General features: G+C 34.3%; 4 protein-coding genes, 1 long non-coding RNA gene and 1 other non-coding gene across 9 annotated transcripts; 3 read left to right on the forward strand and 3 right to left on the reverse strand.

The window, feature by feature from the left end:
* Positions 1-21,672: 21,672 nt before the first annotated feature.
* LOC140184812 (serine/threonine-protein phosphatase 7 long form homolog) lies at positions 21,673-23,494 on the forward strand. Its single transcript, XM_072237991.1, has 5 exons — positions 21,673-21,735; positions 22,300-22,725; positions 22,831-23,024; positions 23,118-23,199; positions 23,279-23,494. The coding sequence occupies exons 1-5, from the start codon at positions 21,673-21,675 to the stop codon at positions 23,492-23,494; spliced, it is 981 nt and encodes a 326-aa protein (XP_072094092.1).
* A 1,260-nt stretch (positions 23,495-24,754) lies between these two features.
* On the reverse strand, positions 24,755-27,258 carry LOC112803259 (uncharacterized). Its single transcript, XM_025846768.1, has 2 exons — positions 26,646-27,258; positions 24,755-26,565 (listed from the first exon to the last, which is right to left on the reverse strand). Exons 1-2 carry the CDS (start codon positions 27,256-27,258, stop codon positions 24,755-24,757), a joined length of 2,424 nt encoding a protein of 807 aa, XP_025702553.1.
* Positions 27,259-37,335: 10,077 nt separating this feature from the next.
* On the forward strand, positions 37,336-40,642 carry LOC112800737 (soluble inorganic pyrophosphatase). Of its 4 annotated transcripts, none has more exons than XM_025843117.3 (9): positions 37,336-37,652; positions 38,092-38,227; positions 38,354-38,382; positions 38,598-38,663; positions 38,908-39,015; positions 39,120-39,185; positions 39,732-39,852; positions 40,038-40,119; positions 40,263-40,642. In XM_025843117.3, the coding sequence occupies exons 2-9, from the start codon at positions 38,101-38,103 to the stop codon at positions 40,303-40,305; spliced, it is 642 nt and encodes a 213-aa protein (XP_025698902.1). In that variant the 5' UTR covers positions 37,336-37,652; positions 38,092-38,100; the 3' UTR covers positions 40,306-40,642. The 4 variants fall into 4 exon arrangements, with proteins under 4 accessions (XP_025698902.1, XP_025698903.1, XP_072092786.1 ...); XM_025843118.3 differs by having other exon boundaries at positions 37,398-37,642; XM_072236685.1 differs by having other exon boundaries at positions 37,500-37,642; positions 38,095-38,227.
* A 9,040-nt stretch (positions 40,643-49,682) lies between these two features.
* On the reverse strand, positions 49,683-50,330 carry LOC112800738 (uncharacterized). Its single transcript, XR_011881782.1, has 2 exons — positions 50,021-50,330; positions 49,683-49,872 (listed from the first exon to the last, which is right to left on the reverse strand). It is a non-coding gene; the product is annotated as an uncharacterized lncRNA (long non-coding RNA).
* A 2,076-nt stretch (positions 50,331-52,406) lies between these two features.
* On the forward strand, positions 52,407-55,172 carry LOC112800739 (gamma carbonic anhydrase 1, mitochondrial). Its single transcript, XM_025843119.2, has 5 exons — positions 52,407-52,751; positions 52,881-53,024; positions 54,053-54,178; positions 54,285-54,436; positions 54,611-55,172. The coding sequence occupies exons 1-5, from the start codon at positions 52,637-52,639 to the stop codon at positions 54,857-54,859; spliced, it is 786 nt and encodes a 261-aa protein (XP_025698904.1). The 5' UTR covers positions 52,407-52,636; the 3' UTR covers positions 54,860-55,172.
* Positions 55,173-55,660: 488 nt separating this feature from the next.
* TRNAE-UUC (transfer RNA glutamic acid (anticodon UUC)) lies at positions 55,661-55,732 on the reverse strand. Its single transcript has one exon. It is a non-coding gene; the product is annotated as a tRNA-Glu (tRNA).
* Positions 55,733-64,537: the final 8,805 nt, after the last annotated feature.

Genomic DNA, 64,537 nt, shown 5'->3' on the forward strand with positions numbered 1-64,537 from the left:
GGTACAACGAAGTGTTGGAAAGAAAATTGAAATTGATGAGTTTGGAAGATTCTAATTTAATTTGATGATGAACAAATATTATTAAAACAATTAATTACAAAATTATTAATTTGATCTTAATTCATACTTGCTTAATTAATAATTTTGTGCGTGTAGATTTGTTATTGGGCCGAATAGAAAAGAAAATCCGAAGCCCAATATGAAATCAAAATTCAGCCTCATATGAAATGAATGTTGGCTGAATTGTTGTGTTGGGCCAGATTTAACGTTTGTGGTTACAAGCCCAATTATAATCTTTGCTAAGTGATCCAATGCTTGGTCCGAATCTTGTTGAGAAAGAAAGCAAATTGTTTTGCTTCATTGCTTCCAACGGATCCCACCTCTCATCAAGTGATGGATTTCAAAATTCAATTAATTTGAATTTAACTTACATTGGGAACCATGAGAGAGAAAGTGTGATTGACATGATTGATTGCTTTAATGCTACACGCTACTCAGCATAGAGGGAAGTAAAAGTAACTTACTTTAATTAATTTGTTCTATTTCATTTAATTGCTTTTCTTTCAAACTCTATCTTTTCTCTCAACTCTCTTTTTTTTCGGTCATTACATAGCAAACCATGGAAGCTACAGCTAGCCACCGAAGAGAAGAAGAAGTACGCTACAAGATCATCACAATGATTTCAAGAAAAAAACATAAAGTATGCTGTGGCTAAGATTCTCATTCACTTGTGGTAAGATTTTGTGAAGAGATCTTGGCTTCTCCATACCAAAAATGGTAGAGAAGATCTCAGCCAGCAAGGAGAAGATCTTTGGAGGGATGGCTTGTCTCTGATCTTGCTCAACCACCACAGGAGGTAGCTACAGTGGCTACGTGATGAAAGAGGCAGAGATAGGAGCAGATGAAGCTATCATCATCATGAAGTATCAAGGGCCAGGAGTTCATCTTGGAGAGCAAGAAAAGATGAAGGGCTCGGATTGATGAAGATTGGTGACCAAGGAAGGACTAGAGGTAATTGCATGTTGGTTTTTGCATGGGTTATGTCTTCTCTCTCTTTGGCCGAACCGGTTCTATTTTGAAGAAGAAGAAGAAGATTAGCTTGGTTTGTTTGGTTTCAACCTTGAAGGTTTCCCCTTCTCTATATAAGGGTGAACAGTCAGGGTTTGATTCAAGGAGTGAGAGTGCAAGGCACAGGATTCTCAGAGCTACCTAAGCTAACAGAATTTTCATCTCCTTCAATGTATTCTGTTTTGTATTTTTCTATTTAATTTTGTCATGTCTTGAGTCTCATGGAAAAAGGCAAACAGTGAGGTTTGTAAGAAAAATTCATAGAGCAGAAAAAGGCAGAGGGTGCAAAATTAAAAGAAAAAGCCATAGATGTCCTTAGAATTCCTTTGTACATCTGTGTTGTGTATCATAATTCTGTGAGAATCCCCTTGTAAGTTGGGTTAGCACTTTACAGTTGAAAGCTTGGCAGTGACCAAGTCAAGTTCAGGATTAGGTTTAGAATTATGGACTTGTCCCAGATAAGAAGGGTAGTTCCTAGGGAGAATTGGTGTATGTAATCAAAGATGATTATAGTGAAATTCCATCATTGTTGTGATGGAGATTGGATGTAGGCTGCACTGCACTTAGCAGCTGAACCAGGATATATCTAGGTGTAATTCTCTTTTTCTTCTACTCCATTTTCTATTTCTACTGCACAGGAGATAAAACCGCAAAATATCTCGTGCCAAGTGATGAGACAAAAAGAAAAGTCTCGTGGCTAGGGACGAGACAAAAATCAAATAAATATCTAGAAGTTATTTCAAAGACCAGCAAGTGTTCTGAAGTGAAAAAGGGGTTAAGATTCAACCCCCCTTCTCTTAGCCACTGAAACCATCAGAAATGATGCTGCATTTTTTAGATGTTTGCATATTCAGTTATTATACATAGGTTAATATCTTTTTTACAATCTTCATTGTCTTTTCTTGGAGCCACATGTCAATTGTTGGAGCTTAACACTTGTTATAAATTTAGCTGCTCCACTCGTCAAGAATCTAATCATTTACTACTCTCCTATTATATATAGAGAGATTCTCAATTTATTAAAATATATATTGTTGAGCTAAATAAACAATACAAATATGATTTTTATTTGGGTTGATAACCGAAGTATAATTTTGATGTGTTACTTAGTATTTCAAGTCTAAATTATTAGTGTGTAGCCCAAAAATAATAAATCCAATAATCTGAATCTCAGCGCATTGGACCAAACTTTGAGTCCAACCCATTGTTTTCATGATGTAGTGCTTCAGGTAAAGTTCAGAAAGAAGAAAAGAGCTCACTTTTTTAACAAACATCAAAGAAAAAAGGTTGCATTACCTTTTATTAGTCACAAAATCAGAAGAAAGAAAAGCTAATTTTGAAAGTCAATGTCTAATCAAAACACGATTAAAAGTTAAAGGTAATTTATTTTCATTTACATGCAAGTCAGTTATTTGTTGTTTTCTCCTTCCCTCTACACAACTATTTTGAGTAAATTGAAGAAAGTGGTGGTCACTTTTCTCTGCTGTGATTCAATGGCCAAAATCTATGTCTTTTGATTGCTAGTCCAGAATTTGGAAAACTACTACTAAGTAAGGACATGTTTTTTTGGAAACTTGGCCTCACATAGTTTGTAAGTTTTATTTTGTAAACTTTGTCTAACGTAGCTTGTGTGTTACCTTATGGAAACTTTGCCTCACATGGTTTGTGAGCTACATATTCCAAATCTTGGATTTGTGAAATGACAATATATAATCCTTGTGTAAATGTGCATTGTTACTATGTTTACAGTTTCTTTCAACCATGATTCTGTCAATCAATTACACACAAATCATGAAATGTAGAAAATATTCATAACTGACTAAACAATGTCTATTAATCTAGAACCATAGTTTATTACAATTTCATAGTCTTTTCTTTCACTACATCCCGAAATTGTACCCATTACAAAACACTAAATTTACAAGTTCAAAGGCATATTAACATTATACAGCTGTAACTAGACTACATCCCTTCCCTATTACAATGCCCAGCAAAATCAACCCAAACACTTTTCATCTGCTAAGAGCACCACTGTTCTTCTCATCGTTTTTGACCTCATCCATCTTCTTCTCTATTTCTGCAATTCTTTCTTCCATCTTTTTCGTTGGGTTTGCTACTCCATCTTGTAGCACTTCATCAATACAAAAAGAAGTAACATATTCATCTAGCCAGGCAAAGTATTTACAATGTCCTGTGTTGTTCTATATCAAACATGCCTACTGTTAAACTCCAACAAGTTACCAAAAAAACGCAGCAACCCAAATAAAAACGATTTCAAAAAATTTACCTTAAAATAAGAACAACCAAAGAAAAGCCTCCTCAATTTTTTTGAAGTGCCAGATTCGAACAAAATGGCGTATGATCTGCAATTGCACACTGGAGGAATAAATTTCTTCTTCATCCTTCTCGGTCACTACAAGAAAATGAAACATTTGTAACAAAAAATTTGTATCAAATTTAAAATTGTTACAAATTATAGGTTTTTTGTAGCAATAATTAATTATTGTTACAAAATAAGAATATTTTGTAACAATAAAAAAATTTGTTACAAAACATTTCAATATTTTGTAACAACTTGATTTCTTTTGTTACAAATTATGCTGGCTTTCGTATCGAATTGTTGTTTTCTTACAAAATGTTATAATGTTTTGTAACAAAAGAATATATTGTTGCAAAAATTCAAAATATTTTGTAACAAAATATCTATTTGTTTCAAAAGTTCTAAATATTTTGTAACAAAAAATTAATTTGTCACAAAATACAATATTTTTGTAACAAGTTATTTATTTGTCACAAAATTCAAAGATTTTTTGTAACTAATAAAAATTTTTATTTCAACATACTAAATGTAAGACTTTGAATTTTTAAAAATTAACATAATAAGTTATTTATGATTTATTATATTTATTTAAGATTTTATATTCAAAAATTTATTTTACTAAAAATATTTAAGTCAAATTAATGATAGTTTGAGTTTAAAATTATTTTAAAAATTAAATAATAAATTATTTATTATTTATTATATTTATTCAAAATAAATTTTTAGAGATTTATATATTAAATAGAATATTTTTTTATTTATAATTTAAAATAATAATAAAATAATATTTTAAGAATTACTCTAATTCTTAAAATTAAAATATTTATTTAAAAATAATTTAAAAATTTATAATTAAGTAATCTCTTTATATAACTATTATTAAATTAAAATTAATTTTCAGTTATTATACTATCTTTATTTTTATTAAAAATATTTAAGTTGCTCAATTCTCTGACCCTATCTTTTTCTTGTAAGACTCAGAATTTTCGAAAAATGTTATTATAAGTTAATTTTAATTTATTAATTTATTAAAGACTTTATTTTTAGAAATTATTGTATTAAAAATAATTAAATTAAATTTTGATAATTAAATTAAAAATTTTACTTAATCTTATAATATTAAATAATTTTCTATATATTTAAATGATAAAACTTAATAGTCGTAAGAGAATAAGAATTTTATATGATTCGAGTTAAATAATTAATATTTTATAATTTAATACTCATATTATGGAAAATAAAGAGAATTAATCATATTATGTCTAATTTTTTTTTGAATTAGAATACTTATTAAAAAATAATTTATATATTGATGAACAAATAATACTTTTTTTAAAAATAATTTTATTAGATTAAACTTAGTTTTTAATACCATTTTATATTCTAATTATATTGTCAATTGTCCTCAAAATAAAACCTAATTTGCTAAATACTTCCTAAGACTCTAACGCTAATTTTCCCCTTACCTTCAGCCGCCACACCCCTTTCAACTTTTTCTTCATTCCAAAATCACATAGACCCAGCACATAGCAGCAGAAAAAAGATAAAAAAGAAAGAAATCAGTAGAAAGAAAGAAAGAAAGAAAATGTTGAGGGAGAGAGGGAGAAACGGAGTTAGAGAAGAGAAGAGAGGAGAGGGGGACGGCCAGCGCTAGTGGGCCGAGCTGCTCGCCGCCATCGTTGCTAGCACCGACGCGGAGGAGGGAGCCAGAGGAGAAGAAGCACAACACCGCAAATGAAGCTCGCCGCCGCTGCACCACGCCTCGCGAACCACTGCTGCGTCGCCTCTGTCGTCATCTTCGCGGGTTCCGGTCGCCATCGTCGTCTCTTCCATGAAGCCCGTCGCCGCCGTCCTTCTCGCTATGAAGCCAGCGCCGCCATCGTCATCATCACGGGTTGCTGCTGCGTGTGACACCGCCGCCGCTGCCGCCGCCGCCGCCTCTGAGTCTGTTACTGTCAAGCAGAGCCACGAGCAGAGACAGGAACCCCAGGTGAGAGATAGAGAACTTGGGAGGGCCGCGGCCAGTCCAGCCACTGCAACCAGTCACCGGCGTCGTCTTTGTCTGAACCACCACCAGATCCGCCACTGCCGAAGCTTCTGGCTGCGCCTCTGCCGTCGGTGGAGCTTGCCGTTACTGAGATCATTGTTGCTGCTGCTCCAAGAGTAAAGTTGTTGCTACTAGGAATTAAAAACAAATGAAGGGTTTGTTGCGATTAATTACCGACTTTCGGCTAATTGAGGTAGGGGATTTTATTTTGAAATTAACTGTTTTAATTTATGAATGCCATGGAAGTCTAGGGTTTAATTTTTTAGAACTTCTGATTAGGGATATTATTTTTGATTATCAGAACTTGTGAATATTAGGGCTGTTGATTATTGTTCTATGTTGTTCTTTGTTGCTGGCATGGGACTTTATGCAAAGTCTAAAAAGGTATGTAATTTTCGTCATCTAGCTTGCTTCATGATCCTTGCGTTTGTTTTTGGAATTCACTTTAAGAGGTTTATGAATTATAAAATTGTTTGAAGCTCATGAATAACATGAACTTTCATATTCATTCAAATAAAGTGAATACTAATCTGATGGATGGAATGATATATTGATTTATTATATATATGGAATTAAAATTGATGAGATGCTGTTAAATACTAATCTTTAAAGCCATATGCATCCAAGTTATGTAGTTGAAGTGATAGCAAGAAAAAGATAAATGTAAAACAAAATGTGTATATTCCTGTAAAAAGATTTTCAAAGAAAAAAACTATGAAGTGATAGTTTCTCTTATTATAAGGTAAATGGGCATCACTAATTCATCAGACTTAGTACTTATTAGTAATGGAGGATCAGTTCATAATCTGAGTCATTGGATTGACAAAAATCTTTTTAGTAATGCAGTAGACAATAATTCATTCAATCTTACTGTTGTTTGTGATTATTCATGGTAAATGTGCTGCTGTCCTATTATTCTTTGTGTTTTTGTGGCTTAATTGTAATTAGATTGAGACTGTCTTGATCAAATTGTTGAGGATTGTTGCCTCCAGATTTGGTTGCTCCAATTGAATATCTATAGTTTTTGTTTTCATGATTTGTTGGTTTGTTTGTGATTATTTAAAATTTGGAATGCTTTGACTAGGTTGATATTGTTGCTGATTTTGAACCTGGACTTTGGCTTTGTTGTTGCATTTTCATTTGAATTTCTGGATATTGTTGCTCTACGGCTTCAATTTTCATTTCACACGGCCTTCCACTAAACCAAGCTTTCAACTTAGATTTTGGATCTTTACCGAAAACCTCCCTAGGAATATGAGATTTCACACTTAGTTGCTTCCTTCTCTTGAATTTACTGCTAAGAGATTAACTTGCTATCATTTCAGAACATTGTCAAGCATGGGTTTGGAAGGTGAGCTTTTATTCATGAGATTTTATCACAAAGGGAAAATTATCATATTTTTAAGAGCTATTATTCAACTGATGTACACTTTTATTAGATGGTTCTTATTCATGAGCTTTTATTTAATTCTCTAATTATCTATGACATAGGATCTATTAATTATTCAATAATTAGTTTCCTGGTTTGAGTATTTAAGTATTAGATTTTGATATCATTATGAATAAAATTATATGTTTTGTTTCTTAATATCACTTGTGGCAGTGGCTTTTCAGCTTTCCGAGGTAAAAGAAAATGTTACATGATCATCACTCATTTGAACATCATTTAGTGTTGTGTAAATATCATATTAACAACAATTTTATACTAACTATCTTTTTATTATCACATTCAATTATCTTATAATAGAAGGTATTTCATTGTTACCCTCTTTAATTTGTATATGGATCTATTTATCACATTTTACTTGTGTCATGGTTGAAAAATGACAAATGTCCTATTATTTAGTTTGATAAATTTGGTTGGGTATGGCTGAGACATAAGTTGTGAATTGGTCGTGTTTGTTGGAACCGTAGACGGTGGAAATATCCAAGTTTTAGGAGAGGTTCTGCCGAAATTTTTTTAAACATTTTGGATAAAACTTAGTGAAAAAATTATAATTAGTGTTATATCTTGTTTCTAACTTTTTTGTTTCGTTTTTTCTTATTTACAGGAGTGCTAAATTGGTGACCATATGCTACCTTGAGGGCTCAAGAATGTTTTGATGCAGAGAGACACGAATCTATGTTAGAACTTTTATGTTTTGGTTGAACTTTTATGTTAGAACTTTTATGTTTTGGTTGAACTAATCAATGTACTCACTAGGTAATGTTATTTTGTTTCAAGACAATTTTAGCTAAAAGAATCTTCTTTGACTTATGTATGTTTTTGCATATTATATACATGTAAACTTGCTTATTAAAATCGTTAATATACTAGTTAATTTAAAAAATAATTTAGTAAATTATGCATGTAATTTGTAATTAAAAAAAAGTTGTAACAAAATAATTAATTTGCTTTCGTAATTAAAGAAAAAAATGTTACAAAATCATGTTACATTTTGTAACAAAATTTTTTGATAGGAAAAAAATTGACTGTCACGAAAAATACCTTCAAGATCAAAATTTGTTACCATTTTCGTAACGGCTTCTGATTTTTTGTATCAGAAAAAATTGTTACAAAATATGGTATTGAATTGTAACAGTTCCATTTTTCGTTACAAAAACTTTTTGTAACGGGACTTACTGTAATGGACCCTTTTTTGTTACAAAAAACTTTTGTTTCAAAATTTCGACGTTTTGTAACAATATTTTTTGTTACAAATACGCCTTTTTCTTGTAGTGGATGCTCCTTCCAGAATGCTTCCATCGGCACTCATTCCACTGCCCCAACTCTCCTCACACCCACCGCATCTTTTCTCGCGACTGAATGAAGCACCAGAATTCGCAGTACTCATGCCCACTATTGCCAGCCCTCTCAAATAGCCAGAAGATGCAAACCCTAAACCCTTTCAATCATTCAAGAAGGCGGGAATATGAACCCAACGCAATGATGCCGTTTCAATTGCAGGGAGAGGGTTTTTAGTCTCTGCAACAACTTCTAGTTACACGTGGCACCTGTGTTTGACAACTCAGCATCCACCTAACACGTCATCTAAGCAACCTGTTAGTAACCGGTTACAGGGGTCGATACGTTCACTAATGTTGATGGTTGAGGACCTGGTTGAAGTTTTTGGATGATAAAAGTGCGATATGTCCCAATTCAAAATGTTCAGGGGCTGAAAAGGGTATTTACCTTTAAATTTAAAAGAAAATTATAGATTCAATCCCTCTTCTTTAGACCAACAAAAACTTTCATATATGTATCTAACTTAAATCAAATCTGATTAAGTAATAAGCTGGTTGAATTTGATGAGGCTTTTACAAGTTAATATTAAACTTGAGTTTATTGTGAGTGAGTATTATATATTATATAACAACAAATGCCCTCCATAAATTTGAAAGGTAATTCATTCAGTATAAGATTGCATGCAAAACATACAAATAGCCAAATACGTGCATGAAGACATATATGCAAACAAAGGATCTCAATCTAAATATTTAAAAAGGTGAATACTTAGTTATGAACAATTGTTTTTATGTAAAATTATTAATTAAAAATTATTAGATAATTTATTATATTTAATTAAATTATTATAAAAATTATATAGGTTGATAAGTTAAGATTATTGATCATATTACAAAAAAGATAATCAAAATTTGTAGCTAGAATTTATCACCATTATGCCATCATACATTGGCATATATGCTTATTAAGTAGTAAAATAATTTGTTAATTTGTTGTGTTAACCAGAACTTTGTAAAGATATTAATTAGAATTGTTAGGAATTATGATTTAGTGATTAATAAATTAATTAACATATTTAAGAGTATATAAATAGACATCATATATAATAATATTATTCAAATGAAGTTTATAAGTTAATATGGGTTTATAGTGAAAGCCGTCTTCACTTCTGATCTTTAAGAGAGTTAGTAGAAAATAGAGATATGTATTATTTGTGGAGTGTTATATATTTCTCTTCCTAGTGTATCATTATATTATTATTAGAAAAAATTTTATATTGTATTTATATGGGTGAGCCATCTTGAATCAATTAATTGAATATATTATACTTTTTAGTTAAGTTAAAAAAATATTTAATTTGCATATATACTACAAATTAATAATTTATGAATAAAATATATATTAAAATATAAAAAAAATATATATTAAAAATGTGTGAAGTAATACATATAAAATTTATCAATTAATTTGATAGCTGATTTGAGTACATACTTATTTCTTTATATAATGATAAAATTATTTTTGAATCTACGTTCCACGATAAATTTAAGTATTGGTCTTTTTTTTAATTTTTAAACTCTTATTTTTACGATTGTATTAGAATAGATTAACTGTTTATAAACATCCTACACACTACTAGAAAATTTATTTTCAGTGGTTACTTTATTTTATTTTTAGTGACAATAAAAATAATCGCTAATATATAGACGAACAATTAAACTATCATCTTATGCCTTGTCATTAAAAAGTTTAGCGATAATTATATAATTAACAATATAAACCTTTTGATAGTTCCAAAAAATAAATAATTATTATTGTAACATGTAGTAATAACACCAGTTTAAGTATAGCTAGTTTACTTTATATTATATGTTTTGCATATGAAGATTGAATAATAACACCAACATGCGTATTGGAAACAAGTTGATTGGACACCGTATGCCGACCCACAACTGGAGGGTCTAGTTCTATGTGCGTTTGCTGAGTCTGACCACACGGCGGCGGTTGTCTGTCCGGTGCTTTGCTTTGCCATTGTTGAGTGGCATCAGGTGGACCAGGTGGTGCGGCAGTTCGGTGGCCTGCAGCACATCCCGACCAGGCCATTGGACATCGACAGCATGCACAGATGGATAGTAGATTTGGACGGGTCGAGTGGTTCCCACACTTGCTTGGGAAATGGCATGAGTTATGGGATCAGCGAGCTGACCATCGTCTACACGTCCATCATTATATAGACATGCGTCTTTCATTGCCGTATATGACTTGGTACCTACAGTGGGCACACACGGAGTTGTTTGGTCAAGGTGACCAGCACCTAGTGCTGGCGGGGTATTGCCAGAGGACTTGCATATATAGCATCCACCAGGTTGTGGAGTCATATGCTGATGCAGATACGATAGAAAGAACGACCATGCCTCCTTTGTTTCACCCTCGACAACGGCAAACGCAATAGGCAAAATGTTTGAGTTGCCATCATGAGCTATGGCCATGAGTAAAGTCCCACCATATTTACCATATAAGTGTGTGCCATCAATGAAAATTGGTGGCTTGCAATGCTTGAAAACCTCAGTACATGATGGAAACGTCCAAAACACCCGATGAAATATGACGGAGTCGGCGGAACCAAGCCAAGGCTGAGTGACAATGCAAGTTGCACCCAAGTACCTACAAACAAATTCTCAATAAACATTACGTATACCGTTCTTGTCTTAATAACGTATAACCACAGGGAAGTAATTCTTACCAGGCAAGTATATTTGCATACGAACAACCAATGAGAAAGCTCGTTGTATGACTCCTTCCAATCCCCATATATGCTAGTAATGACTCTTTGTTTTGCAAGTCAAATTTTTCTGTAGGACGCCTTGTAACCGAAATGATTCTCTACACCTCCTTGCAGAACCCTGATGCTTATTGTTGGATCCGCTTTTACCATTGTGAAAATGTGTTGTGAAATCACCTTCGAATCGAATTGACGATGGTTTTACCCCCATTGAAGTTTGCATGCATTTGTGAGGACCAGTGTATCTCCTCACCTCCCACTTTTCTACCTTACGGCGATATGATATGTGTATGCTCCAGTTACAACCGGATCCGAACTGGATACACTGTACATTATAACTCCACTGGTCACTACATACTATTTTGTACTCCACAACCCTCTTGATGTTATACGTCTTAACAGCCAACATTACTTCTTCCTTGTTCCGAAAATATTGTCCAACCTCGAACTCATTCCTTGGATCCTCTTCAGAGCCTCCCTGTGTAAAGGACCAATCAGACGTCATTGCATCGAGGTTCAACCTAGAGAAGTGTTCCAGGTAGTCATACGGTTGCGAAATAGCGGATTATGCTAGAGTAATTTGTATGTCACCATAATAGTTCATCTCTTCTTCCTCGTCACCATCATCAGGAATTTTGGCTGATTCTTTTTTAGCATCGTCGGGGTTAACTTCATACTGATTCATCATCGGATCCCTAACAGCAGAACCCTCATGACTTTCAACGCCATCATCCAACTCAGCATTGTCGACTTCAACATTATACCCTTCTTGACTACCTTCAGGAGCCATATTCAGATCCACCATCGTCCGTCTGATATTTCATCTAACAGGCCCACTCAACGGATTATCGTCGACAGTATCCGCAGACGATTCTCGGCCACTCAAATCGACGAGGAACACAGATAACTCCAACAGATGAACATTTGTCCAGCGATTGTGTCAAGACCGTATAAGACGTACGTCCTCATCGTCACACAGATGATACTTGATTCAAAAGGCCATAAAGTTTTTCTCACAAGCATGTTCAAGCAAATATATCATCAACAAATACAACATAGCTGTGAAATACCTTTTATAAATTAAACTACCACCTATTTCGGTTGGATATCTGTAGTAGATTTTCTTCACCTTCTTTGTCTCTTGCATCCCACGGAAAATAATATCAGATTCTTCAACAACTCTAAACTATTGATTTCCGCTATTAGATGGATAAATATCGGTTGGTTCGATCTAAAAACGATAGAACCTTCTTCATCATACACCATTTCTCCATCGTAATGAATGGATAATAATGGATTTCTTGCCATTGTAAAAATAAAAAAAAAGAAATCTACAACAACCAAAATGATTGTGGAAAACAAAGTCCGGTGCTCAGCTTCATTCTCTAACTCGCATTTATGGTGGGAAGTTTGCCTAGAGTTCGCCAGGATGTGTGGCTCGCCGGGGAGTGCGACGAACTCTATAATTTATAAAAAACGTATATTCCGGTAAATAAAGTTTAAAACTGAATTTGGTGAAAATAATCATTTTTCATAAATTATGAAAAAAATTCCTTATTTTTATAATTGTATTAGAATAGATTAATTGTTTATAAACATCCTACACACTACTAGAAAAATTATTTTTAGTGATCATTTATTTTATTTTTAGTGATAATAAAAATAATTGCTAATATATATACAGATAATTAGAATGTCGTCTTATCCCTTGTCATTAAAAAGTTTAACGATAATAATATAATTAACCGTATAAACTTTTTGATAGTTGCAACAAATAAATAATTATTATTATAACATGTAGTAATAACAGAAAAATAATTATCATAAAATATAAATTAAATATATAAGTCAAACACATTAATTGATATTCATTCTTCCAGATGCACTATAAGCACAAATTGTAACTCGAATGCGTATAGTCGTATACCACGATATTTACAAGCCTTATCTGACACACTAATTGATATTCTCGTATTCACATGTCTATACATACATGATACATGTAATTTACATTATAATTAGTCTTCTAATCAATGTCGAGTAAGCAGACATAATGATGAGGTTGTTATGTGCAAGAACAGTTATATGAAATTTTCAAAGAAAAAGTATAGGGAACCAACAATATTTTTAAATAAGATGTAAATAATATGAATTAATAGGATTAAAAAATAAATTTAATTAGTAGCATTAAATTAAGATATAGTGTATTTTTATTTAATTAGTGGTTGTTCATCTTATTTAAGATAGTCATTATTTACCTAGCATTTCCTATTATCAAATTGATGAATGACTGTGATTAGATCCAATTTGTCTCTCAAAATAAGGACACCTCGTCAGGATTGTCTTATTTATGAAAGAAAATACTGCCTTCCGGTTCCACACTAAGAAATAAGAATACCCACTAAGTATTGATTTGATCCATCTTAATATTAATTTGTAAAACATATGTAAATTTTTTTTATCAACTTTTCGAAAAATGAACGAGTGTCTTGTTAATTATCCAATTCTCTTGTTTCAAAGTCTAATTAGTGTAGAAGAAATAACATGCATGTTTCATTCTTAAGATAGGAAAATAATCTTACAATAATTAAATGAAAATAAATTAACCCCCTCCTTCTCTCTCTCTCTCTTTATTTCCAAGTTCAAATTTATTCCATTATTAATTAGAGAGAGAGATAGCAAAGTTTCCATTCTAGCAACTTTAATTCACGAGCATTGTTCATTCATTTCAGTACTCGGATTTAGGTTTCTTGAATGGAACTACCACGGCCCTTTATGATTATCATTACTAGTAGTTCCGGCGGCATTGCCCTGATTAGGCAATAGTAACTCATCAATTAAGAAATCATCATCGTCATCATCATCAGTTCCAACAGTGAGGTCACCAAAATTGTCAAGATCACCAAAATCCACTGAATCAGCGAAATCTCTAAACCCAAATAATTCTTCATTAGCTTCAGCCGGTGGAACCACCAACACGTTCTCATTACCAACAGGAAACAGAACCGACCCGTTACTCTTATCTTCAAAGAACAATCCTCCAAAAAAATCATCATCCGGTTCATCATTAGGAACAACAACATCTTCTAAATTCTTCTGTTGTTGCTCTGCATTAAATAACAATTCATCTTGCACACTGCTATCAACTTCACCAGAAATAATCAGTGGCTGCACCGCCACTGCTGATGGAGGCGCCGGTGGTGGCTGCGACGAAATTGACACTTCAGAGCGGCGGGTTCTTATTATGTTGTTTCTAACCGCCTTCAACTTGTCGTCAACATAGGTGACAAAACGGTCCAACTCATCATCGCTAAAATCAGTTATAGGCCTATGTTCGTTATAGATTTTATGCAGGAAGATGGCCATCTCTTTCTGATCGTTAAGTTTCTTGAGCTTCTCAAGTTGCTTCTCCATCCAAATCACCTTCTGTTGCCTGTACTCCTGATGAGTTACCATTCTGCTCGACCGCTCTGGCTCCGGAATCTCCTCAAACCTCTCCACGATCTCTTTAGCCTCCTCCACTGACGGCCATACTGTAGGACTCTTGTCCCCTGAACATGTTAGTTTATGTCAGAGATATAATTAGTCATCTGTCAATATTATTATTTGTTGTGGGTACTTAATGAACAATAATTTATATTTATATTTACAAGAATTTTGTATATAAAAAATAAATAATTTGTACTTATATTTATTAAAATGTATCCATATAAATTAGTAAAATTATTCATTAAAACTAATTTAGTATTTATACTGATTAAATAATGACAAACATATTAAAAATTGCTAACCCTCAAAATTTTCTTTTTTTTTTTATGAACTTAACTTTTTAAAGGGTGAAGTTGATATAATTTGTTACGATTTAAATCTATATTCAAATGCAAATTGAAATTGTACCTGGACCAAAGATGGCAATACAAGCCTGAATGTCACAAAGGATGGCGAGCTGCTCCAATTTCTTCAACAATCCAGCACGTCTCTTTCTGAATGTAGCTTTCCTTGAATTCATATCATCTATAAGTTGTAGTTTCACCCTCCTCTTCATTTTTGGGAGTTCATCATCATTGTTGTTGTTGGCTGCCATCTCATACTGTCTTGCTAGTTCTGCAAATGACACCCTCCTTTCCTGGGGAGCGGAAAACAGGTTAAGACCGTTGTTATCCATCAAACAATGCTGCAAAAACTAACACAAATGGTGTGTGTATGTATGTATGTTTTTTTATGGTGGTGTTCTCCCCACACTGATCTATTTATAGAGATATGAAATTCTCATTTTCTCTTTTTTTTTCATTGGCATTAACAACAGTGTTGACACAGCATTTTCTCTGATAATATTTTAGAATCTAAAAAATAAATGTTTTATTCAAAAAATTTTGGGTATCATATTTAAATTTGAGATATGTTATACATATTTTGTAGATTGGTACATTTTTTTTTTTTTTGACTTCTAGAAGATGTTTTAATATTAGAGAGAGAAAATTTTAATGCTAAAGAAAAAAACTATCTTATATTTTTTTTAGGATTTAGTTAATTTATATTTAAAGTGTATAATAATATATTTTTTTAAATATAAAAATTTTATTTTTCAATAATTTTTATTTTTTTATGTTTTTAAAATGCCCCTTTAAAACTCATGACAGTAAGATTTTTTAATGATTATACAAGAGGTGTGGTATATGTATTTTTTCTCTTCCAATTTAAAAGTTATTAGATGGTGCATAATCAAATATTTAAAGTTACATGAAATTGGTTAAAGTACTAACCGTCTTTGAGTGAATGCAAATTGATTTTTTTTTTAATTTTTTTTATAGTGTAGTTGTTAGTTGTTGGTTGACTTCTAATTGTATAAGAGTCTCGTTATTAAAAAGATAATGACTTATCTGTACGATGTGTATAATGAGTTATATGAGTTACAAAATGATCATCATTTATAATATTTAGAATAACCATCTGCGTACTAGGGATAATAAATATCTCATGTCATAAAACCACTCATCCCAAAAACTTAAACTGATTTTGGAATTCTTGACCTTTTAGATCTAGAACTCTAATTTCATGTCATAATACCACTCATCCCAATAACATTAATAATTAATTTTTAATATTCCTTAAACCTCCATTGTACGCATTGTACAGATATTCTATTGGCTCCCCATACTTTTCTATTGTATAATTAACATTTTCGGAAGTGATTATACATTTGCTGTCCAACAAAAAAAACGACCTCATTTAATGAGTTTAGCATCATACAAAACGTAAAATTTATGAAATTAATTATAGAAAAGCATTGAATGCAAAAATAAAGTGTTTTTCATTAGAAATAATTACATATTAAATAATGAAGAGTATTAGAAAATTATCAAATTTTGTGATTTGTAGTCATTAATTAGTTATTATTGGTGATTTTGATGGTGTGAGATTTCATCCAAAAATATTAAATTATTCACTTTGCTTTTGTTGATTAAGTGCCAGCCAAATTTTAATAAAACTGCTGGCTCCGTAAACTTTCCCTTAAAGAATTTTAAAAAAATTAATGTACATACAAAAAATCAGTCTATAAATTAATTACTATATTTATGTATAAATATATGTATAATTTAATTTATTTTTAATGTACATTTTATACTAATGACCAATTTTTTATGTATATATAACATGATTATAATTTTAAATATAATTTGATATAATTAACTTTGTTTGACCATTTAATATGATTAAATTTTGCTTTTTTTCCTTATAAATAGAAAGTATTTTTATGGTTGATAGATATATAATCATTCAATTCATATTTTTTTTATCGATTTAAATTTAAAAAAAAAAAGTAATTTTATGATAAATTATTAATATTTTTATAACCTAAAAATTTAAAATTTGATTCTTATTATTTGCAAAAAAAAATTTGGACAAGTGGTTTCATAATCGTAATTAACTTAATAAATCTTTAATTGTAAGTCTTGTTAGGAGGATAATTAGTTAATTTTTGTTAACAATTAATAAATTTTATTAGAAACAGAAAAAAGCTTCGTTTCTCTCTCAACCATTAATAATTATATTAATTTAGTACTATTCTTAACAAAAAAGAAAGAGAAAAAATTTCAGAAGGATTAAATATTCATTTTGAAATTTGTATTTAATCTAGTAAAATTTAAAAGATGCATATTTTAATTCCTACTTTTAGTTTGTTCTATTAGGCTGCATTTGTTTTTAGGGACATGACACTAAGACGGAGATATAGTGACACAAAATCGTGTTTGATAAAAGAGACATGGACAGAGACATTGTATCTAGAAATAGTATATTTTGTATCCATCATGACAGAAAGAATATAAAGACACTAACAAGGGATACAACTTATTTTTTTCATTATTCTTGTTAATTTTTTATAATTATATTTTTTTATTATTATATTTTTCTTTTCAAAATTTTTAAATTAAAAAAATGAGAATAAATTGAATTTTTATAATTTGTTCTAGTTTATCACCAAATAGAATACAAGAATACAAAATTTTGTGTTTCTGTCCTTTGTTACTTGTTCTCAGTGTTTTGTCTTATCTTTTTCTTAGAAACAAACGCAGGCTTACTTACTAATGTGATAAATTAAATGCTAATAATGTATGACGTGTAACACTTAATTAAATAAACTAATAACAAAGATTAAAATAAATATTTTTAAAATTTACTGGATACCAAAACTTTTAGAGAAAAAAATTTATAACAACTAAAATTTAAAAAAAATGTGTCAAAATATATCACTAAACACTAGTTAATTTTAGGAGTTTGGATTGAATTTTCAAAAGGAGTATTTATTTTTTCCCTCTTGTTTAAGAGGACTTTTTTTTATTAGAAAACATAATTTTGTATTTGAATAGAAAATACAATATTGTATTTGATAGATATTAATTAATTAATATATTTATTATTTTTACTTTTTAAAAGAGTAAGATATTTCTCACATAAAATAAAAGAGATTTTTTTCTTTCATTACAAGATTAATATTTATTTATTTGAGAGAATATTTTGTTTAAAATTTTTAAAAACCTCCACAATATATTTTATTTATGACAATTTAAAAAATCTTCACTAATTAAATTTTGGAACAAAACTTAATTTTTCCAATTTTTCAAAATGTGAGACGCGGTTAGATGAGAGAAAACTTTAAGTTTTCTACTGTCATTTTCGTTGTCATTCTCGCTGTCATTTCTGCTGCTGGCACTGTCAATACTGTCGTGTCCGTTGTGGTAGAGAGTTTTTGGATCGAGCCACCTCTTATATTAACGCATTTTTAGATCTGTTCTTCTATACTGTTGTTGCTGTCACAGTAGAATTTTCGCCGCCGTTGTTGCTGTCGCCGTTTCCGTCACCACTGCCATTGTTGTTGCTGCCGTCGTTTCTACCGCCGTTGTCGTGGTAGAACGCTTCTGAATCGAGCCACCTCCTCTGTTAACACGTTTTCAGATTTGTTTGCTTCCAAACTTCTTCGACACAACTTTCTCTCTCTTCATATTTCTCTTTTGAGCTGCCGCTGATACTTTTTCTTTGCTATTAATTTGTTGATATCTCTTCTCTATTAATAAATGTTATTTTATTTTAAAAAATTTTATTTGTCTCTTTACATTTTTTTGTATTTTTATTATTTTGAATTTGATTATTTGTTATGATCATGATTCTCTATTTCTCTTTCTAATTATGAATTATAATTACTTAATTAATTAATTATTCTCTTGTCTTATTAATTGACATTTTGATTGTTCTTAAATATATAAATTAATTTTCTATTTTTTAGAGTATATTGGTCTTTACGAATTACAATATATACTATATACTATACTGCTACTCTTTGATTTCAATTCTTAATATGTTAATTTCTATATTTTCATTTATAATATATAATATATAGAACACTATTTGTATAATCAGAGTATACTCTTCTTATATAAGCTCTGATTTATTGTGTGTTTTTTCGTTTATTCTATGCAGTACTAATTTTGAATGGGAAAGTATGAGGAGTCAATGAAATATTTATACAATGTGTACAATGGAGGTTTATGGAGTATTAGAGATATAATTATTAGTGTTACATTTTTCTATCAGTTGAAGCTTTTGGGATGGATGGTATTATGACATGGTATTAAAGCGCTAGATTTGAAAGGTCAAGAGTTCGATTCTTGGTGAACCCAAAAAATTAAATTAATTTTTCGAGAAGATGTTTATTATCCCTTGTACTCGAATGGTTATTCTAAATAGTCCATTTTGAATTATTACTTCAAGAACATTATATTTGAACAGATTGTGGTTCTGTGTCTGTCATGGTATACGGTGATCATGACAAATCAGCCCTGATCACTTATCCGGATTTAGCGCTAAATTATCCAATTCTCTTGTTTCAAAGTCTGATTGGTATTGAAGAAATAACATGCATCTTTTATTCTTAAAGACAGGAAAATAATCTTACAATAATTAAAAGAAAATATATTAATTAGAGATAGAGATATAGCAAAGTTTCCATTCCAGCAGCTTTAATTCATGAGAATTGTTCATTCATTTCAGTACTCGGATTTAAGTTTCTTGAATGGAACTATCACAGCCCTTTATGATTATCATTACTAGTATTTCCGGCGGCATTGCCCTGATTAGGCAATAATAACTCATAGAAATCATCATCAGTTCCAACAGCGAGGTCACCAAAATTGTCAAGATCACCAAAATCCACTAAATCATCGAAATCTCCAAACCCAACTAATTCTTCATTATTAGCTTCAGCCGGTGGAACCACCAACACGTTCTCATCACCAGCAGGAAACAGAACCGACCTGCAACTCTCATCTTCAAAGAACAATCCTCCAAAAAAATCATCATCTGGTTCATCATTAGGAACAACATCTTCTAAATTCTTCTGTAATTACTCTGCATTAAATAACAGTTCATCTTGCACACTGTTGTCAACTTCACAAGAAATAATCAGTGGCTGCACTGCCACTGCTGATGGCGGTGCCGGGGTGGCTGCGACGAAATTGACACTTCAGAGCGGCGGGTTTTTATTATGCTGTTTCTAATTAACAGCCTTCAACTTGTCGTCAACATAGGTGAGAAAACGGTCCAACTCATCATCCCTAAAATCAGTTACATGCCAATGTTCTAGGGGTGTGAATGAGTCGAGTAACACCCAATCCTAAACCCAATCCTAAATCCGACGAAATCTATATACTTTCCGGCCACGATTATTCTGGATAAAAACCGGGTAAAAACTGTTATATTACCTTGATAATTTCTTATAAGCTAACATGTGAAAATATTCAAAATTGTAAGACTCTAACCATTATTTGACATGGTAAAATTCACTTAGAAAAATATAGTAAGAACCAACTCTTCTCTAAAATTAAAGCATAATCATAATCAATACTAATATTGTCTAATAACACCAAATATTTAAATCAATACAAATAAAACAATATTATGCATTAGTCTAAAGTCTTATGCATTTTAAACATAAAACATTAATTTATAGTCTTATAATAACTAATAACACAAAATATTAAAGTTTACAATACTTACATTTCACATCAGAATAATCATCATCTATCACTATAATACAAAATATTAATTGTGTATGATGACCGAGTCACCGAATTGAGTTCGGGTGATCCGAGCCATAGTTCAGACTCGACCCGAAATAATGACAGGTCTATTTTTTAAACCCTTACTCAACTTTAGATCCGATAAAATCACACTAAATTAGCTCCTAGAATATTCGAGATTGTACCAATCTTCAAACTGGACCGAACTATGCACAGACCTACTATGTTCGTTATAGATTTAATGCATGAAGATGGCCATCTCTTTCTAATCGTGAAGTTTCTTGAGCTTCTCAAGTTGCTTCTCCATCCAAATCACCTTCTGTTGCCTGTACTCTTAATGAGTTACCATTTTGCTCAACCGCTCCGGCTCTGGAATCTCCTCGAACTTCTCCACAATCACTTTAGCCTCCTCCACCGACGGTCACACCATAGGACTCTTGTCCCCTGAACATGTTAGTTTATCTAACACATAATCATTTATGTGTCAATATTGTTATTTGTTTTAGGCCTTTGGTGAACAATAATTTACATTTATATTTATAAAAATTTTATCGGAAATTATTTTTTGTATGGAGGAAGAGATGGTGAATTGGCAGAATATTGGCCAAGGAGGGAAATTACCGGAGGGTGGAGCTCACCCTCAACACGCCGGGGGCGTGGTGGCGCAGCAGGAGTGGCAGGTGGCAGCACGCCAGGGGCGTGGTGGCTGAGGTGGATAGCCCAGGTGGCAGCACGCCGGGGGCGTGGTGGCTGAGCTGGCAGCACGCCAGGGGCGTGGTGACTCATCACGCCGGGGGCGTGGTACGTCAGCGCTGTCAGCGTCGCGGAGTCCCAATGCAACCACGCGGGGGGCGTGTTGCGTCCTGTCTGCATGCAGGAGACAGCCCCCCACCCCGGGAACCAGCGGTAGCAGTCCATGTATATATATATATGCATGCAGGAGGGGCTTCTTCCTTCATAAAATCAAAGCTGAAAGTGAAAGAGGGGAAATCAAACCTGAAAGTGAGAGAGGGGAAGTGTTACACGGGAGAAGGAGAGAAAGAAGTGAGTTTAGTTGTATTAGTAAGGAGGGTATAGTAACTAGTAGTGAATAGTAGTGAGTTAAGTTTATGTGTGGAAATAATAAGAGTATTAGTTTAGAGGATTAGAAAAAAAATGGTACGTAATTATCTAGCCCCTGAAGAACATATTATCAACTATCTCGATCATCCCATTTATGTAAGTAAATAAATTTTTTTTTATGTATTTAAATTAAATTATTTTATTTTTTATGTATTTTTTTATGATACATATATATTTTGGTGCTAAAAATATTATTCTGTATATTTTTAAATATTTTAAGAATATAAAATTTTTTTCTATAAAATAATAATAATAATAATAATAATAATAATAATAATAATATATTTAGTAACTAAATTATATTATACTGTATTATTATTAAAGAATTTAGTAAGTAAATATTATAATAAATTAAATATGTAAAATGTATAAAAAATAATAATATATTATAACAGTATGAATTATTATCGTAAAGTATAATATATATTTATTATTATATTGTTTATAATATTATTATATGATATGATTATAATATTATATTATTTATAATATTATTATGTTATTTATAATATTATTATTTTTTTATGATATATATTATTTATTATATTATGTAGAATACATATATATATTATTATATAATTGTTACCGTATAATATATATTATTATAATATTATAAGCATTATTATTTAATTAATGTAACATGTAATTTTGTTAATGCAGCCTAACAGGAATTTGTTGGTGCGTAAACTGGATCCACCACAGACGTGGAATCCGATTGTGGAGAACCACTTGCGCGCCACGGGATTCTACCACGTCTCCAGAATTGGAGTCATAAGAGGATTTCACCCCATGTTAGCTGCTCTGGTTGAAAGGTGGAGGCCTGAAACCCATAGCTTTGTATTGCCAATCGGTGAGGTTACAGTGACATTAGAGGACGTTGCTCATATATTCGGGCTACCCATTGATGGAGAGCCTGTCAGTGGATGGACAGATAGTAGCAGCGAGTTTGTTCAAAATCAGGGCATAGCAATATTCGGTCGTGAGCCATCAGTCAGTCATAATGCGAAGTCCTATATAAAGTTGGCTTGGGTTCGACGTATTAGAGATGCAGAGCCGTTGAATACTGAGGAGTCCATCAGGAGATACGTCAGATGTCATATATTCTGTTTGTTAGGGTCGACCCTATTCACGGACAAGTCGACCGCATAAGCACATGCGAAGTATTTACCATTGCTTCGCGATTTCGAGCAGATCCATACTTACAGTTGGGGGTCAGCTTGTCTCGCTCATCTTTACAGAGCACTATGCCGTGCTTCACGATATGATACTAAGGAGATGGATGGCCCTCTGAATCTATTGTTTGTTTGGGCATGGGAGCGAATGCCGTTTCTTGCTCCCGTACCGAGACAAACCCTTCCACCCGCCCAGATACCAGTTGCCATGAGGTAATAAGTCTTATTTTAGTCTTGTGTTATATTCATGATGCATGTTTGACATATGCTGTTTTATTTAAATTTTTTCGATTAATAATGTGTCAGGTGGAGTCATTCGAAACGGACTACAGCGTGGTTATCCAAGACCGTAGAGACATTCAGGCATGACATAGACTACATGGAAGAGGTAATTAGTTATATTTTAGCTGTTCCGTTTTTCAATCCATTATTGTTAGGGTTCTAATATGCCAATAATACTGTGGTAGTTTGAGTGGCGGCCGTATCACGGATTGATCGTTCCGGACGAGTTATATCCCCATCTTGAGGTGTGTGACATCGTTGCTCCGTTGTTGTCATTCGAGTGTGTCGAGTGGCACCCTGCGGACAGAGTGATGCGTCAGTATGGATATGCACAACCTCCCCCGGGGGCAGTTAGAGATATTCCAGTTGATCAGCATTGCGTCGTTCTACGTGGAGTGTAGCTACATGACTGGACAGTTTTGCATGGGGCATGGATAGAGGAGTGGGCCAACAGGCGACACAGTCGACTGCGGGATCGGCACCCCCCTCCGACCTGGGATTTTTTCCCGACGGTAGAGTATCGGGATTGGTACGTACGCTCCTATGGACATCTGTTGAGATTGACGGCCTACGTTCCTCATCATCCACAGCCACCTGCCCCACAGCCACCTCCCCCACAGCATGCAGTGTTTGAGCCGATTCCTTATTATATACCACAGCCACCTGCCCCACAGCATGCAGTGTTTGAGCCGATTCCTTATTATATACCACAGCCACCGGCCTACAGTCATGCTCACTCTCAGGCCAGTCACCACTCTCAGCACTCTGAGCACACCCCCCACGCTCAGAGCAGCCACCATTCTCAGCACAGTGACCACGGTCCGTCCGGCCATCATGATGATCCCGTACTTACCATTCCTTCTGGTACAGATTGGTTTGACTTCTCCAGTGGCGGAGAGGCTGGTTTGGGTGGCTGGTCAGATTTCAGTGGTATCCCTTCACTGTCGGTGTCAGCTGATCCACGTAGGGCATTGGTAGATACGGCTCATGGTTTGCAGGGTCGTACTTCCGACCGCACGTCAGCGAGTGCATCATGTGATAGTGGTTTTATGCATCGTCAGTGGGCATACACAGTTGTTGACACGTTCAACCCTGGATCATCCGCTCCGACAGATGCAGGTGGTTCGGCCGCTCCTACAGATGCAGGTGGTTCGGCCGCTCCGACAGAGGCAGGTGGTTCGGGAGCTCCGGGGGTGGATGACTCAGTTCGAGGTCACCCATATGACCTACGGACGGAGCGAAATCCACCTGATAGGTATACTCCATCGCGGTTCAGTCTGGGCATTATGGGTAAGGGACTGAGGTACTTTGGTGGAAAGAAGTGAGCTTCGGTTTAGGTTATCTAGATTTTATTTTCAGAGTTAATTTAATGTAATTCGTGTTTAATGTTTGCTTTGCTAACTTATGTAACCTGAAGTTCCCTTTTCTGTATACTGTAATTCGTGTTTAATGTTTGCTTTGGTAACTTATGTAACCTGTAGTTCCATGTTTTGTATATTAACTTAAGAAAATCAGTTAATGACAATATTAAGCAGACAGTTAGATATCAATGGATAGACTTCATTTGAAAAAATACAAATAAAAAAGTACAAACACGAATGATAATACAAGCACTAACTGACGAAATGCAAACTAAAAAGTACAAACATGAGTAAACTAAACTACGAACCAGCACCACTAGGTCCAGCACGCTGCGGACACTTACTCCGACTATGACCCTGAGCCCCACAGAGACGGCATATCCGAGGACCACGCATGTCACGTGAGTCCATCTCATTCAGGTATCGGGTCAGTTTGGGCCTGCCTTTAGACGTCCGCCTCTGTGCGGGATTAGCGACCAATGTGGGTCCCTCATAAGCAGGCCATGACTCAGGATCTCCTAAGGGTGTGAACTCAAACCTATAAACCTTACGAACTTCCGTCATCTTGTACACATCATGCACATACAACTGCCAATCAAGACGCTGGTTAGCACAGCAAGCAATAACATGGCGACATGGTATTCGTTCAACCTGAAAGTGCCCACAGTCACACGTCCGTCGCGCTAGATCAACAACTAACACCTTTTCAGTAGTCGTTTCGCGCACCTCAAACACCTCATTTCTTCTATCAAAGCGGTGCACAACTATGTTCCCAGCCTGTTGCATACTTGCCTCTATCCGCTGTTGCGCAAATGCGGAGAACGTAAATCCAGCACGCTTGCGTTCGTGAGACTCCGCACTCTTCCGCGTAAAGAGTTCATTTAACCTATAATATGTTGCTCGTACCAGCGCCAACACAGATAGATTACGGGCACCCTTCAACACTGAGTTAATACACTCCACAAGGTTTGTTGTCATATGGCCCCATCGATGTCCTTCGTCGAATGCCAATACCCAATGTCTGAGTCCGATGGCATCGCACCACCTGGCATATGCCTCGCCTCGCTCTTCCAACCTCTTATAGTTGGTATTGTACTCCTCCACCGTTCTTGAATACCCTATATTGACAACAAGCTTCTGCAAGTGAGGGACTTTGAATGCCCTTAAGAAGTTACTGCCGATGTGTCTTATACAAAACATCCACCATGCTCTTGGAGGTTGCCAGTCACCACCGGAACGATTAACTGCTGCCCGTATTGACTCATGCCGGTCTGAGATCATACCCACACCGTCTTTTCTAACAACATACTCTCGCAGATTCCTGAGGAAGAAGTGCCACACATCAGCTGTCTCACCTTCCACCAAGGCAAAGGCGATAGGCACAATGTTCTGGTTCCCATCTTGTGCAACAGCGACTAGAAGTGTACCTTTGTATTTTCCGTATAGGTGTGTGCCGTCAACCTGAACCAGGGGTTTGCAATGCCTGAATGCCCTAATGCATGGATTGAAACTCCAAAATACACGATGAAGTATTTTTACACCTTGTGCCTCCTCGTTCCCGTTGTAGAGTGGTCGTGTTTCTATTTGGACAACTGAACCAGGAATCTTCTGCACCATGACCGAGAGCCACCACGGCAATGCTTGGTAGGATTCCTCCCAATCACCGAAAACGAGCGCAACTGACTTCTGCTTTGCCAACCAAGCCTTTCGATAACTGATGGTATAGTTGAACCTTGACTGGACTTCCGCAATTATAGATTTCACCTTGATGGACGGGTCCGACTCGACCAAGGGCCTTATAGCCTCAGCAACTGTATCTGAGTCCAACTTGGAATGATCTTGTGAAATCGTTCCGATGGTGCACGTGTGCCTACCGTTGTATCTGCGTATCTCCCAACAACCTTTTCTCCGTATCAAGCTGGCTCGGATAAGCCAGTCACATCCACGCCCGTACATCTTGCATTTTGCATAGAACGTCTGTGGCTCAGACTCAAACACATCATAGTCAACTCCTCTAGATATAGTGAAACTTCTAATTGCTGCAACGACCGACTTTCTAGAGCTGTATTCCATTCCAATTCGGAACTCTCCGTCCTCAGGATCAACAATACCTACAGAAAGCCGAAATCATCGTTTATTGCACACTCCAAGGTATAAAGTAACAAAAACTTCGTATTTAGTCAACACGTACCTCTGTTTGCATATTCCGGAAACTCGGGGGCATGCATGGCGTCGAGATCCAACTCACACATAAAAGGTGGAACGCCCATCGGTTGACTGCTCGAGGGACGAACCACTACATTCTCCACTGCTGCCTCAACTCCCACATCACCATCCTCATCTTCATCGCCGGCTTCATAAGTGGCTTCGAAGTCCTCTTCGCTGTCACTATTCATACCTTCGTACACTGCAGCTATATCATCATTTACATCTATATCATTTTGGACCGCTACTGCCTCTTCAGCTTCAAACTCAACGTACAACTCAATCTGTGGGTGTCTCATATAAGTCTGCCGGTGAATTTCAAACATATTCTGCATACTCGCCTCATCCGTGATCGGAATGGTATCAAACTGTATTAGGCCACCAAAAACCACAACCGGATTTCGGTACAGAATTCTGCTCACTCTCATTAACGTACCATTCTCCATGCTCTGACATAGCCCGTTCTGCAGCTCCATTAACGTCATCGTGCATGGAACCACAAACGAAAACGAATTTTGTGACACAAACCTCACTCCCTCATGAGTATTACGTATTATCTCACCATTACGATACACCACCAAATTTGCGGTGTCCTCCATTGCACCAACTACAACATCAAAGAATCCTCACAACACACTCAAATCTCACTCACTCAGTATGGAAAACACTATCGAGCTCTACCTTATATAGAGCTGTGAACTTACCACGCCCCCCACGTGGTTCACACTTGGACTAATCAGCTTCCGCCACGTCAGCACGCCACCGGCGTGCTGACGCAGCACGCCCCCCACGTGGTGCAGCAAACGGGCCAACCAGCTTCCGCCACGTCAGCACGCCCCCTGCGTGCTGACTCAGCACGCCCCCTGCGTGCTGCTTACGTGGCTCAATTAGAGCGTGCCACGTAGCCTCCACGCCCCCTGCGTGTTGAAGGCACCACGCCCCCTGCGTGTTACCTCTACATCTGACACGTCCACATATTTGTAATACACACTGTAAGTCCATTTTCTCATAATACACCAAAATATTTTCCATATTCTAATTAATGAACCAAATTTTGTACATAAAAATAAATAATTTATATTTATATTTATTAAAATTTATACATATAAATTAGTAAAATTTATTTGTTAAAGATAATTTAATATTTATATTGGTTAAATAATGACAAAAATATTAAAGAAAGTTTTTTGGTGTGGATTCAATATATTATTCATATGTGTGGATTTTAGGTGGAAGAGTTCACAATAAAATACGTGTGTGTGAGTTTAAGGTGTAAATGAAAAAGTAATCCGTTTTTTTTTTTGTATAACTTTTTTTTTAGATTTCTATAGGTGAGGTCTTTTTATTGGGTTGGTTTAAGAGGCTTGAATGGATGCATTTTTTTTTCATATATATTAAGATATATTTGCCTAAAAAACCTATGAGCAATGTTAGGGGCCAGCAACTTTTGTGATTGATAGCCATCAAATAGTCATCAATGATGATTTAATGGTGTGAGATTGGTGTGAGATTTCATCCAACGACTCACCTTTTTCTGCTGGTTACATGCTGGCCAAAATTCAACAAAACTGCTGGCCCCCTAGACTTTCCCAAAACCTATACCCAACTCAGAAAAGAAATGTTTTTAAAAAACAAAAAGAAGTTTAAAAAGATTTTATTCTGTGACAAAAAATAGAAATTAATGTTGATAAAAAGAAGTGAAAAAGGTCTCTCACACATATGGATAATATATTGAATCCACACCATAACTTTTTAAATATTAAAGATCGCTGACCCTAAAAAATTTCTTTCTTTCTTATGGGCTTAACTTTTTGAAGAATGGGGTTGAAATGATTTGTTACAATTTAAATCTAGGTTCAAATTGAAATTGAAATTGTACCTACAAAAGATGGCAATACAAGCCTGAATGTCACAAAGGATGGCGATCTGCTCCAACTTTTTCAACAACCCGGCACATCTCTTCTTAAATGTAGCTTTCGTTGAACTTATATCATCTATCAGTTGTAGTTTTACCCTCTTCTTTATTTTCAAAATTTCATCATCATTGTTGTTGTTGGCTTGGATCACTGCCATCTCATACTGCCTTGCTAGTTCTGCAAATGACACCCTCCTTTCTCAAAGAGTGGAAAACAGGTTAAGAAAGTTGTTATCCATCATGCAATGCTGCAAAAACTAACACAAACAGTGTGTGTATGTATTTATGTTTTTCATGGTAGTGTTCTTCCCATATTGATCTATTTATAGATGTAATAAATTATAATTTTCTCTTTCTTTCTTATTGGTATTAACAGTGTAAACCCCAATAATTAATAAATAATTAACTAATAAATTAATTATTAATTAAAAAAATTAGAAAATTAAATTTTATAGTTTAATGAAGTAGAAATAATTAAAATATGAGTTTTGACACTGATTTTAAAGATATTGGCCCAAAATCGGACTAACGGACCAAACCGGTTGAACTAGATTCGAACCGGACCCAAGACACATATATAAGGACCAATCTTTAGTCATCTTCATTTCGTTCATCATTCTTTAACCGAATGAGAGAGATTACCGTAAATCCCTAACCCTCACCATGTTAACTTCTGTCGCCCGTAACTTTCAATCCAGAATTTTGATTGACGAGCCGTCAGCGACTACGTATTTGTCTCAGAATTCTCTTCAATTCTATCGGAACAAAGTGGTAAGAAATTGGTGTTTCTCTTCTAGTTCTACCTCTTCCCAATTTCGTGATTTTAGGGGGTTTGAGTATTGAGAAATTAAATGATTTTGATGGTTTAGGTAAACTCTAGCAGCGGATAATCACTGAGTTTTGTCCAATAGATCTGTGGGTAAGGTAAAAAACTGTTAAACTCTTGTAAATCATTGAATTAGTGAACTCTATGATTATTATAGTGATATTGTGTAAAATACATTATGTTCTAGTTGATTTAAAGTTCAATTGGGCGGTTTGGAACGAAATCCCAGTAGTTAGGTTTGAAGAATTGACGTTTGGAGACTTGGAGCTTGTGAAAGGAGAGGTTTTTAAGTTGTTCCGAACTTAGAGAGAAATCGACTAAGATATGGTTTTAGTTTTTCGTAGTTAATGTTTAATGTCACGTGAAAACTTAGACTAGAAGACCTTAAGATAGGAATAACTGAATAAATTCTTGATGGATTGGGTATATGGTATGTGATGTGTGATTCAATTTTGTAAATGGTTTAATATTGGAGTTGGTTGGTTTTGAAAAAAGATTTAATATTAGAATTGATTTGATTTTGAAATAATTTGATATTAGGAATGATTTGAATAATTGAGAGGTGTTTGATTTGGGGGTTGGAACTCTTAAGGGGTGGCAAAAGTCCAAGTTTTAGAGGAGATGCTATTGAAATTTTTATGAAAATATGAGACTTCATTTGAAGTTGTTATTTAGAAAGATTTATATTTTTAAGGATTTTATAATTTGATTTTGAGTTATTAAGAAAAGAATTACATTTTGAGTTTGAATTAATTAGAAAGAATTAATTATGTTTGAGTTGGGATTTTTGGTAGACAGAATGAGAGGTATGAAGATTATGATTAAATTTGAATAAATATAATAAATGAGACATAGTTGAGGATGATTGATGACAAGTATGTCTGTGTTTTCTCTCTTATTGTAAGGGTTACAGGGCACCTAATACCTCTAATGGTGGCAGGGCACATAATCCCTCTAATGGTGACAGGGCACGTATTCCCTCTAATGGTATTGATGCGCAACAGAGAGACAGTGTCTGGGTTAGCTACCGGACATGTCGGGTTTGACTTTATAACCGACAAATGAGACTCATCAGCCATAGGACAAACATACATCATAGGCATATGCATGTTTTGTTTGAGTATGCATTAATTGGGCTTGCTTATGTGATTATTATGCTTATCTACTATATTTGCTACTTGATGTATCTATATTCTACTTGTGTTTGCTTTATCTGTATTATTTTTCTGTGCATCAGAGTTTTGGACGATTGGAGGAAGGCGGAAGTTAGGGCTTAAGTTAGAAAGGAATTAGAAATAAGAACCTTAGATAACCTACCCTGTTTATGGTTTTCCATTTATAAACTTTAAGTTTTAAACCTGAGTGTCGGAGTTCTAGGATCGCCTCTGACTTTTCCGGGACCTTATATATTATCTATGTGGGCACCTTTACCATACTGAGAACCTCCGGTTCTCATTCCATATATATTTTGTTGTTTTTCAGATGCAGGTCGAGAGGCACATCATTGAACGTCTGGAGACCCTCCTTACAAGCGAATAACTATCTTTTGGACTGTCATATTTTGTTTTAGGCTATGTATATATGTTTATAAAATCTCCACATGTATATTTTGTATTTTGTCCCTCCTAGAGGTTGACTTGGAGATACATGTGTTTATTTTGTAGTTTGAGTTTTATTTTGGGTTGTATATATATAAATATATAATTATATACTCTGGCCGGCCTTAACTTCGCAAGTCGAGTCTGGAGCTTGATATCTGTGTTTTGGAACTCTGATATGTACATTACGTTTTCCAGCTCTCATTGATCTTGTCCATTCTGCTTACGCTTATACGCACGAGTGTGATACGATTTTTTGTTTTCGCTTTTGATTAGCTTATTCTTCTAGGCTCCTTATTATAAAATTATTTTCAACTATATTTATTTAAGTCTTTTCTTTTAGAAGTCATAATACCTCGTCATCTCTGCTTTACGACTTAAGCGTAAGGCTCTGTGTGGTAGGGTATTACAAACAGCATAGTTGACAGAGCATTCTCCCTGATAATATTGTAAAATCTGAAAAATAAATGTTTTGTTCAGAAAATATACATATTTTGTGGGTTGGTATATTTTTCTTTTTGATTTTTAGAAGATGTTTTAATATTAGAGAAAAATTTAATAGTAAAAAAACCGTCCTGTATTTTTTTTAAGAATTGGGTTAATTTGTATTTAAAGTGTATAATAATATATTTTCTTATGTTTTTAAAATGTGCCTTTAAAACTCATGATAGTAAGATTTTTTTTTATGATTATACAAGAGGAGTGATATATGTATTTTTTTCTCTTTAAATTTAAAAGTGATTAGATGTTGCATAATTCAAATATTTAAAGTTACATGAAATTGGTTAAGGTACTAAATAGAAAGGCTAACTATGCATTCAGAAATTAACTGCCTTTGGATGAATGCAAATTGAACTTTTTCCAAAATCTTTTGTATCTTCTAGTTGTTAGTTGTTGGTTGACTTTTGATTATATAATTAGCAGTTTTGGGAGTGATTATTATATTCGCTGTCCAACAAAAAAAGACCTCATTTAATGAGTCTAGCATAGTATAAAACGTGAAATTTATAAAATTAATTATAGAAAAAATTATAGAAAAGCATTGAATGCAAAAATAAAGTGTTTTTCATTAGAAATAATTACATATAAAACAATTTTAAAAAAATTAATGCACATACAAAATATCAGTCTATAAATTAATTATTATATTTATGTATAAATATATATATAAGGGTAAAAAACCATAATAAGCCAACTGGCTCAAAAAATTACGTAAATACGCCAAAGCAAAAATCGTTTCAGCAATAAGCCAGATCGCATTTTTATATAATTCGAACCAGCTTGGTTCGAACTCTATTTGTTAGTAAATCGAACCAGCTGAGTTCGAATTACGGTTAATAAATCGAACCAGTCTGGTTCGAATTAAGAATGAAGGTAATTCGAACCAGGTTAGTTCGAATTATAGAGAGAGAAGGTTCCCATGTAATTCGAACCGGGTTGGTTCGAATTACACCAATCATAGTTCGAACCAGGCCGGTTCGAATTAGTGTGATACTGAGCTGTATATATATGGTTCCAAACGTGAATTAGTCTCATTAGAGGGAGTAGGATGGCTAGTGAGGAGAGTTTTGTGGTTTTGGTGCACCACAGAGGATCTGTTAATAGAAAAACTCGTTCCGGAGTAAAGTTCACAGATAAGAATCCGCTATGTATTGTCATAACATCTACGACGAGTTATGATGACCTTGTTAGCGCTGTACTAATGAAGCTCGGTCTGGAGGGTGTGAAGCGGGTAAAGAAGTTTTTCTATCGCATTCCAGTCACGGTGCTACAGAATACGGTGAAGTATGATTGCTTCACGATTAATAATGATGTGGACTTGCAAGTAATGTTTCTTTGTCGGCGGCAGTTTCCGGAGGTGAGGACACCGGAGTTGTTGGCACGGCTGGTTGATGTTGTATCCAGCTCCGGCGGTTCGAACAGGAATACGAACACTATAGCGAATCCAGCAGGTTCTAGTTCCCGGCCTGCCGTTGCTTCCTCGTCCGTCCCTGTGTACGAACCAGTGGTCCAACATGTCGCCTCCCCATCTTTCGCTGTTGACCTCAATGGCACCGAAGGCGACGAGGTAGTGGAAAGGGAAAATTTGCCTAACGCTTTAGTGGGAGTTGCACCTGTTGGCGTAGGAGACGGTTTTTTGGACGATGAAGAGGAGGATGACGTCAAGCCGGATATGATTGACGATGATAGCGCTGATGATATTGGAGCGACTGGGCCTGCATTGGAGGTAGGTGGTTCTAGCTCTGGCACACAGCAGTATCCACCACATTTTTCCTCGTTGGACTTGGACGCCATGAGACATGAGGGGGTTTTTGGGCATGCTGTTGGATTCGGAGCTAGAGATGCGGAAGGGAGTACTGGTCTGACAGAGTTCCAGGTTGGTCAGCAATTCCAGGATAAAGATGAGGCCCTTTTAAGTGTGAAGACTTACAGCATCCGGCGAGGGGTACAGTACAAGGTGGTGGAGTCCAATCACCGCCGGTATGTGGTCTCACACTAATTCGAACCGGCCTGGTTCGAACTATGATTGGTGTAATTCGAACCAACCCGGTTCGAATTACATGGGAACCTTCTCTCTCTATAATTCGAACCAACCTGGTTCGAATTACCTTCATTCTTAATTCGGACCAGGCTGGTTCGATTTATTAACCGTAATTCGAACTCAGCTGGTTCGATTTACTAACAAATAGAGTTCGAACCAAGCTGGTTCGAATTATATAAAAATGCGATCTGGCTTATTGCTGAAACGATTTTTGCTTTGGCGTATTTACGTAATTTTTTGAGCCAGTTGGCTTATTATGGTTTTTTACCCTATATATATATATATAATTAATCTAAAGAAACGCTTAACGAGACCAAGAAAGATATAATTTGAACTTTACTTCGTGGGTCCGTTCTATCTGTCTATATATTACTCATAATGGTATATACTTTAAATCTCTTAATAATAAATGAAAAGTTATTTATAAATAAGATTGAATTAGATTTTCTAAAAGATTGACATTAAGAAAACTATTTTTTTATATACGGTATCTTTTAACCTAATAGATTAAGGACTAATTCATCGGGGATCTAAACTTAACGTTGACTAATGGGTTGCTACTGTAGTGCCTGAAGCAGCTTTGGCACCATATTGTATGACTCTTTCCAATCCCTGTAGATCTGTGCAATTGCTTTCTTCTTCGCCATCCATACCTTTCTGTAGGAGGGTTTGAAGTGATAGCTCGCCCATACCACACCTTGCAACACCGAAATGCTGATGGAAGAGTTGGACTGTATCAATAGCAATATGATCCTGCAGATGAGACTGCTGTCTAACTGACGATGGTCTTGAGACATGGTGAGTTCTAAACAACTGTACACTCCACCAACCCTCCGAACCTCACTAACACAACAAAATAGTATTGGTTCAGTCATATCTCAAACCTACTTAATATATTGCACAAAAGTACTCAAAAGCACAATTAAAGTTGAACTTACCAGTATCCGAAGTTCTGTCGAAGGGCCACACAGAGGCTCCATTGACACCCATTTGCAGCTTGCCGGCACTGCACATGGTACTTTAATCGGTCCGATTCGATCACCCGGTACTCAACACTCCTGCAAATACTATAGTTCTTCACACCCTGTAGCACTGCATCTCGGCATTTGAACCTATGGCCGACCCGAAACTCTACCCCACTGTCCAAGTTGTAATCTTTTTCTCCTGTGTTAGAAAATGGAGTCCTCTCATGCATGGCGTCAAGATCCAGACTATGATAGTGACTTGGCACTGCCGATAGCGTCGGAATTGGGTGAGGTGGAGGTAAGACATGGTGTGCCACAGTCTGGGCGAGCGTCTCGGGTACAAACTCCTCTTCATCGCCCCTTTCGGAAGAATCACTGTTGGCACTATTCGCCATGTATTCTTCGTTTAACTCCTCGTCGCCCTCCTCCGCCTCGTCAACTGGAATGGCGAGATGGATCGGTGGTGGTGCAAGAGGTCGATCGTCCTGGACATTGGTCGAATGTACAGAACCACCACCACCAATATCTCCAACTTTGGCGTAAAGCTCCATCACCTGTTCCGCCATGATCCTCCCATGGATGTCGAACATGAGTCGAACATGCTCGTCCCCTAAAAGGCGAAATTGTCGAAACCGGAAAACTCTATTACCCATATTTGCTAGCAACTTATACCCTATCCTTCTGACCTCCCTCGCTTCTATACCACCGAAGTTGCTCAATATCAAACTCTTCAACTCTGACAACATACTTACACGTTGAGTGCGCAACAGTATCGAATTCTCACACTCAAATGTCACCCCGTTGTCATTATTTCTCATACGACAATTGGGATAAACACACACAAGTACACAACTATGTATACGCTGTTACTGGCCATTGTTGCATTATTTTTGTGAGAAAAATGAGATAGAAAAAGATATGAAATGTGTGTGAAGAATGTCAAAGATTACACATCTCGTTTACAGTGTAAACGATATAAGAGAGGAATATTTATTTCGGTAAATATTTTTAAATTATTTATTTCAGTAATTATTATAATTATTTGTTGAGTTAAGAAATTAACTAAATTAATTTGATGATGATAAATATTATTTTTAGTGGGTTAAACACTCAATTAGTTTTTTAATTGTGCTTGATAAAGTGTTGCAGGCTAAAGAAAGAATATTGCAGCAGCCCAAATAGGAAGAAAAATCAAATCAGAAACAAAGTGGGCTACAAAGCACTAAAAGTCTAAGGTTGTTAAGCAATAGATTTTGTTGGGTTGAATGAAAATATATCTAACCCAAGTCCAAGTTGACTCCATCAAGCTTCTCATCTAAGATTGAAGACTTCCCTCTCTCTACTTGCTTCGGTCAGCATCAGAACAAAAGAGAAAAAGAGAGATTTGCTCTTCTTGTACTTTCATCAAAAAAGAAAGAGAGAGAAAGGTAAATCACAAAAAGCTAATGTCTAATCACCCTAATCAAAGCAAGCTAAGCTATGTCAGAGATGGTCATGCCATGACTCACATCTTAAAAAAAGGGTTAGCTACAAAGAAGAAAGAAGAAGAAATTAGAAGTCAGGGCAAAATCAGATCTTAGATAAATCAGAAAGATCTTTCCATTATTGGTACCCTAAAGTAACTTGCTGAAGCTTCCTTTTTCCTCATATCCATTTCTGGTAAAATGAAAAAAATGGATGTTATGGAGTTTTGTTGTGGATCAACAGTCAAGAAAGGAACTTGGAGCCAAAGCAAAAATAAATGGTTCATATCTTTGAAGATATTGAAAAAAGGATGAAAGAGAAGATAAAAGGTATGAATGCATGAAATATGAAATCTTTGCTACAATCTCATCTCTCTTTTGCGTAGCTGTTGCTCTGTTTTTGTGAGAAGAAGAAGTCAACTGTGTAAAGCAAGCCTATGGTATGAAAAATTGAAATAATACAAATAGAAAAATCACTTCAGTTTGAAGTAAGGAGAGAAAACCAGAGTTTGGTAAGTGTGTTCTGTGAAGAGATCCCTAAAGAAGTTCCTCTACTTGGATAGTGCTTTCTTTTAAAGAAGCATTCGGCCAAAATGAAGAACCAACTCAGAGACGTGCAAGTCTGGTTTATCACATAGCAAAGAGGTTGTTGATGAAGTCAATCTCATTCATGTTTTACAAATTGTAATTCTCCTTTTTAATGTTTATCTTTCTGTAATTTCTTGAGTGAAAAGGCATAATGAGAGAGTTCAAGTAAAAGCCATGAGTGGAAAAAGGCTGAGTGATACACTTGAGAGAAAAGCCTAGAGTTATTTTCAGATTTCTTTAGGTAAGTTTGTGTCTTGTATCCAGTACCAGTGAGGTACCCCTTTCTTAGTTGGGTGAGCACTAAGAGTGAAGAGTTAGATATTAGCATAGCCAATATCAAGTTAGGTTAGAACTTGAGTGTGAAAGGATTGTGTCAATCCTGTGGAATTGGTGTATGTAATACATTTAACTATAGTGGAAATTCCTCCATTGTTATGGAGGAGACTGGATGTAGGTTGCATAGCACAAGGCAACCGAATCAAGATACATGCTGGTGTTAGCTTCTCTCTTCTCAGCAATGTTCTGTTTTCTAATATTCATGAGACAAAAATAAATTGTCTCATAAATTTTCGCTGCTGAGTTCAAACAGAATCAGAATTCAAAGTTTGCATTAAAGGATCATTTCAATAACTTAAAAGAAAGACATAGATTCAACTCCCATTCTCTAAGCCAACCACAACCTTCATTATTTTATTTATTAAAATAAAAAATTTGATAAGAATTAAAATGAAACAAAAAACTGAAAAAGAAATTAAAGAATGAATTTGATGGGTGGACGTGGACCACACATCAGAGTCAGATGGATTTGGCTTCAAAGTCAAAGTCAAAGTTTACCACCAGTAATCAAGCATCCTGTCTCATACCGTCCGATGCAAATCGGACGGCTAATATTCACTTAAAAAGAGTGGGCTGAGACTCACGTGAGACTGGAAAACGAAAAGCTGAGAAGATAGTAGTGAAGTACACTGTACAAAGTACACACCTCTGTTGTTCTTCCCTTTTCCCTTTTATACGAGGAAAGCCATTTCACCTCTCGCTTTGACATGTTAAGTTGAGTGAGTTCGTCTCTTAATTCAGCAGAGTATTGTAAGTGCAGGTGCTTTCTCCCGAATCCTTTTTCTCCTTCATAGGTTTCATCCATCATGTTGCTTTGATTATTTATTATCTTGCTGCCTCTTTCAATTCGCTTCATTTTCCCATCCAGAAAGAAAAATAAAAGTACTGATGCTTTTTTTTTAATCTCTCTCTGGATTTATGCTTCTTTGTGGTTGGCAAATATGATCTTCTTGTTATGGTCCTCAAGATGTGATTGATTGTATGCCTTTCTATATAAAGCCGGATTAACGACCACAAAAAAAAAAAAGGATTCAGAGTTCTTTATGAACTATTAAAACTCAAGTTGATTCTTCTGAATTTTGTTTTGGTTGCAACAAATCATGATTATGTAGATTGACAGGCTCTCTTTTATTCCCTTTTGTGTTTCGCTTTTTTATTTAATGTTTTTTGAGTACTTATGAAGCAGCTATTGTCTGCAGAAGTTCTATATGGCTAACGACGAAGATTCAAGTTCAAGGAACTCAGGTTTCTCTCATGCTAAGCTCAATGAGAGAATTCTTTCTTCGCTCTCACGGAGAACTGTTGCTGCCCATCCCTGGCATGACTTGGAGATTGGTACATATTATTGTGCTTCAACAATTTCTCTTTAGTTTCAATAATTGAGGTGTGGGATTACCGAAGAGCATTATTGTACTGTAGCGGTATCTAACTGAAAATTCACAAATGTTTCTGTATGTCCAGGCCCAGGAGCTCCGGTAGTTTTCAACTGTGTAAGTTTTGAAGTCTTCCATAACTTAAATTGAGAAAGCTTTTTATTTTCTCTCTTGAATCAATTGAATAGTTTATCTCTATTTTTATGGCTTTCCTATATATGGCTATCTCCTAGCACTACTGTTACATTTATGATCATAGATTACTCTACGGCTCTACCAAACTCTCGATGCTACTGTGTTTTCTAAGCAAAATAAATGGATTTCCATGACAGGTGGTTGAAATTGGCAAAGGTAGCAAGGTTAAGTATGAGCTGGACAAGGCAAGTGGACTTATAAAGGTGTGGTTCCCATCTTTCATTGCTTAAATTGTTCCACCGTACGTGTTGTTTCCAATTCAGCACTTTTAGTTTGTGGTTGTTCATGTTCTTTTTAGTATATCATGCAATCATTTGCCGCCTTACTGTACATAGTTACTTAGCAAGTGCTTGTCAAAAAGGGATACTTAGAAAGTGCTGTTGTATATGATTGATTTTTTCCATGGATATACCAAAGCATAACTAATTCATCAGTTGAATATCACAGGTTGATCGTGTTCTTTACTCGTCAGTTGTATACCCACACAACTATGGTTTTATCCCAAGGACCATTTGTGAAGACAGCGATCCAATGGACGTTCTGATTCTGATGCAGGTAGTAATGCTTAACTTTTTTGTTCTATATATATTTAACAGAAAAATGTCTGTTTTCAGCCAAGATTTGAACTGGACTAAATTTGAAACTTACGCTTTGTAAAGGAGCCTGTGCTACCTGGTTCCTTCCTGCGCGCTCGTGCCATTGGATTGATGCCCATGATTGACCAGGTGAAAGTTACCTCCTTCTTGCCTGCAAACTAATAATTTGCTTTGTTTTTGTAGTCTTTACTGTTTGTTTGGCCGATTAGCTGATTGGTTGCTTCTCATCTAGTGAATTGAACATAAAGTCTAAGTGGTTGTCCTTTTTTTTTATGTCCTTATGACCTCTGTATGGTGAAAACATTGCCTTACCTTGTATATTTGATGTAACATGATGAAATATTTTTCCATTAACCTTTCTAATCCCATAGCTTTATCATGGGAGTGGTATATGATTGAATTAGTGCTCATTTCATCGTAACAACAAAAAATAATTGAGATATACAATGAAAATTGTTTAATATCATATTAGTGAGCCTCAGCATGATTAGAGTGATCCTATTAAGACTATACATCAGATATTGTGGTTAACGAGCTGCCGATAACTTTTGCTCATTTTATTTATGACTCACATTTGGCTTTCATTAGTGTACAAATTTGAAAAATATCTTGTTTCCAATAAAGGGGAACATTTGGAGAAAAGATTTTAATGCTTATTAACGATTTTTTTGGCAGGGCGAAAAGGATGACAAGATTATAGCAGTTTGTGCAGATGACCCAGAGTTTCGCCATTTTACAGACATCAAGCAACTCGCTCCACATAGGCTGGCTGAAATCAGAAGATTCTTTGAGGACTGTATCCTGTTATTTACATTCAGGATATAATTATGCATGCCATTCATTCTATAGCTATTCATAATATTTTCTGGGTGCCATTGGATAAAGTCTCCCCTATGTTTCTACAATCCATAAAATTCCTCCTTTCAATGTTATCATACCACATACCCAAGTTAGCTGTAAATCCTTAGAGTGCCTTGTCAGACAAGAAGAATGAGAACAAAAAAGTTGATGTTGAAGACTTTCTCCCAGCTGAAAATGCCATTGACGCCATCAAGTACTCCATGTGAGCTATTTCCTTTTGCAATACTACGATTTCCTTCGTCTTCATATTCTTGTTGTGTATCTGGTGTTTGATTCTTGTCACCAATGTTTAATGATGCTTGATTTATTCTAGCTAAGCAGATTTTTTCCCCTTCTTTTTGGTAGGGATCTTTATGCTGCTTACATTGTTGAGAGCTTAAGACAGTGACTTTCTTGGGAAACTGACCGGCTGATTACAATGATATCTGAAATACATTCTAGTATCTACTATGCAAAATGCGAATGAGGGTCCTCAAACATTCTGATCTCTCTGTAATTTTTGTTGTCGCATTTGTGCTGCTCTTACGCCACTAGTGCAACTTTCCATGTCTAAAATCTAATTTTTCTGATATTATATGGTTGCGGTTATACTGCTACCAAATAATGAGCTCATGGGTCATGTCCCTTATTATAGCCCTGTATTCTGCTGTCGTGGATATTGTTGTTTTCACCACGCATCACGCGCTCATGCGAAGTTGCCAATGAATGAATCTACGTCTTGGCTACTGGCTAGTTCATCCAAATGTTTACTACAAATGGAACTTACTACTAGTCTACTAGCAATAAGTAATTTATTTTAATTATTAATTAATTAATTACACAGTTTCTAGATTTTAGAAAGCGCGATTGACTTGTTCACTTGGGTAGTGTTTGTTTTCAGAGATTGGAATTGGGATTGAAAAATTGTGTTTGATGATACAATTTCAATTCTAAGACATAAAATTTCAATTTCTTTTGTACCTCTAAAAAATGGAGACACAAAAGACTGAAATTTTAGAAATTGGAGAGTGAAACTTTAACATTTTCTTTAATAACTAAGGATGTTTAAAAAATATTCTCATTTCATATCTATAATTATTTTAAATCAAATAAAATATTAAGACATAATTCTGTCTTTCAGTTCTAAATGTGGAGAGATTCGCTTCTTTTTTCTGAGCACACATACACTCTACACAAGTACACATAGTATGAGTTCCTATTCGATTGATTAGGTTAAAACCCCAATTTTCTATTAAAAAGCTTCATGATTTGCCACAACCAAAGCCTCACCTGTGAGTATTTGCTTTACTTGAATTAGTGGTTTAATGGCCGTACTAATATCATTATTAATTCAGTTTTTTTATTTATTAAACATGTAGATTAATAAAAAATGTGAGACTAATCTAAATGATAGTATTTTATCGGCAGCAGTATTTTGGTCCGCAATTTTGGACGATTTTTTAGCCAAATTCTAATTTAGTTGTTAATATTTTAAACATTATTTTAGTCCCAACAAATTTTAAATGAATTTAATATTATCCCATTATTAAAATTGACACAAATAACTAAAGTTGTAAAAACTGAATCGGTCAGTAAATTAGTCAAGTGATTGATTTAAAGCATAGAATTTGATGGTCTCAAAACGTTTGGACCATTAAATGGTCCCATAACAAAACACGTTTTTTTAGTTTTTTAATAACTGCTAAATAGTTTTTATTTAATTTTAATTACAAATTAATTTTTTATATATTATTTAATTATAAAATCTATTTTGTATTTTATAAATTATTATTTGATCATTCATCCATTATGTTTATTAATAATAAAGAAAAAAACAATAACGAATTAGATCTTCCATTAATCGTAATAAATATTTTGACAATCCTAATCAATTAGAATTTTATCCTTGATCTGTTATATTGTAAACGCTCGTGAAATCGTGTTTCTTGAAAATTCAATCGATTGGACATACAACATAATCAATTGAATTTTGCAAGACATGTGAGTTTTTTCTAATTCAATCGATTGTTCTTATTACCCAATCGATTGAAGTCATCAAAGTAATATGAGTTTTTACAATTCAATCGATTGGTTGTGTTTTTAAAATTTTTTTTAAGAAGTACAAATAAATGTATCCAATAGAAGTGTTTGAATGGTTAGACTTGGTAGTTAAATATTTAATATTTAAAATATTATAATTTTGAGTAATATTTTAAATGGGTCCTAAAATATCTTTCATTAATCGTTTTTGTCTTTAAAGATGAGTACCTGTGATATAATTCGTAGCTAGTTGCTTTAATTTTGAGATTTGATAAAATGCTAATTGATTCAATTTGCTATGATGCTCAACCAATTTCATAAATCAAATTCATCTAATTCGATTTATTATGGAATATAAGCTATATAAATACCATCAAAACGTTGAACGTTCATTATAGTAGGACTCACCATGACAAAAAAAAATATAAACTATATAAATTATTTTAGTATAATAATCCAATAATACATTTTGAGTTTACACTTTTAAATATTGCTAGCTAATTAATAATAAAAAATAATAAATTTTATTTACTTTCTAGTATTCCACAATGTATGTAAATCACTAGAAGATAAACAAAAATATACTTTTCTATTACACAATCAATTTCATGAATAAAGAATCGAAACGAAGAATTGCAACATTAGATATTCTACTAATTAATCTCGATTTTTTTAATCAAAACAATGGATTGTTTTCTAAACACAACAATAAAAAAATTGATTGGATCTCTGCCAATTGCTGCAACTGTGCATAATCAATGACAAATATTGGATATTAAAAAAATGAATAAACAATGAAGAAAAATTGGATATTAAGTAGATGGATAAATGATGAACAAAAACAATGAAAAAATTGATAATCAAGGAGAATGATAAACGATTCTAATTGTAGGATTAAGTAATTGATGATAGATTATTCACCAATTTATGATCTTAATATTAAAGAAAAAATAAGATTAGAATATCTAAATCAAAATAAAAACCTAAAAATTGAAGATAGAATTTTAAAGATAAGATAAATGAATAATAAAATAATAATTTATAAACACGAGCAGAAAAATTTAGAATGACATGATATATGACGCAGTGCACAATTCAATCAATTGAACAATACAACTAATTGATTGAATTGTGAAAATCCATATTATTTTGAAGACTTCAATCGATTGGGTAACACAACTGGTGCGCAAAATTTAATCTTGCACAACTGAACCAGCAAGTGTACCGCGTCGTCCAAGTAATACCTCAGGTGAGTGAGGGTCGAATCCCATGAAGATTGCCAGATTGAGCAAGCAATGGTTATCCTGCAGATCTTAGTCAAGCGAGTTGAAAGTTGATTGGTATGTTGCAGGCGCATAAATAATTAATAGCAAAAGCAAATACTAATTCAGATAGAAACAGTGATGAGATGGCAGTTAAGGTTTCAGAGATACTTCCTCTTCTGAATTAATACGTCATACCAACTACTCCAATGATGAATGATTCCTTCAATAGCAAGGCTGTAAGTGATTAAGTCATGGGTCGTAGTCATTAATCTCCTCAGGTCCAGACCAAACATCCAAACAGACTAGATCAATCTGGGAGAGGGTGAAGCGCACGCAAGTCAATCCCTTTGGTGATTCTACTCAAAACACCACAGATAAGGTCGGATCTTCCGGATCAGAGATTGCTGCTGTTATGGTTCTAGCCCTTATAACTACAGGAACCTCAATTGTCCCTGACTAACGAGGTTATATGTCACATACCCCGATTAATCCAAATAATTCTGTTGGAACCCGTAATGCATCCTCAAGCTGTAGCTCAATACTATCCAGGTCAGGACTCGTAAGGAAATCATGTAGAATCGAGATTCATGAAGAACGACAGTGCATCATAGAATAGAATCAAACACTCATTGAAGTAGAAAAATAATTGTATTAATCCATAGGAATCAACAGAGCTCCTAACCTTAACCTAGGAGATTTAGTTGCTCATACTGTACAGAAAATTATGTCTAGGGTTCAAATGGTGGTGAAAATCCCTAACAAGAGTGATCCTATTTCTATATATACTAACCTAAACCTAAAGAAACATTAATAATAATTGGGAATTATATAAATGAAATAAGCTAAACTAAAGGTGCAAAAATCTACTTATAGGCCCACTTGGTGAGTGTTTGAGTTGAGCTTGGCCTCTAACTTGAAGAAGTGGGCATTCAAGTGAATGAGCTGTGTCCTTTCCCCCTTTGTGGTGTTGAATGCCAGGTTTGGGTGTTCAACGCTAGCCTTGGTTCTCTTGGGGCGTTGAATGCCCACTAGGGAGTCGTTTGGGTGTTCAACGCCCATTTTGGGCTGTCCAATCTGAAGAAAAGTATAGACCATTATATATTGCTGGAAAGTCCAACGAGTTAGCTTTCCAATGCCATTGAGAACGTGGCATTTAAACCTCTGTAACTCCAGAAATGCTCATTTGAATGCACCAAGGTCAGACTTTGACAGTATCTGCTATGCTTTCCTCGCCTCTGAATAAGACTTTGCTAAAACTCTGCCAATTTCGCTTAAAATTCACCTAAAATCATAGAAAAATATAAAAGCTCAAAATAGCATCCAAAAAGTAAATTTTGCATCAAAACCTACTAAAACATAGTAAAACTTAATAAAACATACTGAAAACACTATGAAAATAACATCAAAAAGCGTATAAAATCCGCTCATCAACAACCAATCGATTGAATTGTGAAAACCATATTGCTTTGATGACTTCAATCGATTGGATAGCAAGAACAATTGATTGAATTAGAAAAAAGTCAAAAAAACCTACATGCCTGACAAAATTCAATCGATTGTGTAGCAATTCCAATCGATTGAATTTTGGGAAACCCAGAAATTCAATGGATTGTGTTGTATGTTCAATCGATTGAATTTCCAAGAAACACGATTTCACCCGTGTTTACGGAAGTAATGGATCAAGGATAAAATTCTAATTGGTTAGGATTATCAAAATATTTATTACGATTAATGGAAGATCTAATTTATTATTGTTTTTGTTTTTGATTATTAATAAACATAATAGATGAATGATAAAATAATAATTTACAAAATAAAAATAATTTTATTTTTAAATAATATATAAAAATTAATTTGTAATTAAAATTAAATAATGACTATTTAATAGTTATTAAAAAACTTAAAAAATATATTTTGTTATGAGACCATTTAATGGTCCAAATGTTTTGGGACCATCGAATCCGATGCCTTGATTCAATGGTCTTATAGTAGTCAAACAGATTTAATTAAATATAAAATAAAATTATTAAAAATACAATATTAATTTTTAAATATTTAAATTCATATAATAATAAAATTTAAAATTTCACAACTCACATAATAACTAATCTATATTTCATCTTTAGAATTTCATATTCAAGTCCAAACATTAAAATTTAGTGTAAATATCCAAAATGGTCCCTAAAATTTCAAATAGCTATTCAATTTAGTCATTAACTTTTAAAATTGACTAATTAAATCCCTGAAATTCGAAAAAGTGCATATTCGTTAGTCCCTTGCAGAAGTATCGTCTAAACATTGATGATGTGAGCATGAACTGCCATGTAGGCATTGTATTAAATGACGTCGTTGAAGGAGAGGGATACCCTAAGTGTGTGTGAAACGACGTGGTTCAACATTTTTCCCCCTTTCAATAAACAATTCTCACTGATCCCCCTCCTATTTTCAACGTTTCCCACCAAAACCTCAAAAAACATTCTCTTCTTCTCTGTCCATTCGTTCTCCCATACTTTTCACTCACATTTTCTCATCGACGATCATCCTTGGAATCTATTCGCTCCAGTCAATGAATGACTTATCGACAAAGCATCACCTTCGCACACTGCTGACGATGCGATGTAAGGGTTCATGCTGATCCTTCTCTTTCATTTTTTGTATTCCGTTGAGGGTTGTTGGTACTTGTGTGGAGATGATATCTCTTAACTTGGAATGTGGGTCAAAGAGATATTATTTGTGAAACAGATTATATGGACGCTTTCAATCTTGTTAATAATCATCATGATGGTTGCGGATTTGTTAATTTATTGGTGTTTAACATCAGGGATATCATGGATTGAAAATAGCGTGTTGATCTTCATTTGATTATGAGATATGCAAATACATTGACAGATATTATGACAAAGATGACAATGAAACTACACGATTATCATGTGAAGCTTCCCTCACCTTAGAAGAAATTTGAGAGTGATCTTAAGTGAGACTGGGAAATGGATTCTCTCCAGTTTTTTTAACACTTGACAGAATACAGTGTGATCTCTCACCTTTGATTCTCTAAGTGGGACCAGAAATAAATAAGAGAGAGAGTGTGATGAATGGTTAGATTAAACACTGCACACCATCCATTTTTTTTTTTCACTGGAGAGGATACACTCCCAGTGAGACTGTACTTCTGTTTAAGTCGTTCCTTGAGCTTTGTTTTTTCTTTCTTTTCCTTTGTTTAGTTTCGTTTTAAGTTAAAAAAAATTACTATTAATTTTGTAATTTTATAAAATGTGTGTTCTGTTATCTTAATTTAAAAGTTTTTTTTCATTTTATCACTTTATTAATTTTTTCACTTTAAACATCTTGATCTAGAAACAGGGGTTTGTCTAAAATCAGCTCAACTCTTTTGAGCTTATCTGATGCACCATTAAATTTGAAGCGTTAGATTAGATTTATAAATGATCTAATGGTTTATATTTAAATTATTATTAATTTAATAAAAATTACACTTAAAGATATCAACTCTTTTGATATTTTAAAATAGCCCAATATAAAAGTTCATAACCAAACCCTTAATTGCTGCAGCTATGCGCTCCTGCCTCTTCCCTCCACCCACTTCCTCCGTCTTCTTCCTCAAATGATGAAATGATGGTTTCTTCCTTTCGGTCTGCCTTCTTCTTCTTCGCGATGTCTCTCTCTGCTTCTTTCTCTACTCACTGTCCTCTGCCTTCTTCAACAATGACTCCATTTTGTTTTTTGCTCAAATTTCTCAAACCTTTTTAGGGTTTTGGTCAAAAGAGGATGACCTTTAATGGAGCCTCCAGTTGAGAACAAGTTTCATATCGATCAAAAAATCTGTGGCAGATTCTTTGGAGAGATCTATCTCGGTGAGTTTTCTCTTTTTAGGATTTATCAGCTTAATTTATTTTAATAATTTTTATGTGGGTACCAATATTCAGACAGATGAAGAGGTTCTGATTAAACTTGTGAGTACTCTGATCTACCTGTGTTAATTTTGAAAAAAAAAATAGTAATAATCAGGAGGGACAACTGCAGTTGCAAAAGGGAAGAGAAGGGCGGTGGAGGAACCAGTGGACAAGGCCACTCTTCAGAAGCAGAGACACATGATCAAGAGTCTGCTGCTAGGTCCAGGGAACGCAAACATGTACTTACCCCCTTTTCCAAATTTTTTTTAATAGAGTTTCTTTTGTTATATATTTTGATTTAATGTTTTGAAAAATGGAGATTCTTATGTGGTAAGTGATGTTCACTTTTGCTGGAAATCTCACTATTGAGGCTATAATTGTTGAGTTGAAAAGAGCAGGAACTGAATTAAAATTGAAATTTTTCAATCTTATCTCTATAGCTTTAAATTACTTGTTGCAGCTTCTTGAATTCGTCATTCCAGTATCCAGTTGTGAAAATTGGTACAGAAGATCAATCTTTTATTGACTCTGTTATGGTGATGTGAAAATTGGTGATTGGATTTAAATCTAATTGATTATTGAATACCCATGAACTATCAGCAGCGAGTAGAATAAATTCAAACTTTGTAAAAATAAAAAAGTTTATGAAAATACCCGAAGGCTTTTTATTGTGTTTTGTTTCCATTTTTTTCTTTAAACTAGTGGTATACTATGTTGTATATGTGTATTCTGAAATTTATGAAAAATTTATTGAGAATGTAAGAAGTTTAAAATGTTAGTATTTGATGCATATGCACATTCGATATGCATAGTTGAACAAAAATGAAGTGTTTCGGCACCATAGGTTGTGGAACATGTTAGATTTTCAGTAGTTGCAATAATACTAATTGTGTATGTTATCGTTTCTTTTAGCTTTTGGAATTCGATCTGAGCTTGTAATTTAAGATGATTTCCAATGTCACCATTTTGGTGGTTTTTAATGTGGAAGACACTGTGTATGTGTGTTTTGCAGCTCTTGTCCAGTTGCTAAAATTCCAAGGACATCTGCTCTTCAAATTGCACTCTGATAGAAAGTTTCAGTTGAGGCAAGGCTTGCAACACTTCTGATGGAAAATAAGGAGTTTTCAGAAGCTTTGACTTTACTCTCCAGCTTGGTCAAAGATGTTAGAAGATTAGATGACAAGCTTCTACTTGTAGACATAGACTTGCTGGAAAGCAAGCTACACTTCTCATTAAGAAAGCCTTCCAAAGGTAAAAGCTGCACTCACAGCAGCAAGAACAGCTGCAAATGCTATTTATGTGCCGCTGGCACAGCAAGGTGCCATAGATCTGCAGAGTGGACTACTTCATGCTGAGGAGAAGGATTAGGGATGCCCAAAATAACCTACTGTCAGTGTAGTAAAATGTATTACTTGTGGTGTGTATCATTATTACCATTCTAAATTATCAATATCAAGGATCATATCATTAACTCCCTAACATATATTGTTTTCTCTTAGTTAGTATAGTCTTTTCCTGCACAGTTTCGTGATATTTTTTTTGTATTCTAATCTCCAAATGACATCAGAAAATAGGGATGTGATGCTGTTACTAGAATGGTTGATTAATCCTCATCTGAAAACTTCAATCAAAACACGAGCATCTCTTGGCTTCAAACTAATTAAAAGAAAAAGTATGATTGACTTTTGAAACCAATTGATAAGCAAGCAAAGAAATTATTATCATTAAGCAAGCAGAGAAATTATTATCATTATATGTCAAATAAAGTTGGGTGTTCCTGATCAAGTCTCCTCGAGACTAATCTTGTTAATTACTAACTTGATTTATCTTCACCTGATGCAGCCAATATACACTTCATATCATATTGTTATAAAAAATCGAGCAGCTTGCCATACCAAAAGTATCAAAATTTTCAAATTACAAAGCCAATAAGAACTTCAAAGTCTGAAATAAACCTAAAATATAAAGCAACTATAACATGAACACAATGGTTAGTGCTCACACCACTAATTAGATTTCGAAAAGTGCTCACACCACTAAAGAAATAAAACTTTTCCAAACGCTGTAGATACATAAGAGTGTCACATATCAATTGTATTTTCAAGTTCATGCCTGTACTCTTGAGAATCACTTCACCTAGAAGTATGAGCTATTAGTCAAGGCCTTTAAATTAAAAATGTTTTTTATGTCTATACAAATTTCACGTTAAGTCCACATTGGCTTGAAATAATGAAAAAAATTGCTCAAAGAACTCAATATTATATATTTCTAAATTCAGAGTGTAACATATAAACAAATTGATAGGTCCTATTTTTTTCCTATATAAAAGATTCTCAAAACTTGTTAAAACAAAGAGATGAACTCCACATAGTTAAACTCCAGAATCAAATAAGCAAAATTAATAAGATCATTTTATTTTAGTTTTCATCATTCATAAACCACTAATCTAAAAAATGCAACGAAGCTATGCAGCAAATAATTTTCTCCGGATATGAGCAGTAGCCCACATGTTTCTAAATTTCTTTTAGAAACAGAAATTAATATTGTAAACCTGCCATGGCTGCAATGCAAAATACAAATGAACTACACAATTCTCATACCATTGTTTGTAAAATCCATGAAGCCTCATGTCTCACTATGTTAGATACCAATAGAACAATAATGGAGAATTACAATTGCTACATATAATTACCAAATTGGCATGAATCTTAGCTACACCAACATGCTTGTAGCACAAAACAGAACAAATATAGCCTACAATCCCTGAATCAGAACAAATAAATAGAACAAAAAAATTGAATGAAATCAGCAAAAGAAAAAAATACAACAGATTCATACAAGGGAATGGAGGAATACAATAAGAAGATAAAAGGAACAAAAAGAAAGTTAAATCAATGAAGTAACTTCATACCTGAGTCTGAGGCTCCATTGTTATTCTGGAAGTGGAGAATGAAGGGGGAGACGGAGCACCACAGCACTGACGATCACTCGACGAGAGAAGAGAGAAGAGAGAAGAGGAGACGGGGAGGAAGAGCCTACGAACGACGCTGGAAGATGGATTGGACGGCAACGGCGATAGCTCGGCTGGACGGCGACGGCGAATGCTGATACCAGCGGAGAGTAGAGTAGTTGGTGGCGACTGGTGAGTTAACAGAGAAAAGATTTGGGAATTAGGGTACCGTATGGTGAGTTTGGGGGTGGGGCTGAATTTGGAGTGCGGTGAATTAAGGGTTTTATTAGTTAAATTTAAAAAATGTTTATGGTAAACATTAAAAAATAATAATTATTATTAAACCCTCATGTGGGGTATATTTATAATTTATATTTTGTGTCAATTAGAAAAATTCAAAAGACTTGAACTTATTAAAGACAGACCCTAAAAATTAGAAAAGATTAAGGGTCAAAATAAACATAAATACTGAACAAAAGAACGTTACAAAAGACCTAAAAAATTGAATTATGTATAATTGTGTATAATCTTTTTGATCGAGAAAAAAAAAAGTTTAATTCGGGTTTATACCTATTAAACTCAATTCTAGTAATATTAATTGATTAATTAATAATAACTAAATGAACACGTATGTTATGTCTGAAATCACTAGTGATTTGGTGTTAGTGAAATTGAAAACTAAAAAATAAAATAATTCTACTAGATAATCAACTAGAGTACTATTTAACTCCAATCAATTACAACATGAGCTCTAATAAAAGGCTCAATTAAACAAAAATAATCCCACAATCTTATTCAAGTCATAAAAAAAATTCGTCAATATAAAAAGAAACATTTAAATACCTAAAAAAAATTTGCAAATACAAAAAAGAAACATTTAAATAAGTCACAAAAAAACATCCAAATAAGTCACAAAAAAACATCTGATTTCATCTCAGATAAGCATTGAACACTCACAATATATTTAAATAATCTTCCTCCAAAAATTTAAAAAAAAAAAAGAGAAAACCCATGAAGGACGTTGTATGGACGTCGTTACTGTTTTAGTGGGTGTGATCTAGAGAGGATGACGACGACTGACAGGTTGGCCGGCTATGAGGTGGTCGACGGCACTGCATGGACGACGCGAGCATCTCCTCCTTGTTTCTTCCTTCACGAGCGCCTTGGTGTGAACAACAGTGGAGGCAGTGGTTGCGGTTGAGACCTTCATAGAAGAGGAGCGAGTGGTCTTCGAATGATATAACAGCTGTACAGTGGCGTCTTTCTTCTTTTGCGAGCTCCCCTGCATGCAGGGGCGGAGCTACACATATGGAAAGGGGGCAATGGCTCCCCCCCCCCAAATTTTTAATTTTTGTTAAAAAAAAAAGAATAATAGACATAGTCCCTCTTTTTTTTTTTTTTCAGCTCCTCTCCTTTTTTTTGGAATTTGGATTCTCTAAATTTTAAATTTGTACTTTAGAGGGTAAAGTGTGATTTTTTATCCTTGAATAGTTTCTCTCTCATTTATTCTTGGTCCCACCTATAAAATAAATGGTGAGAGATCACACTTTATTATCTAAAGTGAAATTCAAACTTTAGAGAATTTAAATCCTTTTTTTTGGGTACACTTTTTCAATCCTCCTTTCATTCATAAAAAAAATTAGTCTATTTTTATATAACATTAACAAAGTATAATAGTTTTAGGCTTAGTCTAATAGTTTACTTTATTTAAAAAATAAAATATAATTTTTTTCTCTCAATATCTTCATTCACTCAAATTTTTCACTTTTACTTTGCAACAGGTTATAATTTTAGTAAATTATTAAACACCGCCCCCTAAATAGTTAATCTAGCTCCGCCCCTGCCTGCATGAATAGTGGATGAGACAAAATAGCTACATCTGGTAGCGCCATGAATCACGAGGAGGAAGGTGTTTGCAGTTGTCCTTGCTGCGATGGACAGTGATCGACACCGGTTGAGGGCGGTGCAACAACATGACTGGGGCGGAGGAGATGAAGGAAAAAGTGTACAATGTGAGTGGTACAGAATTTAGTGTTTTTGTATTTTCTTTAGTGATAAAGCAAAACAAATTATGAAAATCTAATTTATTCTTTTTTTTTTTCATTCAAAAAATTTGAAAAAATATAATAATAAAATTTAAAAAATATAATTATTAAAAATTAATAAAAATAATAAAAAATAAATTATATTTTTTATTAGTGTCTTTATATCATTCGTATCAGAATGAATCCAAAATATACTCATTTAATGTTTCTATGTATGTCTCATCTGCCAAAGAGATTATCTGTATATTTTCAAATCCGCATATTAAGACAGTAGGGTCTAAACTGCAAAAACTAAAAATGAGGAGGAAGGTAAGCAAATACGTACGTGTAGCTTGCAAGGGCCAAGGTGAAAATAAGGGAAACTAGGCGGGGCGAGATTCCCTAACTCACACAAGAGGGCACAGGAGAGAAAGAGAAGGGAACGAAAGAAGATCGAGTTGCGGTGGCCACTCACTACTAAGAACCACCAAATTCCATTAACCACTACCACTGCTCACTGTGCACCACGCCGTTATAGAGAGCGAGAGAGAAGATGGGAACACTGGGCAGAGCTTTTTACACCGTTGGATTCTGGATCCGCGAGACTGGCCAAGCCCTTGATCGCCTTGGCTCCCGCCTCCAGGGCAATTACTTCTTCCAGGAACAACGTACGTACCTACCATTTCACTTATCCTCTTTCTCCATTTCTCGTTTCAATTAGGGTTACAATTAGAAAATAATGTATAATGTATAATAGATTCTGTATTTAATTGCTTTGATTTGATGTCTGTGTTCAGTGTCAAGGCATCGACCTCTGATGAATGTCTTCGACAAGGCTCCTGTGGTCCACCGGGATGCTTTTGTGGCACCTAGTGCCTCCATCACCGGCGATGTTCACGTTGGCCATGGTTCTTCCATTTGGTATGGATGTGTTCTTAGAGGTAATCTACACTCGCCTCCACCTCCACCATTTTTATTGTTTATATACTACATATCATATGCTGTTTTATTGAATATATGCTGCAATAGCTTAGCCTATGGGATAAGAGTAAGACCAAACAGTTCAGTTTTATTTTTCTGCACTCAACTGCTGCATTGGACATGCCATAACTTCGTAAACCTGCTTAGTATGCTAATTATCCTTTTACCATCGTATAAATTTATAGAGAATCGGTTGATAGTGCCAAGCTTGACGTAGGCTTTCCTTTGTTGATCTGAGATTAGGAAGCGGAGCTTTAAAAGTAGTCTAATCACTTATTCATAGTACCACACAATTTTAAGTGTGGTGAGACTCGTCCAGTTGCAGGACTCTAAACTTTGGGTTAATGATTTTTCATTCCGTTTGCATACCTTTTACAAGCACTAATGAGCGAAGAACTGAATACAGAACCGATTATAATCCCACTCCATTTCTACTTTGCTCCCTATTTTCCACCACTCCAAATCTTATCTTTCCTTCCAAGCCTACCTTTGGTCATAATGCTCACAGGCTCCCCACACATGAAATCGCTCTGTCTAGAATATCTATCTAGTGGGTATGGCTGATTAGATATTAAACTGTTTGCTTTAACTAGAATGTTAAGTCCTAAGTAACAAAGTAAGGCTTTCTAAAATGCGTCTTTTTCATTCAAAAGTTGGTAAATCAGATATATCTGCTTCTTGGTGTGATCCAGATTGATTGATTGATTGCTGCCTATCTACTTTAGTCTACTCCTTTCTTAATGTTGATCAAGAATGACCTCACATTTGTTTCTTAGTTTCCTACTCTTTTCACTGCTTCAACTTTTTGCATTCAGATGGTATTATTGAAAACTGTTTTAGCTATCTTGTTCCTACGCAAATGCACACACTGGCTTATATTACATTTATAACGTGGTTGAGTATTAATATTTCCCAATCGCTCCTCTTCTGTTTATTTGTGCATAGCCTGTTGTTTTTTACTTCTAACTAATTCATATTCTGTGTGAAGGTGATGTTAACAACATTAGTATTGGATCTGGAACTAATATACAAGACAATACTCTTGTTCATGTTGCCAAGTCTAATTTGAGTGGAAAGGTTTTGCCAACTATCATTGGAGATAATGTCACTGTCGGTGAGTGGAAGCCGTGATCATGTTTTGCATGCCTTAATTAAAAGAATGGGTCTAATGTGATCTTTATCTAAGATTTGTATACCATGGTTATATGTTTGAACATTAGGACATAGTGCTGTGTTACAAGGATGCACTGTTGAGGATGAGGCATTTATTGGCATGGGCGCAACCTTGCTTGATGGTGTATATATTGAGAAGCACGCCATGGTTGCTGCTGGAGCTCTTGTCAGGCAGAACACAAGGATTCCCTATGGAGAGGTTTGTATGAGCCTTTTGTTTTCCTCCAAAGGGAATAGCTCTCTTGCAATTAGATAAATGGAAGTTGCTTAAGTAGGTGATTCAATTAGGCCTAAAATGAATGATTAAGAGTTTTTCAGTTTATTTCACCAATGCCTTTTGACTATTAAGCCGAATGACTGCTTTCAAATGCAGGTTTGGGGAGGTAATCCAGCAAGGTTTCTGAGGAAGCTCACTGAAGACGAAATGGCCTTCTTCTCACAATCTGCCTTAAATTATTCCAATTTAGCTCGGGCTCATGCAGCTGAGAATGAGAAAGAACTTGATGCAACTGAATTTGAGAAACTTGTTCGAAAGAAGTTTGCTCGTGGTGACGGGGAACATGATTCAGTGCCTAACCTTTCAGATGATGTTTTGCTAGACAAATCATCGAAGGCTTCTTAGAGTTTTCTTTTCTTTTTCTTTTTTAATCTAAGTGAGCATATTTTATCTGCGATTTTCTGGAGAATGGCCGCATTTGTTTCCAATAAGTTTGTGGGCTCTTACTGATATCTCAAATATTCAAAAAAGAACATGCTGCATCTTGGCGTATAGCTATACTGTGTGGCCAATTCGAGCTTTACTTTCTGTTTCTTGGTGAGAAAAAGAGTGGAACTATTTGGTAATGTTTCAGTCATCCAGAGACATATATCTACAATTCTATAACGTTGTAGTTGGACATGTATTCTAGAATAATAAAGGATATCAGTTCAGATAAGCCAGTTGAATCTGTATTTTCATGGATAATAATTTATGTTCTCTTCATCACGTGTCATGTTATATATTAGCGTATAATAATGTTTTCTTTTGTATATTTCACTCAGGAAATGAGCCGTTTGCTTTCTCGGATAGTGCGTGCATCTAAAATGATTGTCTTTGAGATTTCTCAGATACGCAATATTCCTTTTTACTTGGGTGATGCGTAAAGAAAACGAACTGCTTTTTAAGGCTTGGTACTGGATCGTCCTACAGGAAATGGCACATAGTGAATCAAGTTAATTATTAGTTTATTATTATAAATATTATAAACAAGCTGTTCTCTTCACATAATGGCTTCTATAGCCTTTATCGTTATTTCAATACCTTTTCACATAATACCCGTTATTTCCCACTTTCCCTTCATTCTCTTCCATATGTACCCAATTGGAAGTTTTACCCGATAAAAAAGATAAAAAAAAAAAAAAAAACAATGCACGATTTGAAAAATTCCGTTGCCGGGAATCAAACCCGGGTCTCCTGGGTGAAAGCCAGATATCCTAACCGCTGGACGACAACGGAAGTTGTTAATGTTTTCAGAATATATGTTTTTATTACATATAGTTGATGTTAACGGGTTTATGTTCACCACATTGAACAATTCATGATTTGCTAAGGTATTTATTAATTTTTTCCATTATGAAACAAACAAACTGATTGATGCAATGATGTTTATTGCAAGGATCATTAGCGGAGGAGAATCAGGAGATTCTAATGATCCGTGACTGCATAAGTGAAATTATAAAGTGGCGGACATAAAGGGTCCCATTGGCTGTGGCTATGAGGCTTGTATAAGGTCTATGTTCTTTGATTACTTGATTTTTAAATCTTCTCAGCGGTACTAGCAGGTTGAAATGACATAATCACCCATGCTTTGGTCATAGAGCAAAAAGCTTCATTCCTCATTGTAACGTAATTGGTCATCACTTAAAAAGTGATGAAGTAAAACCATTTGAATCCTCCCTTTTTCTTTTGCAAACGGTATGACATCCTCTTATGAAAACAAAAAGCAAAAAAGAAAAAATAAATAATTATTTTTTAAAGGAGGAGAGGAAGGAAAAAAGAGTACAATAGTAGCTTAACATACGGCTGATTGTAGGCTATATGGGGACAAACCAAAAGATGATCCTTCAATCAAATAAAAGGCAATAATCTTGGCTTCATAAATTGCATTCAGATTCCCATCACTGTTGGTTTGGTTTCTTTTGGGTGTTATGTGTTTCTCTCAATACCTTCTTTATATATACACAATAACACAAAATTGGAATTGTCATCCTGTATTTCATGTGGATATATTTAGTTATATACAATTATACATACATACAACTAATAACAAGCATTATTGTATTCAATGCTAGAAAATGGAGCGTGAACCGAGGCGCAAAATTTACAATTGACACAAAAAAAAATATTAAATGTTTTACTAAAGAAATATGATATAAAGAAATTATAGAATTTGGATAATCACTCCATTCTAAATTTTTAACTAAATCTCTACGGAGATATAAAATAGGAATTTGTGATTTTTCATCTAAAATTAAGTTCTAATTACACTCGAAATATTCTCTAACAAAAAATTAAGCTCCAAAAATACAAAGAAAAAATATAAAAAAAAAACGAAACCAATATTCTCTAACAAAAAATGTAACTAATAACTTAATACATAAAATAATATAGAGACACAATATACGAAAAAAAAATCCAATAATCTTTTGTAATATTCACTAATTATGACTCATAACCTTTAATAAAATGGTTTACATAAACTTAAGGGCAAATGATTTGGTTAAACTAAGTGCATTTAAAAATGTCCTGAATGTCCCAAATAAAAAATTGTAATGTTAAAATCCTAAACCACGTTTCTATATAAATCGAATTAAATAAATTCGATTTAGGTAGTAAATCGAATCTAAATGATTCGAATTAGGTGAACGTAAATCGAATCAAATCAATTCAATTTAGGTATGAACATAATTTGAATCAATTAGATTCGATTTATGGTTGGACGTAAATCAAATGAATTAAATTCGATTTACATATGGAACCAGCTTTACAGTAAATCGAATTTAATTGTTTCGACTTACAATGCGGGGAGGTATATAAAAACAAGCTGCTATACGAAATTTTGTAGAAGAGTGAGATTCACAATGGCTAGTGATAAGAGTTTTGTAGCTCTTGTGCACTACAGAAGGTCCATTAAGAAGAAAACGCGATCAGGAATTAAGTTCACTGACAAGGACCCGTTGAGTATTTTTCTCAAACCTTCGACAAGTTTCGCTTAGTTTAAGAACACTATACTCCAGAGACTAGGACTGCATGGCGTGAAACGAGTGAAATGTATGCGTCTCAGGGCGCCATCTCTCTACGAAGGCGCTGACCAACGGCTCGTCCAACCGAAACCAACTCTCGTTCAATCTTGCAAGATGGTATAGACCAGCCATCTGCAAGTAAAGAATGATCTTATCATCCAACATCATACCGTGCTGCCGTCTTATGCTGATGATGCATCGATGGGGCTGCATAAGAATAGAAGATGACTTCTCACATTCGTCACAAAAACACCTCTCAATGCATCAAAATTTCTAGTTACCACAACATTGCATGCCATCACTTTGCAAACATTTTTATCTTTCTATCCCTACAAATCTTTTATACATAGAAACGCTAACCACTACATTACTCATCTCCAATTTTCGTATTAACAAAAAAATTACTAGTACGAGATAAAAATATGTTCTTTTTATTAACAAAGATAAAAAAAAGTAGTTAACCTTGTTCATTAATCTACAGCTAGCCCTATTCTACAGTTAATAACTCACTAAGCCTGACATGAACTAAATTCAAATATCTGTTTCTGAATTTATTTTATAAATCCCACATTAACAGTTCTAACTAACTACTAATTTATTTAAAAACATATTAAACATTAAAAAAATATAAACCTCGAGGTGGACGACTCCAGCAATATGCGCGATTCCGTCAAGTCGATACAGACGATATGGGTTGTCCTCCATGCATGCAGATTCGGTCCAACCCGAGTGGCTTTCAGATAATCTCAGAACTGGGTGGTGGGGTATAAAGTTTCTGGGTTCGAATCAAGTGACTTCGATTTGTTTATATAGCGAAGAAGCAAGCAAATCGAATCAACTTGATTCGAATTATGCGCGTTCCAATTGCTTGTAAATCGAAGCAAGTCAGTTCGATTTAAAGAAACATCAAATCGAATCAAGTGGATTCAATTTACGTGGGTTTTGAATTCTGTAGGCTAAATCGAATTGTGTTAATTCGATTTACGTATTTACTGAAATCGAATTCACTTAGTTCGATTTATATATTTTTTTACCACAACCGTGATTCGAATTGGATTGATTCGATTTGCATTAAAATTTTTATCTCACTTAATTCGAATCATTTAGTTTCAATTTACTACGTATTTGGCTAAATCGAATTCACTCGATTCAATTTATATAAAAGTCAACATTAAAATTTTGTGATTGCAATTTTTTATTTGGGACATTGAGGACATTTTCAAATGTACTTGGTTTAACCAAGTCATTTACCCTAAACATAAGGTCAAACTACCTATTTATCCTATTCTTATGGAAGTAAAAGGATATCCAACCAAACAAGTTACAAATAAGTTCTCCTAATGGTCATAATATAAAGATTAGTCAATATTTTTAACTATATTATGATATAACACTTGTAACTAAACATTTATAGTTCTTGATAATTTTACTATGTTCTTCAACTGGATATTTATATAACTTGATATTTGTTTAACTTGTGCACATTCATTTCCAACACATTAACAAATCAAAATTGATTTAAATTTTTCACATTTAATTCAATTCTTTTTTCTATTTTTTATGGTTGGAGGATTAATAATGTATAAAAAGAAAAAAAACTTAAGAGTCAATAATTTTAATTAGTTAATAGACACTATAACTTTAGCTAATTGTAATATTTAATAAAGGGTAAAATATATTTTTTGTCATTAAAATTTGACAAAAATTTCAAAAATAACCCCAAACTTTATTTTGTTTTAATTTTATTCTAAAAATTTTTGATTTGCATCAAATATACTCCTAACGGCTAATTTTCCAAAAAATTTAAGATATATTCAACAATAATTTCATAAGAACAACCCCTCAACATAAACAAATCAAGTATAATTTTCATGCATTATTGTTATTGGTCTTAAATTTTTTAAAAATTTAGCTGTAGAGAGTATATTTGATACAAATCGAAAATTTTTAGAACAAAATAAAACTTAGGGATATTTTTAAAATTTTTAACAAACTTCAAGGATAAAAAATATACTTTATCCTAAATTATTTTACATTTGATTTGATCTTTCCTCAGTAAAAATGTAATATACAGAGTCTCAACATCCTGTAGCTACTAGTTCTCGTTCCCCTTATGAGCCTGCAACAGTTTTCGTCACCAATTCGAGTATGAAGTAAGAACGAGGCTTTCAAGGTAAATGATGTTGATGCTACAACATCTCCCGTCACTTTCATAAGCATGCAATTATAATTGCTAATTTGTCATATGCATGTTATAAAGTGTTAAGTATCGTGTCTATTCATCTGTTTTGTCTATGACTAAATAAGATATAACGACATTTAATTTGGATTTATACTTTTTTCATAAAATATAATATTTCATGTCTCTAGAGGTTAGGCATGAATCTCGAGTTCTTTCATGAAGCAATTAAGCGTTTGAATGTTGCAAACAGCAACACAACCACCCTCTAACATGTAACCTCTATCATTTCAATGCGCGTGTTCCTTGTCTTATCATACTCATGAGCCCTCTTTTCATTTTCTCGTGCTTAATCAGTGATAGGCTTTTCTTTAATTAATTACAAAAGGTTTGGTTTCAATTTTACGTTTCAATATATTATTGGTGTTTAATGATTGCAACTGCTCACGTCCTTGTGTTTCCTTGGGTGAGAATAGGCCAGCGCAACCATCAAAGTCCTACAACGACATACAAACCTTTAATAAATAAATAAACAAGCTTTAGAAAATTATATTAAATAAATTATTTAAACCAACTCTAAATAATTGAAAAATAAGTCTGATTCTTAATAAACTAGAATAATATTGTACATCCAAGTATTTTTGTTAATCAAATCTAACTAAATTAATCTAATATAATAAAAATCAATTATAGTTAGTATTATTCCAAATCTTATTATTTAACTTGATTGAATTTAATTCATAAAAAGACTTAAATGTGTAGCATTACTCAATTAACTATTAGGTTTTCATTTTCAATGTATTAGAGTAATTAATATGAAAATGCAATAATTTATTTTTTAAAATGAAGCAATGAACATAATTTTTGTCTTGTGATCATGGCGTATCATTAGATCTATATTGTGGAATGAATAATAATGTTATTCATATCGTATTTCAACTTAAATAATTAATAATGAATTAAATTTAGTGTGGTTAATTAACTCATTCATCTATCTTTTAATTTATTATTACTAATAGCTTTCAAGTGACAGATTTGGCGAAAACAATATGATCAAATCGAATATGAATATGTTTGTTCGATCGTTATGCTTTACCAATGCAACTTTATTTTATGATAATGTGACTAACTGACTATGATTCTTTGGCTACCTAAACTCAAATAATAATTCTCTTCTACAACTGTATGAATGGAGCAAAAGCTAGGTATTGGCTTTCCACCGGATGTAATAGCCAAACTGTTGATTGAGTTATGAAGTGATTGCCTACCCCATATTTTACTGGTTTAATTTGCTAATTATTACTGCTAATTGATAGGTTGAAGAATGAGAAGAAGCGGTGGTTGATTGGTTCTTTGTTGTTATATGGACAATTTGGCTAGAAAGAAATAGTAGAGTCTTCAATAATAAAGGCTCCGAAGTGATGGAAATTATAAACAAGTCCTTTATGCTCTCCGACAAGTGAATTGGTGGTGAACCTCTTGGTTGTTGATGGCACTGCCGAAGATGACTAGAGAGTACGTTACCTTTGGAGTTGCTCGATACCAGTTTGTACGTTGAGTAGTCTGTTTCTTGACTTTTTGTTGCTCCACCTTGTTGTGTCGAGCACTTTTTACTTCAAAAAAATATTCGATTTTAGTTAAAAAAAAAAAACTGGGCGGTATCAATCTAATTTCTAATTATTTATTTATTTTTGTATTATCCAAATGTTCATTACAAAAAATTCGTTAAAAACTGTCAAAAATATTGCTGAATTTTGGGTGAAATGTTTCCGTCAATTTTACCGTCGAAATTTCCGAAAAATTATCATAATAATTTATCAAGCCAAAAAATTATCATCAAATTCGGTATCTCATCCTAAAATTCAATGGTAATTTTTTGTGCGAATTTGGATTTTGGATTTTATTGGCGCCAAGTTTACTGTCATATTTTGTGACCGAAAAATCCGATAATAACATCAATGAATGAAACGTGTCGTTTTGATAATTGTCAGCTTGTTAACATCGGATTTTGTCACCGATAAATGTTCGCTCCTTTTCCGTCACTTCTGCATAGCCTCTCTCTCTTCTCTTTTCTTTCTTCTCTTTTCCTCTCATCCATTGAAGGTAGCCCTTACAAGCCCACCGCCGCAACTGCTCCTTTATCATCGTTGCTGTGTAGAACGTCTCCGCCACTACTGCGGGAGTCGTAGAACACAACTCTACCATGTCTCTATTCACCTCTGACGCTGTCCCGTCGCCGTTGACTATGCCGCCATCATCACCGCTAAAGACCACCGCGCCAGAGGTAAGTAGTTTTTCCATCGATGTTTTTTTTAATAGAAAGAGAAAATCTTAAATTTTAGTGTCCACCACCACAGAGAAAAATGTTGTCACTATTCATCATAGCATTACCACCATTGCGCCGCTGCCACTGTTAAAAGTAATTTTTTAGTGAACGTTTTTATTTACATAATTTTTTTATTAATTTAGGATTTTATTATGACTTATTACATTTTTTTAATAAAATGTGTTATTAGAGTTTTAATATATTGTTTGTTAGATTAATTTAATCTAATTAAAAATTAAATAAGATTTGGTTTAATTAAGATTTGGTTAATTAAGTTGTAAATTAAGGTAATTAGTTAGATAAATTAGATTTTTTTGAAGAATTTTTTTATTAATTTAGGTTAGATTAGTTAAAACTTTTGTTAAATTTTTTATTATTTTTTTTATGAAATGTGTGATTAGGGTTATATTTTTGTTAGATTAATTTAGTCTAATTAGGAATTGAATAAAGTTAAGTTAGGTAAGTTTTAAATTAAAGTAATTATTTAGATAAAGTAGTTCTTTTTATAATTGTTTTATTAATAGGGTTTTATTAAAATTTTTATTAAACTTTTTTTATTACATAATATTGGCTTTAGTTTAAGGTTTGAGTTAGAATAGTTTATAGTTAAAATTAGATAAAGTAAGTTAATTTAGGATTAATTAAGATCTTGGATTTACGGTAAGTAGCTAATTAGGGCAAATCGCAGTATTAAGCCAGTTTGGTGATGAAATTACATGATTCAACCAAATTGAAAAATGAGACATGGATCAACCAAAAGTATGTCTCTATATAATTCAAATCAATCTAACTCGAACTGAAAACAGGAGTAATTCGAATCAATGTTGTTTGAATTATGAGGGACTATGCATGCTAGGTAGTTCGAACCGAACTGATTCGAATTATACATGGGGTAGTTCGAATCACTCTGATTCGATTTATATGGTGACCTATTCGATGGGCAGTTCGAATCTAGCCGATTCGAATTATGATACCCCAGACGTGTATAAATATGGTGTGAACGTGAATTGTGTTCATTCGAGTGAGACAAAATGGCTAGTGAGGAGAGTTTTGTAGTGTTGGTTCATTATAGAGGGTCCATTAAGAGAAAACACGCTCTGATGTGAAGTTCACTGATAAAGATCCTCTGAGTATTTTTATGAGACCTACGACGAGATTTGATGACTTTTTGAATTCTATAATACAGAAACTTGGGCTGCAAGGTGTGAAACGGGTTCAGAAGTTATTCTAACGCATTCCGATCTCAGTGCTTAGAGATGACGTGAAGTACGATTCTTTCATCATAGGGAGTGACGAGGATTTGTAGGTCCTGTTCCATTATAGTCGGCAATTTTCCGAGGTCAGGATACCTGAGCTGTTGGCAAAGTTGGTTGACGTGGTATCTAGTTCGGGAGGTTCAAACCGGAATACCCAAACTCTAGGCACGGTAGCCGGTTCTAGCTCGAGAACTGTTGGTGCATCTTCGTCTGTACCTGTGAATGCACCTCGGGACGAGCTTGTCGGCTCTCCGTCATTCGCCGTTGATCTCAACTGCAGTGGTGGTGGAGAGGTTGGTATCGTGGATAGGGTGCCAATTTCTTTACAGTTAGGGATGGCAAAACTCTCCGAGACGCGGCGATCCCTGCAGGGACTGCCCCGAATGGGGATCCGACTATGGAGAATTTTTCCCGTGAGGATGGAGACGGGGGACAAAATTCCCCCGAGGCAGGCGCGAGGACCAGAGTGGGGATCCCCGCCCCCATCCCCGCTAATCCCCGAAGTTCATAAATTTACTCAGTTGTCCTTAATAGTTTATTTCTCATATATGTTTTTTAGTCATTTCACACACACACACACACACACACACACACACACACATATATAGAAACCCAAAACTTCTAATCCTCATTTGCATAACTCTTCTTCAATTCAGAAATTCCTAACGCTGTCCATACTCCATCCAACCTCTCGCCGCTCTCCCTTCTCACTGCATCATCACACCTCACTGTGCCATGATCCTCACTGCGTCGTGCTCTCTATTTGCGGTGTTCTTTTCCGTAACTTTGTCGTCGTCTCCATTCTCCTCTCTATTGTCATGTCTCCCACCTTGTCCACTTCTCTATCCTTTGGCTCGCCGTTGCGTTCTCTCACTGCGTCATTTCGAAAGAAGTCACCATCTTATCGTTTGGATTTTTTGTATAAAATCTTATTATTTTTGTATAGAATGGATACTTACATCTCTATTCATATGAAAATTAATAATTAGTTAGAACTATCAGATAGATGGGGAATGGGGTCCCCGCGGGGAATGGGGCCCTGTCGGGAATGGGGATGGGGAGCAATATTCTCCCACGGTAGGAAATGGGGGTAGGGACGGGGAGTAAATCTGGGGGCGGGGATGGGGAGCAGGGAGGCATCCCCCGCCCCCGCCTTACCCCATTGACATCCCTATTTACAGTGTGGGGCACCGGCTGGTATGGGTGATGCATTGTTGGATGATGATGGTGATGATGATGTCGAGCTTGACCTCATTG

The sequence above is a fragment of the Arachis hypogaea genome, chromosome 5 (assembly GCF_003086295.3).
Source record: "Arachis hypogaea cultivar Tifrunner chromosome 5, arahy.Tifrunner.gnm2.J5K5, whole genome shotgun sequence".
NCBI lineage: Eukaryota > Viridiplantae > Streptophyta > Magnoliopsida > Fabales > Fabaceae > Arachis > Arachis hypogaea.

Coding starts and splice junctions, on each gene's coding strand:
- LOC112800737 (XM_025843117.3), top strand. CDS start 38,101: ATGGCTAACGACGAAGATTCAAGTTCAAGGAACTCAGGTTTCTCTCAT. Junction 38,383..38,597: donor CTCCGGTAGTTTTCAACTGT/GTAAGTTTTGAA, acceptor TTTCCATGACAG/GTGGTTGAAATTGGCAAAGG. Junction 39,186..39,731: donor TGATGCCCATGATTGACCAG/GTGAAAGTTACC, acceptor TTTTTTTGGCAG/GGCGAAAAGGATGACAAGAT.
- LOC112803259 (XM_025846768.1), bottom strand. CDS start 27,258: ATGGAGGACACCGCAAATTTGGTGGTGTATCGTAATGGTGAGATAATA. Junction 26,566..26,645: donor TCCGGAATATGCAAACAGAG/GTACGTGTTGAC, acceptor GGCTTTCTGTAG/GTATTGTTGATCCTGAGGAC.
- LOC112800739 (XM_025843119.2), top strand. CDS start 52,637: ATGGGAACACTGGGCAGAGCTTTTTACACCGTTGGATTCTGGATCCGC. Junction 52,752..52,880: donor TTACTTCTTCCAGGAACAAC/GTACGTACCTAC, acceptor GTCTGTGTTCAG/TGTCAAGGCATCGACCTCTG. Junction 53,025..54,052: donor GTATGGATGTGTTCTTAGAG/GTAATCTACACT, acceptor TTCTGTGTGAAG/GTGATGTTAACAACATTAGT.
- LOC140184812 (XM_072237991.1), top strand. CDS start 21,673: ATGGTACGTAATTATCTAGCCCCTGAAGAACATATTATCAACTATCTC. Junction 21,736..22,299: donor ATCTCGATCATCCCATTTAT/GTAAGTAAATAA, acceptor TTGTTAATGCAG/CCTAACAGGAATTTGTTGGT. Junction 23,200..23,278: donor ACATAGACTACATGGAAGAG/GTAATTAGTTAT, acceptor ATACTGTGGTAG/TTTGAGTGGCGGCCGTATCA.